Raw genomic sequence first — 72089 nt, 5'->3', positions numbered from 1 at the left:
CAAACAAAAGGTTGTGTATATTCTTACACTATACTCTAAGTAACTTTCATATTAATGAAACCATGCATACATGAAATGTTACTTGTTTCCTGTCATTTCATCTGGGAAGTCGTAACCACGTGATTAGGAAGCTCATTTTAGCCAATTATTATTATTATTATTATTATTATTATTATTATTATTATTACTTTTGGCTGTTTTGTCCCTTTTGTCATAGTGTTAATAAACAAAAAGTTATTATTCTATCAGCGGGATCCAACAAAGGATTGTACAAAACAACTAATTCTGACACACAACGAATACAGATATGCCGAATACAAATAAAACGTGGTTTCACTTTAAGTAGATTGTTTTCTTTTCACTAAAAATTCCATAGTTTCTAATAAAACAAATCATTTATGCTCTCTAATAAAAACCTACATCCTTTTATCGGTTGACACTCCCACATTAATCCTCACAATATAAAACTAACTAAATCCCTAAAATCATTCATTACCCATTTATATGTTAGTTAATAACAATTAAATACTAATTTCAATGATGAAAATAAGTATAAAAACAAAACTTAAGTTGTATTAAAGAAAACCATTTTTGGAATTCTTAAATTTATAAAATGAATTTTTGATAAAAAGTTTTCAAAAGTTATACCGATAAATATAACAAGTATTTGATTTTAAATCTCAATATCTTCGGGTTTATGATAAACAAGATAAATTAATCAATGCAACGTCAAATGTGGTATACAAATAAATTTTTACTAGTTTGTGATTTATTGCATTAGTTTTTTACTCTTTTACTTTTGTAACTGTAATGTAAAGTGTACTAACTTATTAATAATATATAATAATTTTATTGTCTATTGTATTACCTTTTTGTTATTATTTTCTATTAATTTTCTTTCTTTATATGTTATTTTTTTTCCTGAAACATGTGTAGTATACAAACCAAAACAATAGCAAGTATAGTAATTTATTAGTGTATTATTTTTTTAATTGTTTAATCAGTGCCGTATAATATACAATGTGTATTTACTTTTGTAATTGTAAATTTATAATGCAAAGTGTACAACTTATTAATAATATATAATAATTTTATTGTCTATTGTATTACCTTTTTGTTTATTATTTTCCATTAATTTTTTTTTCTTTATATGTTATTTTTTCGTGAAACTCGTGTAGTATACAAACCAAAACAATAGCAAATATAGTAATTTATTAGGGTATTATTTTTTTAATTGTTTAATCAGTACCGTACAATGAACACCCGAGCTATCAATACAACGAGTTCTCTAGTCATGCTCAAAGACAAATCATGACACTACGAGATTGCCTTTTGGCGTATTCAGGAACTCACAAGGGGTTCGTATTTGGACTTCGGAGTGCGTTGGGGTGAAGATAGTTTCACCATGGACCTAGAGGTTTTGGATGCTTTGAATAGATTAACTTTAAGGTAGCGTTTAGAACATAAGAATGACAGATGAAATGAATCATTATGAGTGAATAAAAAAATGGGTGCTTGGTTTGTCAAATGAAATAAAACCAAGAGCCGCAATAAGTAATCTCATTTCATCAAATTCATTCATTTCCACCACTCCTTTTTTTTTCATCTTTCACCTTATTTTTCTCGACACCACCACTGCCGACATCGCCACCACCACCATCGCCATCGTCAGAACCACCATCTCCAACGCCACCGCCACCAACTAACAACACCTCTGTAGCCGCCGCAACCACCGCCATTGCCATTTTTTATTTTGGTAAATTTTATTTATTTTAAGGTAGGGGTATTTTTGTTATTTGTATTTCGTTATCATTTGTTTTTGTGACTGCCAAACAACATAAAGTAATGATTATTTCATTTATACAAGTTAACTAAACAAGACAAAAAAAATAGTAATGATCCATTCATTCTCCTGTTCATTTCATTTCTTCTCTAATCCATTACCTTATGTCAAACAGATCTTAGAAACATACTTTTGTTTTGTTGAAACATAGATCCAATTCGAGATTTTTTGTTTGGCTAATTGGTAATTCTTTTTTTTAAGTATGTAACTGTAACCTTCGCTGCAGTCAGCCCTAACCGGGGTTTGGGTTCATTTTCTTGTTTTTAAAATACCGTCGTTCAAAAAAATATGTGTTTATCTATCATGGTTTTGATAAGGACTGATTACTAAATGTGACTTGTAACAAAGCTAGTTAATCAATGTACATGTTCATAAACATTTGATTAATCAACTTAACAAGTATAATTAAGACATCAAAGAGTTTGTTGAAGATTTTAGTCAAGAACGAAAGATATGGATAAAAATTAAGAAGTTACAACATCAACATGGTGTGAATTCAGAGAGATTAAATCCATAACATAAACTAACACAACAAAGGATTATAAAATAAGATATTTTATTAACCTAAAGGATTTTTATTAAAACCATTTAACAAGTTGATTTAATCAAATATTGATTGAATTTCAAACACTCTTGGAAGAATAAGCTCAAAGTCTTATAAATTGGATGTGGCTCAATGATAGAGCACTCACTTTACTAGTGAGAGGTAGGGGGTTCAAACCTCACTATCATCAATTTATATGGAAGATATGAGGGATGACCTGTCTTGCCAGGGTTCGAGTTCTGATCTCACCCGGTTTACCAGCTCCTCGCTGTTATGCCGTTTGGCGGGCGTGGGGGTCGGGTTTTATCCGGGGAATCCCTCAATAGGTGGACTGCTAGGGACTCCGTCTGTACGAACTAGTGGCTGGCTCAGGCTACCTTTAGCTAATGGGGGCCGTGTACGAAATACCCGGCGTCTTAATTGGTTGTTCCAAAAAGAAAAAAAGGCAAGTCTTCCATCAAATCCAATCTAGAAGACTAAACTCAGATTAAAAAAAAAAAGAGTTAATAATTAAAAAAATGGCGGAAGTCAAAACGTCTTCCATCAAATCCAATCTAGAAGACTAAACCCTGATTAAAAAAAGAGAGTTAATAATAAAAAAAAATGGCGGAAGTCAAAACGTAGAAGAATTTAGTGTTTTTGTTTGAATAAACAACAAAAGATATCTCATTTTAGTGATAACATCTCATATTGTTCAAATCACAAAATAAATGAATGTGTGATATGAGCGTCTACGGTCGATGGGATCGACGACCGAGTCACCAAAGTGCACAAACCTTGTGCTCGTTTGAATCCTAAGCCTTTACAAAATCGTTTTTTAGTAATTTCTTATTCTTCGCTTTACACCAGTACATAACTTCATTCATAATAAATAAATAAATAATCCAATATTTAACACCTCTTAATATAAGCGACTATTCTACATAGCTACAAAGTATTCAAAATATCTCAAGTTATTCGTTCATCTAGCATCCCATACAAGAAAAGTGACACATTATTATATAGTTGAATTCAACTAGAAACTCCTCGTTATTAAGGTCGGGTATTAGATTGTATTAATAACCTTGAAAATAATTTAACTCGTGTTTTAGTACAATATACGTGTTAAAAGTCTTTTAACACTTTAGAAAACTATTATAAACAATGTATTAAACGTCCTAAATATTTTAGTTAAGTGACTTTGTTTCAACTTCTGCGGTCAGGAAACAAGATGCATTTAAGAATTAATATTAACGACTTGAGCACAAATAAGAGTAACCCATACTATCACTTTCTTCTTTTAAATTTTACCATTTATCTGATTCACATTTATTGATTTATTCATTGTAAACTTCTGTCTTCTTTTCATATTTCGTTTTCCATATTTTCGATTAAAAATCGTAGTATATCCAATTTTGCCAAAAATAAAGAGTTTCAACATAAATGGGTTTTTTATAGGGTTTATATACGTTAAAAAAAAGAAGAGACATAATAAATGCTCCAAAATCAAAAGTGACAAATTAGGAGAAAACTTTGAACTTGAGTATATCATGTCCCATGGAGATTCTAATAAAATAGATTAATCCTTAATAACCTGTAAAATCTCCTAAGAGTAAGAGGGTTTTGAACAATTAAAATTCAATTATCTAATTACCTTTTGTAATAAAAATTAAAAATAGAGCCATAGAAACAAGGTAAAAGTGCTTTCAAAGTATTTATACGAGGAAACTTACTCTTAGTATTCCAAATGTCAAATATTTGAGATGAAAACATGAACATATGAATGCACACATTTTCTTACTGCCTTCCAATAAAAAATGTATACAGTTTTAGGCACCCACATGTTTAGACAATTTGTAGAATCTTAAAGAAAATCAATGCGAGCTCAAGCACATCGCAACTTGTGAACTTCTTTGCAAGCCGCAATGGCGTGATGTGTTTTTACCCAAGGAGAATTTGTTTAAAGAAGCTAGTGCACTTGCCTACACATATTACAATTGTCTCCACACGCCAGTGATCAAACTGTATACATTTTTTTAGCTTGGAAGAACACAACGATTCCAAACCCTCATAGAGTATGCAAAGCCCACTTGCATTTTCTAATAGGATATATTTTTTTCTTGGTTCGCTCTAAGAGAAGGTGAATGAATATTTAAGGTACGCGTCTTGTCTTGAAACTGTCAAGTACGCTAATAATGCTTGTAGATTTGGATCATTTGATTGCTAATAATATTTTTCCATAGATGTTGATATTGGTTGACTATAATTAATACTGAAATACGAATAATGATAATTACAGCAAAAAAATAGACGTTCTTCCTCGAATTATATATATAACAAAAAAAGTTATGTAATTTATGATTACAAATATGAATTTATAAATGAGTAGTTTGAGACCTGTGTATTACACGGGTAATTGATAAAAATTTCAAATTTTAACCATTAAGCAAAATGCAGTCAACAACACAATTATCATATGTTGTTAAAACAATTACTATTTACATTAAAATTACATGAATTACAAAACAATAATTTTACAGAAATATGTTACAAATTCGTAGAAATTTCTTTGTAGTTTGCATTTGTGGTTGCACTGATCAATACCTTGTTTATCAAGAATCAATATCTTTTGTCCATGCATGCTTGAAACTCTTAATAAGGCCATCTATAAATCTTAATAAAACTCTTGCATTAGTCAATATACCTTCTTCATATGAATGCAATTGCCAAAAAAAATTAAAAAGGCATGCTAATGTTAAAGGTCAACTAATGAAAAATAATGTTGAAATTCTATAAATAACTAATGGAAAGTTGAGCTGCATATTTGACTGTCTATTAACTTATAGCTTGACCAATATAGATGTGAATTTTAGAAAGCATATCATAACCAAAATTTGATACTTAAGGGTGTTTGGTGAGCTTTTAAAATTGTTTTTTTGCTTATTTGCTTTTCGAAAAGCAAAAGCCACAATTTGAAGCTTTTGAAGAAGCTTTGCCAAACACATTTTGATATATGTCGTAACTTATTATTCTATTGGCAAAGGACCCATGAGTAAATATATGTGGAATAAAATTATTTTACGTGACTTCTATTAGCAAAGGACCCATGAGTAAATATATGTCGAATAAAATTATTTTACGTGACTTGTCGGCATTTTTCTTTCGAACATAGATTATATAAATATCAATAGAAAATTAATATTAAATATATTGATGTTAGGTTCATTACGAGCTCGCAGGTCCATTACGTATGCAGTTTGCATTATTTTCTCTATATGTTCTGATACATTATTCAGTAATAAGCAATTCAACCTTTTACCATCTATATAGTATCAAAGCCTTAGGTCATGGTTACCGTTTTCCATGTGCAACACAGCAAAATAAAAACCCTACTCGTCATCACCGAGTTCAAACAATTTTCTGTTTCATTTTTTTTTTTTTTGCGACTCAAGCCATTTATCCAAATCTTTTTTTGTTGATCCGTCTCTCACTGTCACTGCCACATGTGTTAGCTTGTTATCTTGAGCAGTTACATAAGCAATTATTTATCCATGTTTTTTATCGACGATTATTTTAACATTGGTTGGGTTATGCTTTTACTCATTCACCATCATTCTATTGGTTTGTTCATCAATTATGGCTACCAAATTACAAAGCCCACTTTTTTTATCGATCTCTTAGCCGCACTAAGGACCACAGTCCACAAACACCAATCCTAAACTATGGTTGATTTTTTTTTCTTTTTAGATCTACGGATCGCATCTCTTGATCTACAGACTACAAATCCAGGAGACTGCCCGACCACCGTCACCGGCCTCACTTTCCTCTTCTTTGTAGATCTTCTTTTTAACGAAAAATATTACTTCTACTCTACTATACTACAATACCTTTATGCTACTCATTTGTCAATGTTTGAACCTGAGACCTCCTCTATAAGAGGCTTACACCTCTACTAAGTAGGTGTCCGTGCTTTTATATTTAGATCTACGTATCTCATCTCATGATCTACGAACCCAAGAGACCGGTGCCTGCTAGCCTCGACACATCGCCACATGACTACGCTTTTCGATTGTTGACTTACCTCTCGCCAATCGTGTTTATCGTTTTGCGAACCAAGTACTGGGGAACTACATGTGCATAATCTCAACAAAATTGATGATATTTTTAAGATCATCTGCTTTACAAGCCAATCATGTCAAATTTAGCCCGCTAACCACTACCTTTGAATGTCAAGACTATGGTTCGTTACTATGTAATTCTTTTTAAGATTGGATGGTAAAACTAAGCAAACTATAGATAGCACATCAAATAAAATATGGATGGTAACATCAAGCACAATATGGATTTTTTGACGAAATTTTGGATTTTCGAGGCGATTGAAGCCTACTTGTATTTTGGATCTTCTTCTTCTTCTTCTTCTTCTTCTTCTTCTTCTTCTTCTTCTTCTTCTTCTTCTTACTATTATTATTATTATTATTATTGTTGTTGTTGTTGTTGTTGTTCCTTGTTTGTGTATTTGTGTTATTAAGCAATAAACAATTCAGTCTTTTACCATCTTACAAAATAAACAATTAACTTACACATTTTATTAATTGCACTAACTAATTAATTAGCAAAATTCTTTAAGCCAAATCACTATTAAGAGTTTCTAATCTTTGTGAAGAAACACCAAATTGTATAAAAAATGAAACTTAACAAAACCAATGCTATGAATATTATTCATATGGTTATCAATATTGTTATAAACATGGTTTATAACACTATTATGTTGTAGTGATTTTCTAGCGGTATAAATAGTTGCTATTGTATTTGATATATTACAAACATCAATAAGAATGAACTCTTCCGTTATCTCTTTCTCTATGCAAACTTTATAAGCTATGTTTTTATGTTCATATACTTTGAATATTAGATATTGCTAATAGGTCGTTGTTTCATAACAACTAAATCATTATTACCGTTTAATTTTAGAGTTTGAGGGATTTAATGTTTAACATGGTGACATATTCAATCTACATACATAGTTTTTGTCATTTTTAAGAAAACGTAAAGGTTTGGTAAGGACCAAAATAATTTTACACAAATAATAGAATTTGTAAACAATCTTAACTCATTTTAGTATTTGTTACATTACTAGGATTAAGCAACCCATGCTTAAAATTGTATTTAAAAAAAATGCATGTGCCCAAAGCTTGTTTATTCGGTTTCACTGATTTAAACTGAACACCAAATCGCAGCCCTATGAGAGAGTGAGGGCATCTTAATCTCATAATGGGTTTCCAGAATGAGCCTTAGAGGTTTAGAAGCTTTGGAGTGATGGGCCCTTTAAGGGTCCATATCGGACAAGCCTAGAATCTTATATTTTGTTTTGAAGCCCAAGATTTTATATACCTTATCAAATATCTATATTCTAATGCCTGATTTTGATTATTTACGGGTTATGAATTAATATACTTGATTGTTCATATAATGAAATTTTATAATTTGAAGACTTTCAGAAATACATAGAAAATTAAATTAAGTGACTTAAAAGAACTTGAAGATGTATTAAGTTGAATTAAAGAACTTGAAGATGTATTAAAATATGAAAAGAAATAATTGTAATGTCACAAGACAAAATAAGGTTAAGAAAAACCGCTAAGATACATTTCTAATTAAAACTATGTGTTTCCGTAAAAGTCTTTCGCCTTCATCCTACATCTTCAAGAATTCATATCCTCAATCATGTCTTCGTAAATGTGCAGGTCTAGCAAATCATGTCTATTTCTCTCGTCTCAAGTCAATTTTGGTCGGTCTCTACCCTTCCAGCCCTCTATAGTAGTGTTTTTTATGACTCTAACAGGAGCCGTAAACTGTCTTATTTTCACATGTTTAAACCATCTCAATCTCCTTGTCCTTATATGATATGTTAGTCATCCCTAATTTAATAATATTATTAAAAGAATAATACTTTAAATACATAAAAACCACACAACAATTGATTGCTAAACACATCCATTTTTTGCCCGGATTCAAAATTGCCGAATATCACTATGAGTGAATACGGCCCCGTTCATTTCCTATCACCTCTAAAACGTTTCATTGAAAAAGAAAAGTTCTTGCGCCACAGAAGCATCTCTATAATATTTTTATTATATTATTAGAACCATATATGTAATTTTTAAAAGTTAAGACCAGTAGTAAAATTTTGATTTATCACTCGTGGATTTCTTATAATATTAGCATCTACTTAAAAAAATAAATAAAAACCCAAAGTATATAATAACAGTTATAATAAAACTCATATAGTTTCATACAAATTACCAAAAATATTATAATGTTAATACAGAACCAATGAACCATACAAGTGTCTTTTTCAAATAATGTTCCATGACATTAACAAAGGTCGTAACTAATAATCAAATGTAGACTTTTTCATAACAAGACATAAAACGTTTTTAGCCTAAAAACATACAAATAAATGAAATATTGATTATCGCTATATCGTTATGTTGAATTCGGTGGCCAGGAAAAAGATATCTCACCAAAAAAATAAAAGCAACAAGACTATATTATTATATGTAGAGCAATTATTATTTTACTTCTAGCCATTAAAACGTATATAGTTTTATTTTTATATTTTTTTTAAAGGACCAACAAAAAGGTTTTCATAAAATGTGTAGAATGATTAAATTTACGTTGCAAGTTAACTTTATCAATTTAATTATTCAAATTGTATGGTGATGTTGTGATTGTGGGCTTACAGCACCATCAGCGTAGCATACCCGTGTTTATTTCAAACCGTCAACTCATCATCTACTTTTCTCTTTATTTAATGTTAATAAGGTCTACCCTAAAGTGGTTGTTGTTTTTGCTCATAGAATGAGGGGAGTTGGAACCACTTATGGTCACACATAAAGGGATTTCTATCTTGGCGAATCATGCCATGAGCAACTTAGTGTATCCTTGTTGATTATAGCGTTTAATGTCGTGACCCAAACTCTAGTTTTCAAGAAATTAGTGTTTTCGTTCTTCAATCACCACATGATTGAAGCACTTTCGTTCCTCAATGAACACACTAGAAAAAATACTGACTGCTTTTAACTTTTAAGTATTAGTGCATGACATAAGTACATAAACGCATTATCAAAACTAAGTAGTAACTCATCATGAGTGGCGTCGAATCGTCGATGTACCAAATTACCCTGATTGCATCCCGTGGATGTAGGTCACATTGACCGAACCATATAAATCTTGCGTAATCGTCTTTGTTTGATTTCTCTTATTGTTTTGTATGTATGTTTGATCGCTAATCGAATCCCTGACACCTGGTTACTCCCCTTGTTTGCGTCAACCTCTTTCTTTTATGAGAAAATTATTGTTTGCGTTCCTGTGGTTTTAAGGCGGAGCCATAATGAGTCCCCGAAAATTTTTTTGAACTGGTTGAGCCCCTGTGGTTTCAAAAATAAACCATTTGAGTCCCTGTCCTTACTTAACTTTCAGGGTAAACTTTCATTTTATTGAAATCAAATAGACTCAAATTGTTCGTTTTTGAAACCACAGTGACTCAAATTGTTCGTTTATGAAACCATGGGGATTCAACCAGTTCAAAAAAAATTTCAGGGATTCATTGTGTCTCCGCCCTAAAACCACATGAACGCAAACAGTAATTTTCATTTCTTTTAAAGAAGTATAACTTTTGTATTAGGTAACACAAGAGATGGCAATAATATCAATCAGAGGCAAACCACGGTTAGAAACATTCGTAATCTTACTACTCTAATAAAAGGCTACTTTATTGTGCCACTTGTCAAGCTCTCATCGCTCCTCATTTTTTTTTAACCCATATTCAATAAATGGTTTGTTTTTCAGGTCAACCAGTCCAAATAATAGTTTCCGGATCATTTTATTATTCTGTCCATTTCTTTTCATAACATACACCCAGCCCAAATAACAAACCCTAATTCCCACCGCCGTTCATCCCCACCACCGTCTCTAATAAAAGACTACATATTCTTGCCACTTGTCAATCTCATAGTCATCCTCACATTTCTTTTTCAACCCATTTCAATATATTATTCTTATTCTTTAAGTCATTTCAATATATGAATTCAATATTTTTATTAAAAGTAAATCATAACCGATTCATTCATTAGCAGATGATCTCAAATGACATCATATTAATTAATTAAAAGGTATGATATTTCATGTGTATGGATATTTTTTTTGTTGGTTTCATGGATACAGTATCATTTATTAGGGTTGAAATGCATTTGAAGAACCTTTATTTGACACACAGAAGAGTTATAAGCAGGTCTATTTGTTACCTTATCAACAGTTACAAGCAGACATAGATTACAGATTTTGATTTTTGATAAACAGTGTATACCGACCAATACAATCACAAATGTAGTATACAATGAAGGTTTTACTTATATACAACATATTTGTGTATCTTAGTTATGTAATTTTTTTTATTTTAATGTAAATTGTAATTTTATTAACATTATATGATCTTTTTTGTTGACTGTATTTCACTTAATGGTTAAGTTTAAAATTTTCATCAATTAACCGTGTAAACACGGGTCTCAAACTAAACTAGTTCATTATATTTGAACTAAACGAGTTCATTATTTTTGAGATGCACCAGGGAAGTTTTGGAGTTTAATATTAGCATGAGCACAGTCGGATAAATTGTTGGTCACTCTTTTCTTGCAGTCGTCTTTAACACTGACAACTATAGCTTCACATGTATGTATATGTTTGCAAAGTGTTGGTCTCATTGACATCGCCACTGTTTATTAATGCTGAGAACCATATATTTGAATTTAAGTATTTAAAGTTATATTATACTAGATTTTATCCCCCGTATTATGGGGTTGTTTTATTATTTGTTTTTAATATTTATATATGTATATTTAGATTTTAATTTTATTTATTGTAGGAAAGCTAATAATTAATATACTTGAGGTTTGATGATAAAATGGTTTCACAAATAAATGATATGTTATAATCCGGTTTAAAAACTATTTGGGTTTGGTGATACCCATTACCCGTTTATTTTCTTTATTATAGAATTGTTTCTTAATTATAAATAATATCTTTTATTTAAATAAAATAGAATATTAATTTTTAGTATATCCCTATTTTATATGATTTTCATATCAAATATTTTATGAGATTAATTTTTAATATAATGAGATGTTATAACCATTTAAGAGCTATCTGGGTTTGGTGAGACCTTTACCCATGAATTCGGGTGAAATGCGTGAAAACCTTCATTTACAAATAAAGCAATCTGATGACTTGAGAAAATGGTTGTTTTACATTTTTCGTTTTTTAATATTTATTTTTTGGATTTTACTTTTCTTTATTGTAAGAAAGTTAATAATATACTTAATTAAGGTTTGATGATAAAGGGGTTTCATAAATAAATGATATGTTATAACCCGGTTAAAATCTATCTGGATTTGGTGACCCATGACCCGCTTATATTTTTTACTATAAAATTGTTTATTAAATATAAAATCTTTTTCTTTTTAAATTGGATATTAAATTTTAGTAAATCCCTATTTTATAGGATTTTCATATCAAATAATTGGTAAGATTAATTTTTAATTTAATGAGATGTTATAACCCATTTAAGAGCTCTCTAGTTTTTGTAAAACCCATACCCATGAATTTGGGTTAAATCAATGAGATACCTTCATTTAAAAATCAAGCAATCTGGTGGCTTCCATAAAGTATTATGGGGGGTTATTTTACATTATTCGTTTTTAATATTTATATATGTATATTTGGATTTTAATTTTATTTATTGTAAGAAAGTTAATAATTAATATACTTGAGGTTTGATGATGAAATGGTTTCACAAATAAATTATATGTTATAATCTGATTTAAAAGCTATCTAGGTTTGGTGATACCCATTACCCGTTTATTTTCTTTATTATAACATTGTTTCTTTTTTTCTTTTTATTATAACATTGTTTCTTAATTGTAAATAATATTTTCTTAACAAAATAAGATATTAATTTTTAATATGTCCCTATTTTATAAGATTTTCATATCAAATATTTGATGAGATTAATTTTTAATATAATGAGATGTTATAACCCGTTTAAGAGCGAATTCGGGTCAAATGCGTGAGAAGCCTTCATTTACAAATAAAGCAGTCTGATGGCTTGAGAGAATGATTGTTTTACATTTTTCGTTTTTTAATATTTATTTTTTGGATTTTAATTTTCTTTATTGTAAGAAAGTTAATAATATACTTAGGGTTTGATGATGAAAGGGTTTCATAAATAAATGATATGTTATAACCCGTTTAAAAGTTATATGGATTTGGTGACCCATGACCCGCTTATGTTTTTTACTATAAACTTGTTTATTAGTTATAAATAATATATTTTTCTTTTTAAATTAGATAGATATTAAATTTTATATTTCCATATTTTATAGGATTTTCACATCAAATGATTTGTAAGATTAATTTTTAATTTAATGAGATGTTATAACCCGTTTAAGAGCTATCTAGTTTTGGTAAGACCCATACCCATGAATTTGGGTTAAATCAATGAGATGCCTCCATTTAAAAATCAAGCAATCTGGTGGCTTCCATAAAAGGGGGGAGCGACCACATAGCGACACGTAAGATTTTAGTGTTTTCGTTTATATATATTATAGATTGTAAAAAATTTAACTCATTTAATATTTATTTTTTTTAAATAAATAAATTATTCTAAAAATTACAATTTTAAAAAAGAATTAATTAAAATTATATGGGCGGATCCGATAGTATATATAGTTGAATCCGTCCGTATTGGTAAAATATAAACATGTGACGGTTTTTAAGTGGTTTTAAAATTCTTTTTGAACAAAATTAAAATGGACTTCATAAATAACATAGATCAACCCCAACAAGATGCTGGACGACGACCCTACCGAAATGGTTTTATTGAGGATGACATGGAAACGTTGGCTTTTTGGTGTATATTATCATATCCTATTGGTATGCGTTAACAAAATGTTGGCAATCATTTAAATACAATATTAATCATGTAAATTGGTTGGATTGTATAAAATTTTAAGTTGTATCATTAACACATATAATAAATCATCTTAATCATTGTGGTGGGTGTGTAAGTATAATTTAGAAATTAATGTTTAATAATAAAACTGAATTAAATTTGTCAAAATCTCCAAAATTATTCTTCCCCGCATAATATGATAATACCTGACAGAAAAGAAGAAAATATAATATGCGATTTGTGGTGATAAATTTTTTAAAAAAAAGTGATTACAAAAAGGTGTTAAATTCTTTAGTAGGAATTTATTGTGCACTTTTTGAGTTTAAAATATTAACATACTAGATTTTATCCCCCATATTACGGGGAATTTTTTACATTATTCGTTTTTAATATTTATATATGTATATTTGGATTTTAATTTTATTTGTTGTAAGAAAATTAATAATTAACATACTTGAGGTTTGATGATAAAATGGTTTCACAAATAAATGATATGTTATAATCCGGTTTAAAAGTTATCTGGGTTTGGTGATACCCATTACCCGTTTATTTTCTTTATTATAAAATTGTTTTTTAATTATAAATAATATCTTTTTTTAATAAAATAGGATATTAATTTTTAGTATATCCCTATTTTATAGGATTTTCATATCAAATATTTAATGAGATTAATTTTTAATATAACGAGATGTTATAACCCGTTTAAGAACTATCTGGGTTTGGTGAGACCTTTACCCGTGAATTTGGGTCAAGTGCGTGAGAAGACTTCATTTACAAATAAAGCAATCTGATGGCTGAGAGAATGGTTGTTTTACATTTTTCGTTTTTCAATATTTATTTTTTGGATTTTATTTTTTTTTATTGTAAGAAAATTAATAATATACTTAGTGTTTGATGATGAAAGGGTTTCATAAATAAATGATATGTTATAACCCGTTTAAAACCTATCCGGATTTAGTGACCCATGACCCGCTTATGTTTTTTACTATAAAATTGTTTGTTAATTATAAATAATATCTTTTTCTTTTTAAATTGGATATTAAATTTTAGCATATCCTTATTTTATAGGATTTTCATATCAAATAATTGGTAAGATTAATTTTTAATTTAATAAGATTTTATAACCCGTTTAAGAGCTATCTGGTTATGATAAGACCCATACCCATGAATTTGGGTTAAATCAATGAGATGCCTCCATTTAAAAATCAAGCAATCTGGTGGCTTCTATAAAAGGGGAGAGCGACCATATCGCGACACATAGGATTTTAGGGTTTTGATTTATATATATTATAAATTAGCAATTAATAATTTAATAAAACAAGGGGAGAGAAATTTAATAATTTGTAAAAGAAATGCAAAACTTAAGTTTGAAATGAAAAAGTTCATCAGGGCGGCCGCCCATCCACACTAGCGTGGTCAACAAATCAAACTTTAGGGTTATCAAATTAGTTTTTTTTTTCTATGAAGTTGGAGTTATCCCAATTAGGGTGTTCAAAAAGCTTGTGGCTCGCTCGATACAAGCTCGAATAAACTAGCTAAAATAAAAAATGTTGATTAGAAACAATCCAAACTAAGTTGGCTCGTTTTTGTAACTGAGTTAAACCCAACCCAAGCTCGGCTCGGGTCATGGCTCGGCTCGCTAGCTCGATCTTAGGCTCGTTTAACTTTAAAATCGTGTAATATCCCGAAATTTCCAAGTAATATTAATTATGTTACTTAATAATAGAGAGAAAGTTTACCCGGGTTATCAGGAAATAAATAATAGAATAGGAGTTGGTATGGGTCGGGCTAGTGTTGGGTAATGGATGTGGGTTGTGGACTTGGATTAATTAGGATGGGTTAAATGAGAATGGGCCTTAGGTCCATGGGATCTCAGGGATATAAATACCCTAACACCCCAAAATATCTTCATTCTATCTTTATCCAAGCACACTCCACACACACATACACTAACTTCGCCGGAACCGGGCCGAGCCAATGGAAGAATCGGACTGATCCGAGAGTGAGAGAGGGCGACTAGTTGCGTTAACAAGTTAAAGGAGATCCAAACAAGCCCAAAAAGGTATGATTCTTGATCTTTGAAGTTTAAAGATCCAAGCTTTTTAGTGTTTAAGTGACCGAGAATGGTCGGGAAGCGTAGTGGGTGATATTGAACCATAGCAAGGGTGTTAAAATCGCTCGAAATGCTGAAAAGAAACCGAACAACGGCTGTCAGGGCAACTTCGCCTGCATCTGGGCAACTTCGCCTTCAACGCGATGAACTTCGCCTGCAAGCTAAGTTCGCCTGATGAACTTCGCCTGCAAGCTAAGTTCGCCTGATGGCAACTTCGCTGTAAAGTTAAGTTCGCCTGATGATAACTTCGCCTGAAGCCAATTTCGCCTAAGGTTTAACTTCGCCTGAAGCCAAGTTCGCCTAAGGTTTAACTTCGCCTGAAGCCAAGTTCGCCTAAGGTTTAACTTCGCCTGAAGCCAAGTTCGCCTAAAGCTAAGTTCGCCTAAGGTTTAACTTCGCCTGAAGCTAAGTTCGCCTGAGGTTTAACTTCGCCTAAAGCCAAGTTCGCCTGAGGTTTAACTTCGCCTAAAGTTAAGTTCGCTTAGAAAATGAATTAAAAACCTAATGGAAAATGTGTTAAGACAGTTAATGTAAATAAAATTTTTCCAAGCTGACCTGCAGCTCGACCCCAGCCAGGGGCTCTGCCCCTTGGACCCTGCTAGGGGCTGCCGCCCCTAGACCCCGCTGCCAGGGGCGCTGCCCCCGGACCCCCGTTCGCTGTGGGTAGTAGTTAAGACTGGAAAGATGATATGAGTAATGATAGTTGTTTGATACGTGTACTTGTTATACAGTCAGCCGTGCACAACCGAAGAAAGGGATTACGATTAACGGTGAACGTAACCGTGTTCAGGTGAGTTTCTAGCCCCATTCCTTGTTATGTTTTCGGGGCTGTGTGCATACTCGATGTGTTGTTAATACATTTATCCTAAGTGATAAGTGTATGTCATATGTGATATGTGTGATAGATACGAATGATTGTTTGTCGGTACGCGAACGATCTTCGGATATTGCGCGTACTGTCAGGTTAAAAATAAAGGTACGAATATTATATATCGAAGATGTATGAATATTTCAAATGAATACTTGTCGGGGCGTGAACGATCTTCGGATATTGCACGTAACGACAAGGGGTATGGTTGTTGAATGAATGAGGTAAAGGATGCCTAGAGTGTTCTTATGTTATAATGTAAGTATGTGTATTTAGGTACACGAATGGCATGTGAGTTCTACGTTCGACATAGTAAGTTAGGATGGCAAATCCCTCTAGCATCTGTCGGACATAGACTCGGCTGGTAATGGCGTAGTTAAGGACTGCGAGCCTTATACGTGAAGTAGATGATATATGTAAACGTAGATAAGGACTGCGAACCTTATACGTAATGTAGATAGGCGTCAGCATAGGAAAGGACTGTGAACCTTATACGTGCTGTATTTGTAGCATAGGGGAGGACTGCGAACCTCGTACGTGCTATGAATTAGGTTGCAACATAGGGAAGGACTGCGAACCTTGTACGTGTTGTGGATGTATTTCAGCATAGGAAAGGACTGTGAACCTTATACGTGCTGATTTTGTAGCATAGGGGAGGACTGCGAACCTCGTACGTGCTATGAATTAGGTTGCAACATAGGGAAGGACTGCGAACCTTGTACGTGTTGTGGATGTATTTCAGCATAGGAAAGGAATGTGAACCTTATACGTGCTGATTTTGTAGCATAGGGGAGGACTGCGAACCTCGTACGTGCTATGAATTAGGTTGCAACATAGGGAAGGACTGCGAACCTTGTACGTGTTGTGGATGTATTTCAGCATAGGAAAGGACTGTGAACCTTATACGTGCTGATTTTGTAGCATAGGGGAGGACTGCGAACCTCGTACGTGCTATGAATTAGGTTGCAACATAGGGAAGGACTGCGAACCTTGTACGTGTTGTGGATGTATTTCAGCATAGGAAAGGACTGTGAACCTTATACGTGCTGATTTTGTAGCATAGGGGAGGACTGCGAACCTCGTACGTGCTATGAATTAGGTTGCAACATAGGGAAGGACTGCGAACCTTGTACGTGTTGTGGATGTATTTCAGCATAGGAAAGGACTGTGAACCTTATACGTGCTGATTTTGTAGCATAGGGGAGGACTGCGAACCTCGTACGTGCTATGAATTAGGTTGCAACATAGGGAAGGACTGCGAACCTCGTACGTGCTATGATAAATTCGTGATTGTGTTTATCGATGATGTTCTGGTGTATTCTAAGACCAAGGCCGAGCATGAGCAACATCTTCGGTTGGTATTGCAAAAGCTTAGAGCCGAGCAACTCTTTGCCAAGCTCTCCAAGTGTGAATTCTGGTCTGATGAAGTACAGTTTCTTGGTCATGTTGTAAACAAGATGGGTATTCATGTCGACCCATCCAAGATTGAAGCAATCAAGAACTGGATTACGCCATCCACTCCTACCGAAATCCGTTCCTTCTTGGGCTTAGCTGGTTACTACCGGCGATTCATTTCGAACTTCTCGAAGATCGCTTTGCCTTTAACAGCTCTAACGCACAAAGGTAAACCGTATATTTGGGGCTCGAAGCAAGAAGAAGCCTTTCTGACGCTCAAGCGTTTGTTGTGTGAAGCTCCTGTTCTTGCGCTACCTGAGGGTAATGATGATTTTGTCGTGTATTGCGATGCATCCAACCAAGGTCTCGGTTGTGTTCTTATGCAACGAGGCAAGGTTATCGCTTACGCATGAAGGCAACTCAAGGTTCATGAAAAGAATTATACAACTCACGACCTCGAACTAGGCGCAGTTGTTTTCGCCTTGAAGATCTGGAGACACTACCTTTATGGTACCAAGTGTATCCTCTACACTGACCATAAAAGCCTTCAGCATATCTTTGATCAAAAGGAACTCAACATGAGACAACGCCGATGGAACGAACTCATCAGCGATTACGATTGTGAGATCCGGTATCATCCTGGTAAGGCTAATGTGGTAGCTGATGCGCTCAGCCGTAAACCCCGCCAGCTTAACTGTATCTTGCCGCGCACGCAGCTTCACTTCGCGCCAATCCAAAGCAACCTTGAATCGCGCATTCGTGACGCGCAGCGCGCATCCATCAGTAATGGTAACCTTCGCGCCGAGTTAGCGTGTGGCGCGGAAGCGCATTTTGTTCCTAATCTGAGTGGAATTCTCTGCTATCTCAATCGCATCTGGATTCCCTTTGATGAGAATCTTCGCGCTGATATCCTGAGTGAAGCGCATAAATCTCGGTATTCTATTCATCCCGGCGCTGATAAGATGTACAAAGATTTGCGCATTACTTATTGGTGGCCCGGTATGAAAAAGGATATTGCTGTGTTCGTAGCTAAATGCCTGACTTGTTCCAAGGTAAAAGCTGAACACCAACGCCCATCTGGTTTGCTCGAACAACCAGAAATTCCTACGTGGAAATGGGAAGGTATAGCGATGGACTTTATTACCAAGTTACCTTTGACAGCAAGCAAACATGATAGCATTTGGGTAATAGTGGATCGTTTGACTAAGTCTGCTCACTTTCTGCCTATTCGTGAAAACTACCGTGTTGAGCAACTTGCGCAGCTTTATGTCAAGGAAATTGTCTGCCGCCATGGTACTCCTTTGAGCATCATATCCGATCGCGATGGCCGTTTTATATCTCGCTTTTGGAAATCTCTCCAATCTGCGCTAGGAACTCGCTTGGACATGAGTACGGCATATCATCCTCAGACTGACGGTCAGTCTGAGCGAACTATTCAAACTCTTGAGGATATGCTCCGATCTTGTGTTCTTGATTTTGGAGGTAATTGGGATTCGCACCTGCCTTTGATCGAGTTCTCTTATAATAACAGCTATCATTCCATTATCGGTATGGCCCCATTTGAAGCACTTTACGGTCGTAAGTGCCGCTCCCCGATTTGTTGGAGCGAAGTGGGTGAAGCTCAAATCACAGGACCCGAACTTGTTCAAGAGACAACCGATAAAATCGCCAAGATCCGTGATCATCTGCTGACTGCCAGAAGCCGACAGAAGAGTTACGCAGATCGAAGGCGAAAGCCTCTCGAATTTCAAGTTGGTGATCTTGTTCTCCTCAAAGTGTCGCCCTGTAAAGGTGTTGTCCGCTTTGGGAAGAAAGGTAAGCTTGCTCCTCGATATGTTGGACCATTTAAGATTCTCGCGCGTGTAGGAAAAGTTGCCTACAGACTTGACCTGCCGCCCGCGCTCAGTAATGTGCATCCAACGTTCCATGTATCCAATCTCAAGAAGTGTTTAGCCGACGAGAACCTTCACATCCCACTTGATGAAGTTCAAGTTGACGAATCCATGCATTTCGTTGAGAAGCCTGTTGAGATTATGGATCGCGAGGTTAAGCAAACCAAGCGCAGTCGTATCCCTATCGTGAAAGTTCGCTGGGAGTCCAAGCGCGGAGCCGAGTTTACATGGGAAAGGGAAGATCAAATGAAGATCAAGTACCCGCACCTGTTCTCTGCGCAACCTACTTCGAGATAAATTTCGGGACGAAATTTCTTAAAGTAGGGGAGACTGTGACATCTGACCCGATCCGACCCGACCCAGGTACCCGTTTTCTGATCCGATTCTTTTTATGATTTAAAATTTAATTATTTTCTTTTAAAACTTGACATTTAAAATATATATATTACTAATAATATTTTCCTTCCCGCCGTCCCGTCCCTCTTCTTCTCTCTTTCCGCCTTCTTTTCCCTCCTGTCGCCGTCCCGCCCTTTAGCCTTGAACCCCCCTTTTTCTCTTAACTCCTTGCTTGTCCTTTGATTCTTCCCGCCTAAGGTTGTCTGCGCAGCTCCACGCGCCAGACTCCTTACAAGGAAGCCTGCGCGAAGACCAGTTGTTCCTGCGATACGCGAGGCGAACTGTTCTCGCGACGCACTAAGAATTGTAGTTCTTCTCGCAGCGCGCTAAGAACGGAAGTTCTTCCCGCGACGCGCTAAGAATTGTAGTTCTTCTCGCAGCGCGCTAAGAATGGTAGTTCTTCCCGCAACGCGCTGAGGATTTTAGTTCTTCCCGCGGCGCGCTGTGGACTGTTCTCTGTCTGCCTTCGCCCTCGCGCGTGCGCTCGATGCTTTCTCGCGCTATGTCTTGAGTCTTTTCTTCTGTTTAATCCAGCCGTTTACTTTTGTGTTGTCTTATCTTCTGTGCTGTTGACCTGACCTATCTTATGTCTGAAAAGTTACTTTCGGCGCAGCATGCGCACCAACCCCATTGGTTGGCAGAAAAAGTGACTGACATTATCTTTTGAGATCTGCTTTCCATGCTTGACCAGTACCTTTATCTGACCCGCCCATGCTTTTACTGTTACCTGTCAGCTTTTCCTTTGCCCCCTGCAGCTGCCATATCTTTTGATATCTTTTGCTTTTGGAATCTTTTGCTTTTTGGAGATCTTTTCCCCTTTTCTAGGGATTGTGTTCCCTAGGGTTTCCCTATAAATAATAATGTTATTTTCTTAACACATCACACACAAACACTTAATTTAACCTTCTTTTGCTTTTGGAATCTTTTGCTTTTTGGAGATCTGCCGCCTCCCTCTCTGCCTCCGTCTTCCTCCCTGTTCTGCCCTGCTTTTCCGGTAATATATATTATATATAATAATTTACTTATTAATTATGCTAACTTATATTCAAGACTTAAAACAAATCATTAAAACAATAATCTTATTTATAGGTTAACTTGTGCTTGTCTAAAGTTGGTTCTTGCTTTATCTTTCACCGCATCTTTATCAAGTGAGTAATCTCGTACCTAATCCCTTTTTATTTTTAATGTTTTGGGATGTTCATGTGTTCGTACAAACTCGAGTCTTAAACTTGTTTATGAACTTTAGTCGCGCAGTATCCCATGTGTTGAGGACGTTTACTTGGCTGTTTATTTGTATGTGTGTATCATTAACCGCTTTGTTCGGCCTATTCCGAAGTTTTCATGGATCCATTAGATGAACACGGGAGACCTATCGTTTACGGTTTTCTTTGTTTTACACTTGCACAGATGTTTTCTCGTTTTTGTGCTCATTTGGGAGCACGGATTGAACTATGAACTATGATCTATTTAGGCTTGATCACAATCTGATTACACCCTTGTTAAACACCAGACATACACGTGTTGCGCGCAGATTTATTGTTATCTATGTATTGTATTAAACTTGATTTCTCACCAACACGCAAGTGTTTAACGTTTATTTTAACACATGTTCAGGTTTGCTGTAGCTACATTTGGAGCTTGTGGACACGTAGGACGTTTTTACTTTTGGACCTAGTTTAAAATGTATCAAGACAAGTTATTATTGTTCGAATATTTTGTCTTATAATATAATGATTTATGTTGATTTATGTTATCTTGTGTTTACGTTGCGCGTGCGCGAATGAATATATTTATTAAATATTGACACCCAATAGTGTCACGAGTAATGAAACAATATGTGGCGCCCCGATGTATAATCCGCCTTTGGTCGGGGTGTTACAGCTACCACTACCATCGCCACCACCACCTGACCACCCGCGCTACCACCGTCGCTTGACCACCATTGTCGTTATCTGCCCACCACCACCTTCATTGCATGACCACCACCACCGTCACCACCACCATTATTGTCAGCAGCGCCACCACCGTCGTTACCATTGTATATTTATTTCATTTATGCGCTTTTTTGCTACAAAGCATCATAAAGCAATAATTAATTTCATTTTCATAAGTTACACCAAACAAGAGTAAGGAATTTTAATAATCAATTTTATTTCCTTTGTCCATTTCATTCATCTTTCCATTCTATTCCCTTTATTTCATTACCCTCAACCAAACAACCACTGCTTTTAGAAACATCATTTAATTTCTATCTCAACGTAAAACAACTTCGAAACATAAATACCAATGTTTTCAGAACTGGGCCAGACATCAAAATAGATTCAAGAACAAGAAGACATCATCAATATACATATGTATACACTAATGAAAAGTTTTATTAATCTTGAACTCATTCGTAATAAAAATAAATTTTACTATTAGTGTCAGTAAAGTGTTTTAAATATCACATACGTAAATGCAAAATAACAATTCATTTAATAAAATCCAAATGGTTACATTAAAGTTGCATGTAAAAGGGCAATAAGCTTTGTCGTAACCATATTTTAGATAACATTCCCAATCATACTAAAAATAAAACTTTAGTTCTTATGACAAGAAAATTACTATGCATAATTCATTGAACCCTGTGCAAAAAGTCCACGACCTCGGGGCTAAGAAACCAAAATTTTCATTTAATAAAATCCAAATGGTTACATTAAAGTGGCATGTAAAAGGGCAATAAGCTTTGTCGTAACCATGTTTTGGATAACATTCCCAATCATACTAAAAATAAAACTTTAGTTCTTATGACAAGAAAATTACTATGCACAATTCATTGAACCCTGTACAAAAAGTCCACGACCTCGGGGCTAAGAAACCAAATTTTTCTTTAAATTAATTTCTATCCCACATTGCCAAAACTGTAAAACGCATCTCCTTACTATAAAACTATAAATACTTGTTTAAACTGATACGATGTCCCAAATCGACTAGATAAAACAAATATTGTTTCTCCTTCTTACTATAAAGTGCAAATAAAGAGAAGCTATAATTAATACAATCTGAATCATGCGGGTTGTCCCGTAAAGGTGTAAAACAAATTACTTGTTGGACCCGGTTTAATAAAAACCAACACGGTTCTTGGAGCAATGTTTTAAACCATATAAACTGGACCGCTCAAGTAAGACCATCCGTAGGAGTGGCCTCATTGTGGCGCTTTGGGCTAAAATGCCGGGGGGGCATAACTCCCCCTCCCCCCCGGGTATTTTGGGTGCAAAGTTGTGTAAATAAATCTGCAATACCGGCGTTTTGTGAGAGAGGGAATAGATAGTGGTAATGATTACGTGAAGGCTATGAACTTTTTACTGCTACTTCATGTTTTACAAAACTCTTCAAAATTGACTGGACCGTCAAGTGTTGTAAAACGTCTAGATGTGACCTGTGGTCTAAGTGGCTATTGGAAAGCTATGACTACTAAGTGACGATTGGTTTGGATTTAAAAACATTGATAAATATTTTCCATTTGGCCATTTGTTTTGACACTACATCTATTTCCCATTTGCTAATTATTTTACTCACTTATTGACTACTGCCAATTTGCCATGACCCCATATACCTATATAATATCAAGTCACATTTCCCATAGTTTGCTCCCTTCCCCTCTGCCATTCATGTTGAGCCCAGCTGTCTTGATTGAGCTATCTTGACAAAGCCATTAAACCCCTACCATTTATTATTGCATTCAATCCTTCAAAATCCAAACAAAAGATGCATACTTCTAACACATACATTTTATTATTTTGCTTACTAACATCCCTGTTTTCTGCCATTAGAGCAACTTTTAACCTCACACTCCCTCATCAACACCCTAATCCTGAAGCTGTGGTTTAAGAAGTACAAAGGTAAGATCTTGTATTCTTGCTGTATATTGCACACAAGATTCCTCATTTTTGTGTTTTGGTAAAATTAGGAGAAACTGCATCCGGGTTTTGCTCATTACTAGATTTCACCATCTGGGTATCACTATTTTTTTAAAAAGATTTCAAGAAATATAATAATTTCTCAAATCATAAAATATCCAACCTGGGTTTTGCTCATCATCACATTTTATCTTCTGGGTATCTTTTGTTTATCAAAATCACCTGAAAAATCTAACCTTTTCACTGTGGTTCAAGTAGTACAAAGGTAAGATCTTGCTGCATATTGCATAAACCCCCTTTTAGTATCTTCTCACTCCACACAAGATTCTTGCATTTTGGGTAAAAATGCAAAATTAGTAGAAACTGCATCTGGGTTTTGCTCATTACTGTATTTCACCATCTGGGTATCACTCATTTTCAAAAGATTTCAAAAAACATAATTATTTGCAAAATCACAAAAAACCCTTTCTGGGTTTTGCTCATTACCTCATTTTACCATCTGGGTATCTTCAATTTACCAAAAAAACCCCAAAAAATCTAACCTTTTTCACTTTCAGGAGGCTAAATGTGTCAATTTACAGAAGAGAAATGCTTGACTCCGGCGGCGGAGGCGGCGGGTGTCTCACCGGAAACCCAATTGACGACTGCTGGCGTTGTGACCCAAATTGGGCAAACAACCGGCAACATCTCGCCGACTGCGCAATTGGGTTTTGAAGGTCAGCTGCCGGTGGCAAAGGCGGTCAGATCTACGTCGTGACGGACTCGTCCGATCACGACGTCGTTTCGCCAGCTCCAGGAACCCTTCGTTACGGCGTCTTACAGACGGAACCCCTTTGGATCATATTCGAATCCAACATGGTTATTAAACTTAAACACGAGCTAATAGTTAATAGTTACAAAACAATAGATGGGCGTGGTGCCAACGTGGCGATTACCGGGGGAGGGTGCATTACGGTGCAGTATGTTAGTAATGTTATTATTCATAATATTCGTGTGTACGATTGTAAGCCGTCGGGGAATACTAATATTCGGTCGAGTCCCACGCATGTTGGGTTTAGAGGTAAATCGGATGGTGATGGGATATCCATAGCGGGATCAAGGAATATATGGATCGATCATTGCTCGCTTTCTCATTGTACTGATGGCTTGATTGATGCGGTGCTGGGGTCCACTGCGATTACTATTTCGAATAGTTATTTTACGAGGCATAATGAGGTTATGCTTATGGGTCATGACGATGGGTACATGCCGGACAAAGGATTGCAGTTGAAACTTAAATTAGTAGTTGTACATGTACATTTTTTATGGGATGTGGGCCTATATGACTCGTATAGCCCTATACGAATTGTATAGATGACGCATGGTGTCTGGATATAAGGTGGTGATGTCTGATCAACGAGAGCCTTTTTTAAATGTTTGTTTTAAATTTTTTGTAGGTTACAATTGCATTTAACCATTTTGGTAGAGGTTTGATACAAAGAATGCCAAGGTGTAGACTAGGGTATTTTCATTTGGTGAATAATGATTTTACTGAGTGGAAGATGTACGCGATTGGGGGTAGTGCGGACCCGACGATAAATAGTCAGGGCAATCGATACATTGCACCAGCCGATGCTGACTCTAAAGAGGTACATTTTATGCTTATTATAAAATCTAATGTTAGATTAATGTTGTAACACTTTGTTTGACTGTTGGTTTTTTATGCGTGTGAATAGGTGACTAAGTGAGTGGATACGGATGAGGGGCATTGGGCGGGATGGAATTGGAGGACGGATGGTGACATAATGGTGAATGGTGCATTTTTTGTGCCGTCGGGTGACGGATTGAGCGATATCTATGCAAGGGCGAGTAGCTATGAGCCGAAGTCGGCTAATCTTGTGACACAATTGACTATGTATGCCGGAGTCTTTGGTGGCCCAAGGTATGTGTGAATTGGTTCTACAGTTCTGCACCCTCTTTTCTTTACAACAAACTAACAAATATGCTAGTTCAGTAGTTTGGGCTTTATGGTAATTTCACATCCAAATTAGGAGAATACACCATCAACTTGTGCATTTGTTTTAACGACTCCCAACAATCTAGAAGGTTAAACCATTCACAAATCACAATGACAAAAAAAATATATTTAAAAAACGTGGTTAGTCAGCTGTCACGTCACAAAAAACATTAATGATTTTAGAAGCATCCAAAACAAATTAAGCACAAAAAAAAACATTTTCATATCATCACAAAAAAAGTACAATGGCCCCACCACAATCCCGTTTTTCTAGTTTTTGACTAAAAGCTACACCCGACAGCCGGGTAACAAAAACGAGACCCACAACGATAAAACCAAACAATGTGGTGTTTTTGGGGTAAAACCGGCTTCTTGGCCATGCTCGAAATACCAATATTGATCATAGCTAATGAAAATGCTACTTTAGTAGTTTGGGCTTTTTGGTAATTTCACATCCAAATTAAGTGGATACACCATCAACTAGTACATTTGTTTAGACCATTCACAAATCACAATAAGAAAAAAAAGTGTAAAAAAAAACCCTGTTTAGTTAGCTTTCAAATCACAAAAATATTAATCATTTTAGAAGCATCCAAAACAAACTAAACACAAAAAAAACATCTTCATATCATCACCAAAAAAGTACAATGGCCCCACCACAATCCGGTTTTCTAGTACTTGAGCAAGAGCTACACTCGACAGCTGGGTAACCAAAACGACAGTCACAATGATAAAACCAGATGATGTCGTGCTTTTGGGCTAAAACCGGCTTCTTGGCCATACTCCAAATACCACTATTGATTGTATAACTTAATGAAGTGTTTGTAGTAGAATAGAGAGTGGAATAAGTAAAACACCAGACACAAGATGTAACACCTCAGTTTTACATGGGTGCACGTGATTATGCGCGGGAATCTATAATGTACAACAACGACACGGTTATGAGTTGTATTTTCATATCCATGGAATGTGCAACTTGTACATCTGGATGTACAACAACTCATTCTTCCCACAAAGTAAAATTATACATTCTTATTCTTAGGTTCACACTAGTAGTTTTAACTTTAATTATAAATATTTGTAACACAAATCCCAATGGTGTAATAATCCAGGTTATGTCACTTAAGATTATTATTTTAGAGTCCCCACAATTATGTTGGAAAGTGAATAATAACACCTTAAAAAGGGCATGAAGTGTCTTTTTCCTTGAGAAAAGGGACATGCACACTATATTTTAAGGCCCGAAAGTCCTATTGGCTGGCATCATATTAGGTCCCAATTGGATGTTAGCAAAAAGTGTTCTTAAGGGTGTCACAATATGTCTTTTAAGAACGTTTAAGATGCTCTTGTTAGATCCTAATGAATTAGGAAAAGGGCAGTCTTGTCTTTTTTTCATAAGGGAAAATAGATTATTAGATCTGGCCAAAATGTTCTCTTACCTCATAATTGAGAAAGGGTAATGCTGTCCTTACCAATTGGTAAGGGGCAAAGCCGGCCCTCGGTGTAATAGATATTCTTTTAATGGGAACATTATGACTCCTAAACTGAACCATTTTTCCACAAAGAGACATAAGTCTATCACTTGACAAACTATACAAAAGGCTCCTTGTTTGAATAGTTGTTGGCGAAAATGACCTCTTTGGTTACACAATCGAAAACGGAGTTTGCTATGCTAAACGGCAAATGCGCTCCACCCCTTGAATTTTCTCCTGAAAATATCACATCAAGTTTTTTTTATTATTTATTTATTTATTATTATTTTTTTTGTGATTTTTTTAATAATGTTGCAAGTTGAAGAAAAGTGCCCAACAAATAATAAAAATAACTAAAGGGTAATGATGTCTTTTTCATGTGGGCAAAATAGTCTCATTAATTAACTATACAAAGGGGGCTGGCTTTATCGGTCTCGTTTTCAAGGGTGAGAAATGTCAAAAGCGTTTTTGTCTGGACCTGAAAAGAAAATATGTAAGCAAGCTGGAAATTATGACTTGTGGGCCAGAATTATTTAATTAAAAATATTTTGATTCCATTGTGGCCCGTTTCTAGCCCACTAATGTTTACTTATTTCTCTTAGAAAAAATTGAAAATGTTATTTTATTTATGGAAACTATTAGATATGACTTATGAGCTATTTTATAGAAGTTAACTGCCTTCATCATTTGTGTAATCATCATCGATTTCCACAATGGCCTAAAAGTAAAGTTGTATGTGCTCTTTATAAATGCTTACTTTTTAGGCACTTTTAAACCATGTGTACTATTTTTATTTTCATAGCATGATGTAGAGATTCTTATTGTACCATTTGTGTAGGGACGATGATGGGAGCGCGTCGTTCACTGATGGGACGATCACTGGAGATGGTGCAAGCGGGAACACTGGGAGAGGCGGTGACTATTTTGGAATGATGTTTGGTGGTAGCACGGTTGCATTGCCACTGCCACCGAGCACAATCATTTTTATTATTTTTGTAATATACATAGCTACTAGCACCAACAATGGTGTAATTTCATTATTATTACTATAGCGATTAATTTGGGGGTTTTTTGTTTTGTTAAAAGGCAAGAAAAAAATGAAAAGGGTTAATCAATTGTGGTCCTCATTTTTTATGCTCATTGAGTCATTAATGTGGATAATCATATTGTTAAAGTTTAAAAGCGTAAGGTACAAAAATGTTTATGCAATCTCTTGCTTTGGCTTTTAACCCATAAGAATGACGTTATTTTGATTTCATTGATCGCCTTAGATACTGAGAGAACTTTCCCCTCGAAGATCATGTCATTCCCTGATTTTCCTAACATCCAACAAGTAGTAACTGAAATTGCTTGTATCGTTAAACATACCTCCTTGTTGACAATCAAGCATCAAATGTGTAACTCAGCGCCACCTTTGTTGCTATCTGATCCAGTAGGGGCCTTTACATAAAACAATTAACTTTAATAGGAATCCAATTATGTCAAAATATGAAATCAACCACCTGATGATGCAATAGTACTATATTCATTACAAAACGTACAACATTGAATATAAAATGCATATTACATATAAGCGTAACTTTTGTTAACTAGTTAAGAGGGTGGGTAAGCTGCAACTATCAATCCGTCATAGAGTAACATGGGATGTTCTTGTCTAGACATATAGTTCAATTTTTTATACCCTCCAATTTAAATTTTATATACTTTTTTATAAAGTCATTTATAAATTGAAAATCCATTTTATATACTTGATTGGATAGGTTACATTTCATTATTCTAAGAAATTCTATAGTTTTTTTTTTTTTTTTTTTGGGGGGGGGGGGGGGGGGGGATATGGACTTTATTTGTAATTAGTTTTGGTCGGATCCATGAACACGTTCAACTAAAAGGTGTTTTTTTATCTGGCGGATTTATAGGTTGACCCATAGCCATTTACTGATTTATTTTTGTTTTGTTAAATGTGTTTATGAATAACTTAACTATTTGGGTAATTTTTATAGCAAAGCTTAAAAGCAAGTTGGTTATAACATAGTTGCTTAAAATAAATAATATGTAAATTTAGAAATTTAAAGCACAAGCATGAAAAAATATAAAATTTAATAAACTCATTTTGTTTAACCTACAACAACTCGAGCTTGGCTCATTTCGAGCTATATTTCTATAGCTCGAGCACAACTCGTGAGTAGTTTTTTGAACTTGATCTCAGCATGTGAGTAGTTTTTAAGCTTCAGCTCAGCTCGTTTATCATTTATATATCAAATACATATGTACTTATATATGTGTCTATGTTGTAGATTTTGAATGAACTTAATATATATTATTGAGTTAATTTTATCATAGTTATTATAAAAATAGATATTAATTTATTAAATATATATTTAACAAGGCTTGCTTAAGCTCATGTGCTGGCTCGAATTTGATAAGTGGACTCAAGCTTGTTTATTAAACAAGCTTTTTTTAGGCTCAAGCTTGTTTTGGAGCCGATCTCGAGTAGCTCACGAGCAGCTTGGCTTGTTCACACTTCCACTAATATCAATTAAGCAAAATATTGTCAGTATTTTGTGACTCCATTGTCCAGTCAATCAAATCTATTATTAGCAATATTGGTGTACAGAGATTTTAAGCCCAATGTTTTATTATAATCAACAATATTATTTGAATTTCTTGTGAGTTATATAATTAACCATCTTCTAATATAGTCTCCAAATGCGTGGCCTTCCTTTCTTTCTTTTGCCCCCCTAATTTTGTAAAAGAGAGTCTTGCTTGTATTACAACATACAATTTATCAATTCACATAACTATTATAACAAGAGTTATTCAATAATGCATTCCACCTTGATACAGGATCAAAATATCGAACATTCATTAAGTAGTAGTAGTTACGGCTCAAATTGGATCAAATAGTGCTACAAATCAAAGTGTGGCATCAGACTTGGAGGCGAGTTCTTATGTTTTCCGACACGAATTTGATTTTGGTAATGGTGTTGAAGGAAAGTTTGGATCGCTTTCTCCTTGATATGTAAATGTCTCTAAGGTGTTTGATGAAGCGCCTAAAGGATTCGAGAGTGAAACAAAAGCATATACATTTTTTAAAACAAAGGAGAGTCGTCAAATAGTCATAACAAATCAGACAGATAAACTTTAAAATGACGGTGGTGAACTCAAAACATGTTCTCATATTTGCGTGTCAACACAACTTACAACCCGTTTAACATGATTTTATGTTACACATTACCGTTTTAAATTATGAATAATACACCTTAAAGCACACGTCTCTTATACAATTGTGGTTAATCTACATAATCCGTCGTCATATAATATACTTAGCCAATTAAGTTTAATATTTAGTATATAATTCTACAAATTTTGTAAAAAATAAGTGGGTCGTTTTTGAACCCATCATGTTGATTTGAGACCAAAATGTTTACCTAAAATCGTTCATGGGCTTGACCCATATCTGACCTAGACGCATTTAAGTTAAACCACATCTATAATATTTTATGTTAGATTTGTGTCATGTTGTTTGTAGCCTTTCTCATCAAAGAAATAATTGTACTCAAATAATTCTTAGGGTGTTTTTCCCTAATATTTTAAAATTAAAAATATGATGTAAAACACATTCTCATATGTGATAAGTTATTTTACTCTGCGTTGGGAAATATATTACATATATATATAAATTCTAATAATGTGTTCAATATAATATATATGTTTTTTTATATCAACTAGTAATATATTAAAAAGTAAAAGGGATGCGTGTGTGTGTGTTTAAACTTCATTATACAATGTGGACATATTTGCCTATTTTTCATCAATGCTTTGTAGTTTCATGTAACATAACACTATCTGGTTCGTGACTTTTAAATGGTTCATAGTGGTTCATTGTTTGCATCTAATGTTTGATACATTAACAAGTCCCAAACTTTCAAAAGCTAAAAAGTACATGGACAGAGAACCATATATCATTAAATGTAGGCATTGAACAATGTCACCTTAAATCACTATTTCCTAGTCTTCATCCATTGAGCAATGTCACCTTAAATCACCTTAAATCATGTTTACCAACTAGGACCAACAAAATCATGAATGCACTATTGTACTAACCGCGTTGAATGAGTGAGTCGGATAATGAGCTAAGATGATCGTTAGGTTAGAATTCCAGAACCAAGGAAAAGTCTAGAACACTCTTCCAAGATTTAGACTTAATATTATGAAATAAGGTCATGGAGAAGTCATGAACAGACTTGGACAAATATGGATGTTTCCTTGTAAATGCCTTGGTTGTATGGATAAGTCTAAACATGAAGCATTCTAAATAAGAACTGAAGGTGGTTAGAAAGTTGAATGTTTTTGTGTGACACACCTTCAAAGTTACTTTATGAAAGTTTTCATAGCAATACAAATCATTTTTTTTCTTCATATTATCTTATGTTCTTGTGCAAAGCCATTTGAAAGTTCAAAGGATAATGGCATTATACTTTTATTGTAAAACTTTTATTAGGAGGTCATTTATCACAATTTTATGAGTCTTTTATTTACCTTTTTCGTTTATCATTGTTTATTTAATAATAATTTTGTTTATCGCCTCCTTTTCTTATAACATAAATTTTATTACTATCTGTTACTTTTCTCGCTTGTCATTTTTCACCTAATAATGAGTTTGTTTTCCGCTGTATTTTCTAGTTTATCAATCTTTATTACAAACTATTTAATATTTTCTTTATTCACCATATAATGCATGAGTTATTATATTAGTCTAGTAAAGTTTGAATCTAATTCCAAATTATTTAATTTCTTAAACTAGCTCAACTGGCATTGGAAGGAAAGTGTAAACTTAGACTAAAAACTGCAACATTTCAAGTTTGAATCCGATTCTAACCGGATTTTACCACACTGGGCCTCGCCTTCAAACGATCGATTTTCTCTGGAACAGGAGATGGTTAGTTTGTGCTACCCAACACCATCTGCGAACAAAAGGATACTTCGTTATTATTACGATCAGGTATGGAAATCAACGAAAGGTTATTTACGGTTTTGCCAACGTACGAAATTGAAATCCACGGTCATAAATCTCGCGTACCTATTATTATATGATAACCCATTTTTATACAATAACCCGTCTCACTGAAACTAAAACTAATATTACAATAGCAATACGGGTAAAATAATCAATCGTGTAAATTGACGTTATTACCCCTGACCATGAGACGCGCTTGATCCGTAGAACGTTACGTAGACTAGTCCTGCCTGTCCCGATATGTAGCCAGCCGGTGTGTGAGGTGACGTCACCTCTTCGTAAACTTAAACTGAACCATGGTTAAGTATCTAGTTAAGACTTAACACACACCATTGTCGTCTATATCTCCTCCCTCCAGATCTTCCTCCGTATTTTATTATATTATTTTCCGGCAAGCAATCGCCAATTTCTTCTTTTCGGTTGCAATTTTATTATGCGTAATTGTGTAACAACAACTTCATCTTTTGTTTGTTCACTTGCAGAAGAATTTTGAATTCGATTTGAGTTGAGCTATGGGACTGTTCGATGGATTACCTGTTCCTAAAGATAAACAGGTCACTCACTTCACTTCTAATTCCACCAATTGTTTATCTGTCAATTTATTTTAGGTTTTTAGATATTTTAGAATTGTAATGGAACTTTGCTGATTGGACTATGAATGATGTGCTAACTAGTTTCAGTTATAATAAATAATATTGATTGATTAGGAGGCAGGAATCATGGTATCAGGATAGCAGGTTAGCCATAAGTGGTTAGGGTTAATGTGTCTTCATTAACTGGCTTTAACTGAAACCGAACCAAGCCAAACCTTGTATGTTTGTGCTCTGGTTATGGTTAAGCCTGCATAACCGAACTGCACCAACTTTGCACACCCCTAGCAAGAGTTGGTTATAAGAGATGTGATTTTAGGGGTTTTAGAATCATAGGAATTTTAGTGGAAATCTGCCAATTTAAGTATGGCATTGATACGTTTCGGATCATATGATGTGTGTTAACTAATTTCAGTTATGATAATATTGGTATGGGGGCGGGATCATGGTAGGATAGCAGTTTAATTTTGTGTGTTTACAGCAAGAGTTAGGGGTGAGCAAAACTGAACCATAACCGGAAACCGAACCATTAACCTAAAAAATTAACCGAAATTAACTATGATCGAACAAAACTGACGGTTCTGGTTATGGTTAATGTGTATTCGACTATTCATTAACTGAATTTAACTGAAACCGAACTGAATCATGCATGTTTGTGTTTTGGTTATGGTTATGGTTATGGTTAAGCCTCCATAACTGAACTAAACCGACTTTGCACACTCCTAGGCTCCTAGCAAGAGTTGGTTATAAGAGATGTGATTTTAGGTTGTTAGAATTATAGGAATTTCAATGGAAGTCTTCTGATTGAAGTATCAAGTATGACACAGACACATTTGAGATCATATCTATGTTGTCAAAGACCCTCGGGCTTGCCTAGGCCTTCAGGTGAGGCGAGGCGCACGGAAAGCGCATCGCTGCCATCCAGGAGACCTTCGGGCAAGATTTTGGTCAGATTTTGTCTAAATCTTGTGAATTGCAGCAAAATTAGGTGGTCTGAAACATCAAAAATTGGTCTGGAACCAGCCTAAACTAGCCCTAAACAAGCCTAAAACATGTTTAAAACCTCCAAAAATGGTATGATTATGCTATGCGTCTTGTTTATCTCGGGCCCTCTCTTTTTAAACGCCTCGTGCCTAGGCCCGAGGCTCAGCCTTGGTGCCTTTAGTGCGCCTTGCGTCTTTGACAACTATGCATCATATGATGTGTGTCAACTAATTTACTTATAATAATATTGATAAAGGGGCCAGGATCATTGTAGGATAGCAGTATAATTGTATGTGTTTACAGTAAGAGTTGGTTATAAGAGATGAGAGCTAAGTTGTGAAACTGTATGATTTGATTTTTTTATATTAATTGTATGGTTTGTTTCAATTGCAGTATTTAAGAGAAGATTTAGAGAATGTTAATGAGGGTTGGACTGTGTCACGGTTTGATTCGTTACCTCATGTTGTCCATATCTTGACTTCACCAGATAGAGATGGTGAAATCCAAGCGTTGAAAGACCAGAGCGATATTGTTGAGGAGGTTGTGGATGAAGTTGTTCAAACTTATCATGGTGGATTCAACAGAGCAATCCAGAATTATTCACAGATATTGCGGTTGTTTAGTGAGTCTACTCAAAGCGTAGGAAAGCTTAAAGTTGATTTGGGTAATGCAAAAAAAGTTATTAGTGCTCGTAACAAACAGTTGCATCAGCTTTGGTATCGGTCCATGACATTGAGGCACATAATCTCTTTGTTAGATCAAATTGAGAACATAGCTCAGGTTTTTGTTCACCTTACAACTATTATATATTTGCTTCAAGAAAGATATGACCGTGTGCGATGATGGACAATATTTTAAAGAGAATGCGAATTGTTCATATGTTTCAGGTTCCAACTCGTATAAGCAAGCTTATTGATGACAATCAGTTATACGCAGCAGTTCAAGTACACGTTCAATCAGCTAGAATGCTTGAAAGAGAGGGACTTCAAACTGTGAGTCAACTTAAAATATTCAGATAGTTTCTACTTTACATGCTGTTAATCAAGTATTTAGATAGGGAGAAAAAAGAAATTTTGCTTTTTGATTTATTTGTGGCTTACATGTTATGACTTTTATGTGCTTGACAACGAGATTACACTATTCTTGGTTATGAAATGGCTCATACTTAAGGAGACACACCTTTAAGTACCTAATACCCAGTTCCCTTTTTAGGCATGTTTAAGTTTAACTTAGAAAACTTACATCGTAGTTGTTTTGGCCAGGTTGGTGCTCTTCAAGATGTTCGATCTGAGCTGGCAAAACTGCGAGGAGTTCTCTTTTACAAAGTGTTGGAAGCTTTGCATGCCCATCTTTATAATACTGGTGAATATAGGTAAATTCTCTTTTTCGGTTTATCACATATAGCAATGATTACGTGTGCTATTTGTTTTTTTGTTATATCATAGATGTAAGGATTCTTGCGGCAATTATACATTAAAAAGAAGAATACCATTATCTTTTAGAACTGATAATTTTTTTAGTGCAGCTCAGCTACACCTAGCATGTTAGAGAAGGATGATGCTCTTCCAACCACAACCGTTGCTGCATTTGCAATGAGTAATTCTCAGTCTCTCTCACGAAGAACCAGATTGCAAAAAGGTGATAATGTTGGTGCATCTGGATTTGCTAGTTCTGTTGATGGGGGGTAAGATGAAATCTCAATTCTTAACGGAAATATTATGCAAACTTGATGATTTTATTGTGGATCCCTTTTCAACTATGAATCACTTTAGAACACATGGATAATCTTTTGTTTTTGTTTCAATGTATTTCAGTTCCTCATATGATGGCCATGATGATGATGACATTCATGATGGTGCTGACAATGGAAAAGACACGACGAACGTTCCTCGTCTTCCACCATGGCTTTCGGAATCGACTCCTGATGAATTTGTTGTATGAACTTTGCATGCTATATAACCTCACTTTATAAATTTGAAAAGGTTTATCTTCTCTGATAATATAATAATGGGTTTCTAATTAATTGTAGGAAACAATGAGAAAAAGTGAATCTCCTATTCATGTGAAGTATTTGCAAACTATGGTTGAGTGCCTTTGCATGCTTGACAAAGTTGCAGCTGCTGGTGCTATAATTTGGTATTGAAATGTTTTTGTTCATCAAAATATTACACTGATACTGAAATATGTTATATATTTCATGTACAGCCAAAGATTAAGACCAACAATTCATGAAATTATCACATCGAAGATTAAAGCTCAGGCAGAATATGTAAATTCTTCCAGGCCTGGTGTGGGCCATGCTGCTCGAACTACTACAACAGGTCTTCAGTATGTAAAAGGACAGTTGCATAAAGAACATAAAAATGGGACATCATTAGCTGTATCACTAATGGCAGTTAGCCCTGTGACACCTGCCATGGCTCCTATGGGTGCAGCACAAACTGCAGCAAAGGAACTTCTTGATTTTATTCTAGATACTATTGTTCGAATATTTGGTTCGTATAAGTAACCTTGATGCTCATTGCTCTGTGTACTCGCTATAAGTTTTTATTTGATAATGTTATTTTTCTCAGATAACCATGTTGTTGTTGGGGAGTTGCTTGAATCAAAATCATCTCAACAAGCGCACATGAATGCACCAAAGTCGAATGCGCATATGATATCCGGGAACCCTGATTCTGAAGCATCTCAGGCGACAGGTGGCTACACTATTGGTTTTTCCATGACGGTTTTACAGGTGCTTATTTTGTTTTCAACTTTTGATTATTAATGTTTATGTTAAGCTGCAATGTTTATATCACAGAGTGAATGCCAACAACTCATATGCGAGATTCTAAGAGCAACTCCTGAAGCTGCATCTGCTGATGCTGTTGTTCAAACAGCTAGACTTGCAAACAAGAATCCTTCAAAAGAAAAGAGGTAAACAAAAGTATAGTTTAATTATTTTTCTTAGTAAAGCAAGATAATATTAAATAAAGACTAATGAGTGTTATTAATTTTGGTTGCAGGGAAGATGGCCTTACATTTGCCTTTCGCTTCACTGATGCTTCGCTTTCCAGCCAGGGCATGTGATACTGTGCTCTTTGTCTAATATTTGTTAATAAATACCATGAAATTTAACTCTGGCTTGGTTAATTTAACTAATGTCAGGTGCTGATTTGATTCGCCAAGGAAGAAATAGAAAAGGTCAAAATGTCCAAGAAGGTTATGGTTCAGCTTCTGTCCTACCAGAGCAGGGAATATACCTAGCAGCATCTGTATACCGACCTGTTCTACAGGTTTGACCCACTTTAAATCTGTTCTAAATTTCATTACTTGTGCAAGCATACTGAACCTTTTTGCATCTGCAGTTTACAGATAAAATCGCTTCAATGCTGCCTGAAAAATATTCTCAACTAGGGTAAGTTTGTTACTGATTTAATGTTTCACTGTATCATGCAATATGTATGCTTACTTTTATATTTTTTTCATAATTATTCGTATGTTGCAGAAATGATGGATTACTGGCTTTTCTTGAGAGTTTTGTAAAAGATCACTTCTTGCCAGCTATGTTTGTTGATTACAGGAAAGGCGTGCAACAAGCAATATCAAGTATGTTATTATCAACTAGTTTCTGATAGAAACCGGAAATCTAAAGTACTGAAATTAAGATAATAGCCACATTCGAGATAGGCTTGATCTCCAATTACGAGGTTAAAGAACCCTAATTCCTATAAACATAAACATCCATGACTAATAAAACAAAGATAACCCTATTAATACAAAACCTAATTGACAGTTCTAGAACAAAACTGCCCCACTAATTTCTGCTTAAGCTGTTCCCGCTTGTTTGGTAACATGGGTTTAGGCGGGAATAGATTCTAAGGGACCAAGTACATATCAGTTTCCTTTAAGTTGTCCGAATGGAGTGAACAACTGTTTCAGTGTTTTAACATTTTATTCACCATGGACATAGTCAATCAATCAGTGTTTAACGTTGTAGGGATGTGCATAAAACTGAATTGACCGGCTCATGACCGAATTAACATATGGAACCGAACCAATATAACCAAACCTAACCATAACTGATGGGTTGTTTTAATGTTTTTTTCTTGAAAACTGAAAGTATCGGGTCGGTTGTGGTTATCGATATTTTCATCACCGGCAGGACCAGCCCAAAACGAGTATACTAAGTACCTGCTTAACCGTTAACCAAACTGACCCAACACGTATACCCGAATGCTATGTAATATATATAAAAGCCAAATTGTAAGTCTTAAAATTTTCAAGCCCAAATGTCTAATAACAATTTATTAAGTGGTAAAAAATTTAATGCCCAAACTTTCAGGCCCAATTACATTGTTTTGAGCTATGTTAATCGGTACCTAGCATTTGATGAAAAATTCTAGTTCATGGTTAACCAATCCATAACCTAACCGAATCAACATGTAAAACCGATTAACGATAACCGATCGGTTATCATTTTCTGGTTAAATGAAAGTTTGCTTATGGTTATGGTTATGGTTATGGTTATGGCTTTGGGCCAAAACTGACCCATAAACACCCCTTATTCATTGCTTATATCTTCTTGGGGTTTAGATTAGAATATTTTCCAAATATTTAATTGTAAAATAGTTTGTATAATCGTAGTATACAGTGAAATTTAATGTGACACCAGCAACTATCAAATTATTGTAGGTCCAGCTGCATTTCGCCCACGAGCAAACCCTGCTGCTGCTTACACACCGTCAGTTTCTAAGGGACGGCCTATCTTACAAGGACTTTTGACCATAGATTTTCTGGCTAAAGAGGCATGCTTCTTTTCTTCATAAGTCTTTTCTCATTATTTTGTTATCATGTCTCACTGATTTTGACTTTACAGTTATGTTAAAATTCCATATTATTATTGCAGGTTATTGGGTGGGCCCAAGCAATGCCAAAATTTGCTGGTGACCTTGTGAAGTACGTGCAAACGTTCCTAGAGAGAACATATGAAAGATGTCGCGCAGCGTACACTGAGGCATGACTAGTTCATTACATGTTCTCCATTAGTTCATTGCATATATTTAGTGTTTTGAGTTATGAGATATTTTCATATTTTTATCACCATATTCCTTAGTTTTGTGTGGTTGGCTATATATCATCAGGCAGTTCTTGAGAAGCAAAGTTACATGCTTATTGGAAGACATGATGTTGAGAATCTAATGAGGCGTGATCCAGCAAGTGCGTATCTGCCAACTTCACTTGCACATGCAAATGCAGATAACCATATTTCTGATGCTGACACTGATGGTGTTGAGCTGGAAATTAGTGCATTACTTATGAAACTAAGGCCGATAAAACAGGTCATTTTTATTCTTTAAATCTTTGAATATTTGCTTTTATGGTGTTCAATTGTGCAAAACTCTAATTGTGTTTGCAGGAGTCTTTGATTCGTGATAACAACAAGCTTGTATTGTTGGCGTCCCTCAGTGATTCATTGGAATACATTGCTGACTCTATTGAAAGGCAAGTTCTATAATTAGATCTTTTAATATATATATTTTCACTGTCTTGCTATCAATTTGATTCTTTAGTTAAAATATATTTTGATTGTGGTTCACACAGGTTCGGGAATGCATCAGCAAAAGCATCTGATACAACAGAATTTGATGTGAAGCCAACATCTGTCCATCATAAACGAAACAGCAGTTTACCTCCAAAGGATATGGCAGCATTTGCTGAGGATTACAGAAAGCTAGCAATCGATTGTCTAAAGGTTTTACGTGTAGAAATGCAATTAGAAACAGTTTTCAGCATGCAGGTTTGTCACATTCAAAATAAATAAAGCATTCAATACTATTAAATGATGAATTAGCTTTTAGCCTGTTAACATTGCTTTTAACAGGTAATGGCAACAAGGGAATATTTGGAGGACCAAGATGCCGAGGAACCTGATGACTATATCATATCTTTAATCACTCAGGCAAGCCTTGTATTTCAAGCTTGTTTCCTTGTTGAAATTTCATATACGCCCCTGAAAACTTGTATATTAGCCATTCAAAATACTTTAAAATGCCATATTTACCTATTTCATTATATACAATTTATATTATGATTATGAACATTATACCCTTCCTTTCTCCGTACACTCTATCTAAACTATCGTATCCCAATGTAAGTTTTATGTGAAGGGTCTTTTAATCATTTCACAGCACTTAACTGGAAAAAGTACCATTCATTTTAAGGACCTTTCGTGTTACGTTTTCGAGATAGTGGGACCATAAGTGTAATTTTTCAAACTTAAGGACCAAACCTGCAACATGCACACACCACAGGGACCATTGGAGTAATTAACTCTTTGAATTATGATTTTTTGTTGGGTAAATATGACATTATACCAAATTTGAAGGGGGGATACATGAAATTATCATTTTCTTTCATTGTTATAATTTTCTACTTAAATGTTTTAATTATATATTTTCATGTGACAGATAACTCGTAGAGACGAAGTAATTGCTCCTTTCATCGCTCCAGACAAACGGAACTATATATTTGGTGGAATATGTGCTGTTGCATCACACGCATCCATCAAGGTTTCAAATATCACTCCAAAATATTTAATAATATATATTCTTTTTCCTGGTTGTAAACTTGTGATTGTAATATATAAAGTTTCCATATATTTTTCAGGCTTTGGCAGAGATGAAGCACATCAATCTTTTTGGTGTTCAGCAGATATGCAGGAACACAATCGCGCTAGAACAGGTTTATAATTTCTTTCTGAAGTTTGTTACTTTGTATACTATCCTGTGTGAAATTATTAAAATTTTAAACTGCATCTAAAAATTCACATAATTAATAATGTAACAGGCACTATCTGCGATACCCTCAATCAATAGTGAGTCTGTGCGAACGAGATTAGATCATGTCCGAACTTATTACGAGCTGCTAAACATGCCAGTTGAGGTACTATTTTTGGAAAATAATTATATTTAATATCTTTGGAAAATAAATAAAGATGCATATATAATATATTTATTTACAGGCCTTGCTTGCCTTCATTACCGAGCATGACCCTTTATTTACTGCAATAGAGTATGTCTCGCTTGTATCTTTACTCGTAACTCAATTTCATTACAAATTTACAACTATTGGTTTACCATGGTTGACTTTTGTTGGCCTGTTTTAGGTATTACAATCTCCTAAAGGTACAAGTTCCTGGACGCGAAGTTCCAGACGATGCGAAAGCTAGAATGGCAGAAATATTACCAGTTTAAGTGGAGTGATGGCATATTTGTTTGTTTAGATGTCAAGAGGTTGTTGTTTGTCTGTGTTTTGGTTTTTGTTTTTTATTTTCGGGCGGTATAAATTTTGTATTCTTTTGTGCTGTAAGGCCTCTTTTGGTCCAGTCTGTCAAGAAACCATCGTAAGTAGCATGTATTTTCTTGTAAATTGATTGCGACAAGAGTTATAATGTCCTCTATTCGTGTCGGGATGATTTTTAATTTTTTATTTATTTATTAAGTATTGGAGTTCAATATTTTGATATGCACACGCTGGTTAGCAGGGGATAGGTGGGGTTTTGTAAGCTTTCCTTTTTTTAAATATTCATCTTTAACTTCAAGATAACGCTTTTAAAATCCGTCCCTGCTAATTAGACGTGCACAAAAAAACCGGTTCCGGAACCTAACTGGTGGAACCGAACCGGAACCGGTTCCAGTTCCAACCCGGTTGGAACAATACCCGGTTTGGGTATTTTTGTACCCGAAAATCGTACCCGGTTCTCCTATTTGTATGTCAGTACCAGTTCCAACCCGGTTCCTACCCGGTTCTTAATTGGAACCGGTTCGGTTCGTACCCGGAAAAACCGGTTCCGACGGGTTTTTTTTGAAGGGTCAAACAAAAGTCAAACTAGCCGTTGGAACCGGTTCAAACGGTAATATAGCCGTTGGAACCGGTTTTTTAGACACCAATTAGCCGTTGGAACCGGTTCCAACGGTAATATAGCCGTTGGAACCGGTTTTTGAGACAATAGATCCGTTGGAACCGGTTCCAACGGTAATATAGCCGTTGGAACCGGTTTTTGATGCCCAAACCTATATATAACTTGTTTCCATTAAAAACTAACTATTACAAACCTATATATAACTTGTTTCCTATATTTAAAAACTAACTATTACAAACATTATTAAAACATAAACGATACTAAACATAACAACTAAAACATAAAAAACAAAGTCCGTCGTTTTAATCCGGGAATACTTATTTTTGGGTTGTAGAGCCGGACGACTCTCCCACTTCCGTTTTTTTAGCTTCCAATCTTCTTTTCTCTCGACAATACTTATTCGTATGTTTTCGTAATGTCGAGTTGGACCCTGCTTTAAGAAAATTCGAGCAATATTTGCAACGTGCCAACTCATGTGAGTCGGTCATGAGACACAAATCGTAATGAACCCAAACATCGGGGCATCTTGTTGTTTCGATCACCATAACAACGTCATCATTGGTTGCCATTTGTTGTCGGTTTAAGGTTAATTGTGGTTTGGAGTGTGTTTTATAGTTTTGGAAGTTGTTTAACAAGTAAACAAACAAACCTTGCTATTTATAGTGAGAAAATAACCTATTTACAGTTAAAAAACCGGTTCCAACGGTCAAAAACGGCTATATAGCCGTTGGAACCGGTTCCTAACGGCTCTAATATTTAAATTTCAAAAAAAACCGGTGGAACCGGTTTTTACGTAAAAACCGGTTCCGGTTCATACCCTACCCGGTTCTTAAAAGTTCGCATATCTGGGCATCAGTTCGGGTTGGGAACCGAACCGGTTCTTGATTGGAACCGGTGCCATTTTACAACCCGGTGTGAAAAAACCGGTTTGGAACCGGTTCGGGTTTTCCATTTGAACCCGATTTGTGCACCTCTACTGCTAATAGTATTAATAATCAATGTCGCGTAGCGTATGTTTCTTGGGACGGAGTTAAACAAACACCACTGATTTTGTCACGTGGAAGCGGTTAGTTTGAATAACTTACTGGAACTGAAATCTAATATCAAGGGACACCCTGTGTTGATCAGAAATTGAAGGAAGTTGGAATTAGAATGAATTCGTCCAAATTCCTTCAAAAGTAAAAGAATCAATATTTCTTTTAAACAACGAAGGAATTCAACTAAAAAAATTAAAACCTCCACTCCGTGGTGATCGTTATCACCGATGCTACAGCCACCAGGCCCGCTATCATCCTCAGCTTTGTGGCGGATCCAGGAATTTTTTTTAGGTGGTTCCCTCTTAATTTATAAGGTGGTTCCTACGCGTCTTCTATATATCCGTACACTATTATTTCGAAACTCGGGTGGTTCCGGGGAACCACCCGTTTGTATGCTGGATCCGCCAATGGCTTTGCCGCTATCTCCAACATTGTTGCTAGCAAAACATTTCAACTTAAGCAAGTTTTCAAACGAAACCACATTTATTTGTAACCAAATCTAATTGGGTCTTTAGAAATAGTATATTATATTCTTTTAACAGACTTGCTGAAATAAGACAGGTAGCCGTTCTAGCTCAGTTGGTAGAGCGCGTGGCTTTTTACCACGTGGTCGTGGGTTCGGATCCCACGAATGGCGTTTTTGTGGTAACTTGTTTACAATTTCATGTATAGCAAAAGAACTTCTTGAGTTCTACTATGTTATAAGCACAGCCTTTCCTTTTGCAATCAAAGCTCATGACGAGCCAATCTTTGTTAGTCTGAGTCCTCGATCATGAAATTTTATTCTTTTCTCGACACTCGTTGTACACCACCCACCTTTTGTAATCTCTTTTATTCGTATTTTATAATGTTCCTCCAAAATTGTTTTAAAATTTTCATATTTCAAATACTTGGGAAAACGGTAAATGTTTACATTGATATAACGACACTTGCAATTCATATAATATAATGTTAGTCATTCAAGAAAAATTTGGATATAAGTTTATAATAACACCAAATAGATAGCTCGATAAATATAATACACAAAAAACATGAAACATATTAATCTTAAGATATACTGTTCGGTTTATTTAAATTGAGTTATCCTATAAAGAGTCACAAAAATGAGAAGCGTGAGAAGGATTAGCTTCTAAGTTATATTTTAAGTAATGATTTTTTACTATTTTGTTTGATTTTGTTTTGAAGGGTTTTTAAACTTAACCATCTAAAGGCCATATAAATATTTCTCACGCTTATCATTTTTATGAATCTTTATACATAGGCTCTTTTCAATTCCGATTCTCTCGTACTGATTTCCCCTAAAAGCATAGGTTTAAACATTTTTAGTCATCTATTAATGGGTAGTTTTACACTTTTACATTGGCTTAAATTATTTATTTTTACCGGGAATCCATTTAAAGGAACACAATGGTTGAATGGGCAAATAGTAGACCAAAAGAGTAAATTGCAATATACATGCATAGGTCATTCGTGTAATTTACTAAAAAAAAATATTATTTTGGTATAAATAACGGTCTACTCAAGTCCATGACCTTTTGTGAGGCAATCCCGAGTAGATTACTGCACTCATACTTACGTAATATATATTGAACAAAATGAAAGCTTAAAAATAATTTAGAAAATCATGATGAAATTTGTTAAGAGATATAAATTATAATTTATATATTTGATTGAAAAATAGACTCATTTCAAGTTAAATATTGACAAAATTACATAAATTATTCTTTATCTTTTACCTAAATTTCACTTATGGTCCATTATCTTTAAAATTGATTTTTTTTGTTCTTTATGTTTCAAAATATGACACCTGTTTGTTCTTTTTTCCTAACTCAGTTACATTTTCTCGTTAATTCATGTCATATACAAATTGATCATTTAACCTGTTTATTTAAAAAATAATTGAAATTAACCCCCCCCCCCCCTCTCTCTCTCTCCCTAAGATCTGACATCTCCATCTTCTCCATTCCCCCAATCTTCTCAATTCTTTAACCCTAAACACCATAGCCTCAACCCCTACAAAAATATCCAAACCGTCAATCTGCTCGTGATTTACGCCGTCATATCACCGTCTCAATCCCAACCGTTGACGCCGCCGGCGACCACCACATCGGCTGATTCCGGCCACCGGCGCCCTAAGACCATTCAATACAGAAGTTATAAAACAGAGAGCATATGCTTGCAATGTCAGTCCTGCACACCTCTTTATATGTTCGCCATCATCGGCGAACCCAATTACAGAAACAAATAAAATGACCAATTTGCCCTTATGTGCCAGGTACATGACCTGACTCAACAAAGAATTTTAATTGAGTTAGGCGAAAAGGACAAACGGTGTCGTATTTTGAAACGTAAAGGACAAAAAAGATCAATTTTGAAGATAAAGAACCACAAGTGAAATTTGGGTAAAAGGATAAAGGACAATTTATGTAATTCCGTCTTATATATATATATATTCTTACATGTTTTTGTTCCTAAATCAGTTTTACAAAGGGGCATTCTATAATCTATATGTACCCACATCTTTAAATCAACCTATTGATTTGAGGATTGTACGCTTGTATATTAAGGTTATGGAGTGAGATCGGGACCGTACCGATACTGACCGGTCCTGGTCCTGAAAGGTACCCGAAATCTTCGGTACGGTACCGGTACTAAAGGTAAAAAAAATCGGGAAATACCGGTACCAGTCTCGATCCCGATACCGATTTCGGTACCGGTACCAACCGGTGCTAATACCGAATTTGCCCATCCCTACCGTATACGATAGGATATTTAAGAATTATACATATTGTATACCAAGGCCATACTACCAGATAAATGAATGGTTTGACAATTTGAGTGAAAAGAATACATATTAATTTTCAGCATCTAGGATCCAAAATGTTGTTTTTAGCATAATCGGTTTTGCTATCCAAAAGATGGGTTAATGTGTAGTTTGTTGTCAAGTTACCTGTCATTTTATTGTAGTCGCTTGTTTTTTAGCAATATAACTTATGTTTGATTAAAAAAAAAAAGGTCTGAAAAAATTTCCTTCTCTTTTATATAAATTTTAATTAAAAAAATATGTAAGAGTCTAACCTCTATCCGACATGTTGCTTATACATAAAATTGGATCACAAACTAAATGATATAACTACTAAAAATGTTATAGGAATTTATGTAAATATAGAATCTAGCATCCAATGCAATAAGGTTTTTTTTTTATTACAGAAAATCTCACAGGTAAGCCTACTCTATTCGGGGTTATGTCCAAAGTCGATTCTTCGATCATCGTGAGACCGTACCCCCTAATGCGCGGGAACCGTATGAAATCCATAAACCTTTTCTCCTGTTGGGTTCGAATATGGTATTAAAGCTCTGATTCATCCTTCACCTAAATATCCGTCAAACTGGTCTGAGTAAGAATCAAAACTGCATCTTCACTAGAGAACGCAAATTTCTTATCTTTGAACCAAATTCTCAAGACAATAAGTGGCATATTCTTAATTGATAATAATATATGAAAATGTGAGGGAATGGATTCTTACGGCCTTACTAGTGAATAAATGCAAAAAAGGTTATTTAAAAGCATTTAACAAGTTATTTTTTTTTATTAAGCATAAAAACACCATCATTATGGAACCGAAACCTTAATTAAACAAAATAATATTAAAGTCTTGTTTTAAGGTTGTTCACATGAGATTAGGTATTGAGGTGTGATTAAATAATGCTTAATCCGCCCATGGTTTTGATTAAACTCCTTTCCAAAGCCAAAATAGACAAACCTAGATCAATGTACAAATAACAATGAACAAATGCATGTCACTAAAGCAACACTGTTGCAATTACATCCTTTATACTTGGTCAAAAGCAATCCAAAACCAATCCAAACCTATGTCACCTTACATTTAGAATCTTGAAACCACCCAACAAGATAAGATTTAACATTATTAACAATTGATTAAACAAGGGGTTTAGGTTTATTTAATTACTTAATCTTTTCCTTTTTTTTTTCAAAAGAAATTGGCCATTCGTAAACAAAATAGTTATATACTTAAATGCTAATGATACCCGGTCCAAATGGTTGAAATGAGATATATAAAAACTTTAATTTAATAAGGAGAATCTTGGGTTTAAGTCTATCTTGTGACAGAAAAAAAAAAAAAAAAAAAAAAGGGAGTTCCATGTTAGGTTATGAGATTTTTTAACATATGGTTGGTTTTTTTCAAGGGTGAAATGAAAATAATCACATGAATCAGCTGCCCGTCAATAATCCGGAATGGCCGTTAAAAGAAAGTTATATACTTAAATCAACAACAATATTTTACCTGTTAGTGGAGTACTATGTCAATTAGATTCTCCAGTCACCTCTACATATAAAATTAATTTCTGAATATTAATATAAGCTCTTATGTATAACATGACACCTTTAAGATTCCAATATGTCGACATTGCTAAATAACCCCATACAACTATATGCTAGCCGAATGAGATTGTGTAATCTTCTATAATGTTATAAAAACAAGATTGTAAACATTGAACCAATTGATCTGTTGCCTTATTGGTTTAATTTGCTTATCTGTTAGACCGGCCGGTTAAAAAAACTAAATAATGCTTTAATTAGTTTGAAAGTATGAGGAGAATTAAGTTGCTTTCAGAGAGAAAAAAAAACATCATTTTCATAAAATGAAACCATCATTTGGTGTGGACACGTGTCCGGATGAGAACAACGATAGTTTGTTCATTAAATTTTTTTGACAAAAACATTTTGATCCCATATATATATGCATGTGTTCTACGCCCAAATTAGCCTTTAGAGGCTGATTATGGAATCATGCTTTGTACTAATTTATACATCCATTATCTGGATGTACGTATTGATATGGAACTACAATGTTCAGCGAGTTAGCAAGAAACCAGGGCCAAAGGGAACTATATAAGAGCATGAATGAAATATATATACAAGCTAGCAAACCGATGCAGATGAAAGCTTAGCACTTAACATGGGGAATACCCGATGGGAGCATGCAAATTCGAAAAAGGATCGAAAAGGCTTTGTATTTAACAAAGCTATAAAAGTCATGCAGAGGTTGCGGTTTCACTACCAAAGACAGCCTCGATTGTTAAGTTTAGGTGGTTATACTGATTAATAGTAAACTTAACGTTATAAGTTATGGCAGTGGCGGATCCAGAAATTTTTTTAACGGGGTGCACTGTTTTTTGGATGCTTCAATTTCATAGAATTGGGCCGGTTAGACGGTTCGGGTCGGTTCGATTCGGGTAAAGTTTATCACATAATAAAATACGATACAATAGAAGGCGGACTTGAACATTTAAATTAGGAGCCAAAAACATTAAAACATAGCATTATTCAAAGTAAACGAGCTATATTCATACTTCTAGAAAAAAAATAGGGGGTCGGGACCCTCATCGTCCCTTAAATGTTCAAGTGATGAAGTAATAGCCTTAAATCTTAAAAACACAAATAAGTAAAATTAAAACAATCAATAAAAAACCTTGTGAAATAAAATAGGTTTCTTAATTTTAAATAAACGTCTAATCACTATATAAAACAACAAATAAAATTAACCATAGACTAGTAATAAAATAACATATATAAAATTTAAACTAATAAATGACCTAACGATTGTAATCAAACCAGAAAACAAAACTTCATAAAGTATTAATATTAACTTATTAAATAAATAACTATCTATAAAAAGTTAAAACAAATAAATTTGATCATGAAAATGACATAAAAGTTAAAAAAAGAAAAGCATTACGCTGGACATAGTATACCCACTTCTAAGTAACATAATAGAAAATCAAAATGATTCACTAACAAGAATTGTACTCGAGACTTCAATGTTAACAGCCAATAACTTAGCCACTCCACCACCTATTTAATTTGTTTAGAGGGTGCACTTCAAATTTATAAGAGGGCGCACTCCAGAATTTATATATAGCATTACATTACTATTTCGAAACTAGGGGGTTCCCGTGCACCCCCAACTTTCAAGGTAGATCCGCCCCTGAGTTATGGTATGTAGAAATGACAAGCGAAATGGAGTGAACTACTAGCTTTGAGGAGATGCATAAAAAATGGTGTTTGATTAGTCAAAGGATTGTAATCACCAATTATTAAAGGAATCACACTCCCTCTAAAAAATGGTGTTTCATTCTCTCTTTCACATGTTTTCACCGCCACCACCACCAGCACCTGACTACCGTCACCGCTGCCAATCAGTATCGCCATTCCAGTATTTTAATTTTTGTAAATTTTCTCTATTTTGAGATAGTGGTGTTTTTATCATTTGTATTTCATTCATTCACCTAATCATGACTGCCAAATAATACAACGTAATAATTCATTTCTCGATCTCCCATTAGTTAACCAAATAGGACAATGGAATGTTAATGATTCATTTCGTTTTCTTGTCTATTTCATCCATTGTCTATTCTATTACCACATCCAAAACACACTCTAATTGTTATTTGTTACTATTATTGTTATTATTATTATTATCGTTATCACTGACCTCTACCCAGTTAAAAGTGGTGGTTATTCTTTAATAGACGATAAACGGTTGATTAACCGGCTATCATTATGTATTTATTACTCTACACTGATGTAAACAAATTACCAAGTTATTCGATAACAATCGTATTCACTAGCCTTTTTGTTGCAACTTGCAAGTATTTTTTATGTTGATATCCAATATTCTTGGGTTTATGTTGTATACCGCAACTAAAACGACAGATTAGTCAGCTTGACCTGTTTTATAAGATTCAAAATACAAAATCTTTTATAACACCTCTTGACTTAAAAAGGAAACCCGAACATAGATGGCAGGATTGTAAAGCTAATATCTTCGTAAGAAGAGGGACGCGTCAAAGAGGTACAAGGTTGTTGGCCACAACTAGAGGAGCAAATTGTATCACCTAAAGTGTTTCCTTTTCGGTCGTTTAAAGTGTTACATTTAAACCTCTTATTCACTATCACCCTCTAAAGCAATTTATTTATTTGATTTTAAAATAATAAATCATGTTTTACATATTAAAATTTTATCAAAATAATAAATAAAAAAGTTAAAAAGTTTTACATATTAAAATTTTAAAAAATAACAAAATTCTATGGCCAGAAGTTTCCATAGCAGATTCTCTTGACCTTCTCTGGTTTCACCCGTGTTAAGGCTAATCTACCAAATTGATTTTAAGATGATACTGACCGTGAGATATTAGATATATAACTTAAAACTCTTTTATATGTAATTCTCCTTTTTTTTTCTATTTTGATTACTTGTTAGTTTCAAGATAATCTATAATTTTTTTGGTAGCCTCTCGTGTATAAATTTAGTTTAAAAACTAGTAATTTACTATTGCCACATCTAAATGCGAGGTTAAATATCCAGAAGATATTATAAATATCTAGAAGATATTACAAGACAGGAAAATTATAAATAGTTTTCTATAAGATATTGAAAGATATTATAATTATCTTTTTAATAATAAAGCTGTTGATAAATAAAAAGGTTAATTTAAATATATAATTTCTCGACTAACTTTCACCTGAAATTGTTTGCCACTTCCACGTCAGATCGTACGGATCAACTGGTATTTAACAAATACTAATTTATTAATAATATAATATTAGTAAAGAGAGAAAAACAATAACATGGAAAAACACATACTCCTATGTTCTATGTGATATTTATTTGACACATAATTATCTTTCAGCTGATTCTTTTTTACGTTCACCATATATCTCTTATTATTTGAAACCCCCCCCCCCTTTTTTTTAAAAAAAAGTTTAATTATAGCTTATTAATTAGTATTATCTTGGTTATATCGTCCCATATAGTAATAGAATATATATTTTTTAAATTTATTTATGATGTAATATGATTTTTAAAACCGGTCACATGAAAAATTAAAATCGAATCTTATGAATTTTCAACTTCAGTCACATGAAAATATGCATTTGGTTTGAATCTTATGATTTTTAATTTAATTTGTTGGTCCTAGCTTCATAAAAAAAAGTCACATGAAAATATAAAATTGAATTTGGCTTCAAATATATGTGGGCCCCACCATCCAAAGACTTTTTCAAGTTTTCCACTATATAAATTTCTTCCCCAAACCGTAACCCTCCATCCCATCCACACCCACCTCCTTAAAAACCCTATATATGTTTCACTAAACTAGGGTTTTCAATCTCTCTAAGCCACTCATAGTCTGACAACTCAGCTTCGAATGTCATTGCTTACTGGTGCGGCGTCTTCAAGATTCACATGCCGTTCAACTCTACAGTTTCTGGTTCATGAGAATCTTGATGATGCTGCATCGGAAATCAATTGACTGCTATTCTTGATTATTAATATTCATATGCAAAAATAGGTAATCTTGATTATTAATATTCATATGTGGTTGATTTATCTCTTGCTATTCTTTGGTGTTTTAAACATATATTCATTATATATATATATTGATGTGTGTAACTAAAAAGATTAGATCTTAGGTTATACAGTTTAGTTAAAGATATAGAAACACAGATATCATCATTTACAAGATCAGCTAAAAGATAGCAGTGATCAAAGGACATCAAGCTAGTTTAAGTCCTTTAATTTGTCTCATATTATAAAGTTTGCTTTGAGTCAAATATATATATTATATATAGCCTTCTGGTTTCTTAATTACTTCCAGATCTTGTGTACGGGCCAATGTAAACTCTTCTGTTTTAGTAAGTTACAGAAACCATTTTGATAGGGTCTTCAATATTCATAAACCACCTGATTTGCTTTATACAACACTATTAGTTAAAGTTTATTAGTTGTAGCTTATAATTATCTTTTATATATTCTATCTAATAACTACACATACAACCATACCCATGTGTGTGTGTGTGTGTGTGTGTGTGTGTTCTTAGAAACTTACTTATATGTATCAAGTTAGATCTGATTCTTGAAGCATAAGTTAGTTTAGTCCGAATGAATTTTCGATCCACCTAGAGCAGGATGCAGTATGATATTGTGCAATGGGTAGTTGTGGCTGATTCTTACTAACTCTTTCGCTAGTTCTTGCTTAATAAAGTCAATATTTTGACTGTTCAATACATAAACTTCAAATGTTAGTCAAAGATTTTTCCATAGTTAATCTGTTACATATGGTGTGATGCTTAGCTAGGGATCTTTGCTTGAATTGTATGCTTGATTGAAGCAAGAAACAACATGGGTTAAGAGTACTGTAGGATTAATCTTGAAATTTGAAGTAATATTATGCATTTATTAATAAAGAAAAGCTCATATTTTGAACCTCTAAAGATGGCGCATTAGTGAGCAAATGATTCCTTGATCTCTAATTAACATATGTATCCGGCAGTTTTCTGATCATAACCTTTTAAAGGTCATCTTTTTAGCACAAACTGAGATTTAAATGATCTTGTTGATGCATGTGAAGGGTATTAGTGGGTCACGTGAGTTTTCGGATAACAGGTAATTCTCATAGTTAAAGAAAAAAAGCACATGTTGTATAAGTAGTTTGCTTTTGAATTTCTTCTCTTATGTGATTGATAGATAAATATATATAAATCTTATGATGGATTTTGCAGGCAAATCAACTCAATTTTGTTGGAAGGAACAGCATGTGGTGGTGTTTTTTTGTTCAATAAAATGATGGCATGTGACTATCTCCAACCAGCTTTAGATTTTAAATTTTCAATCTCTTTTTAATATATTTTTTATTGAAATAAAAATTAAAATGTAGTGTCATACTTGATGCACATCTGCAACATGACGTCATTCTAGACTTCATTTTTAATAGAAAAACAAAGTGTTACGTTTTTCGTGGGCATATAATTTACGACGATAGATCTTAAATATGTAGCATGCATGATGCTAGCCTAGCTAGGTGTCAATTTAAGGGGTTCCAATCAACATTTTATTGAAAAACATTTATACCATAAATATTTATATAAATGTATTTATATGAGTGCGTCATAATAGACTAAATCGTATAAATATAAATATAACGTAACGAGGTATCGATATTAAAGCTATGTGGATAAAAGTTTGGAACTTATCGCAAATAGGTGAGGGTTGTCGATGAAACATGTGTGGAGATCTAAAAGGGACGAAACATCCTAACTCGCACATGTGAGCCTGTGACGTAATGAGTGTAATGCGACACTTTAATTTAATACCATGTATAAGTTTTAAAGTTTAATATTTTAGGGAACATGATTTTAAGCTTTGTGTTATTTGAAAACTAAAATAGAAGTTTTGAAACAAAAACTAAGTTCGTTTAGTTATTTGGAGACTCAATAACTATAGATAATTTAATAATATATCCATAATTATATTTATATGCATATCTAAAATATATTTTATTTAATATATTTATTTAATAGGAGAAGAAGATGAAAAAACATAACTTGAGGACGTCTAGAATGATGACAAGTGTCTCTCAGTTTTTTTATTTTTTTAGCTTAGAGATAATAATAAAAAAGTATACGTTATATATTTTAGAAAGCTTTGTATTTGATCATATGAAGGTAATGTTTTGTTTAGAAACTCAAGATTCTAAAACGAATTTTTAAATAATGCATTTGGCTTGTATATTGAGCTCTATTGTAGCAACAGTGAATAGTACTTTTTTTTAACAAAGAAAAGTTCCTATTTAATATATAGGTAATTATAGTAGTTGATTATATCTATTTATTAATAGTTTGTTATATTAAAATATAAGATAAATACCATAAAACCAACATTCTTTTTTTATATATAAAAGTCATTTAACAATTTCTTGCATATTACGGTTGTTGTTAGGGGTGTTAATTGGGTCAACCCGATCGGGTTTCGGGTTAATCGGGTCGGGTTAGTCGGGTTGTGAAAAAAAATAATCTAACCCGTGACCCGACCCTATTAAGGTTCGGGTTTTTCGGGTTCGGGTTAATCGGGTTTCGGGTTATTCGGATCGGGTTAGTCGGGTTAATCGGGTTGCTATATATTTTTAAGTTGATTTTTGTGTTGGTAACCAGTGGACTACAATATTTATCTTATTATTGCATATAGGACTGTAGACAAACCAAACGATTAGGGATGTTCATGGTTCAATACTTCGGTTTGAAACCGTTTAAACCGATCATTTGTTTAATTTCATGGTCGGGCTTTCTTATTAACTTTCGGTCGGTCGGTTTCAAAAATTTCAAACAGCAAAGAACGGTTTGGTTTACGGTTTTAAAATTTTCAAATCCTATAACCAGATCTGACCGTAAGATGAATATACTTTATTTTTTTAAATATATATATTATACTACATGTAGTTAATTATTTATATTTTGTATTAGGCTTAATAAAAGTAAAACTTAGCTATGAGTATTAACTTGTTTAAACTGTACTGCTATAATGTGGTGTGTTTATGGTATTAATATCTCCAATTGTATTTATTATTTCATTTCAGATTAAGATTGAAGCTGATTTGTTGCATATCTATTATCAGTAGGTCTAGTTGATTATTGTTAATTTTTAAGAACCCACATGTTCACCTTAGACAACACCTCAAAACTTAAGCAGATCCTTTGTGGATGAAGTTGTTCAAACTTATCATGGTGGATTCAACAGAGCAATCCAGAATTATTCACAGATATTGCGGTTGTTTAGTGAGTCTACTCAAAGCGTAGGAAAGCTTAAAGTTGATTTGGGTAATGCAAAAAAAGTTATTAGTGCTCGTAACAAACAGTTGCATCAGCTTTGGTATCGGTCCATGACATTGAGGCACATAATCTCTTTGTTAGATCAAATTGAGAACATAGCTCAGGTTTTTGTTCACCTTACAACTATTATATATTTGCTTCAAGAAAGATATGACCGTGTGCGATGATGGACAATATTTTAAAGAGAATGCGAATTGTTCATATGTTTCAGGTTCCAACTCGTATAAGCAAGCTTATTGATGACAATCAGTTATACGCAGCAGTTCAAGTACACGTTCAATCAGCTAGAATGCTTGAAAGAGAGGGACTTCAAACTGTGAGTCAACTTAAAATATTCAGATAGTTTCTACTTTACATGCTGTTAATCAAGTATTTAGATAGGGAGAAAAAGAAATTTTGCTTTTTGATTTATTTGTGGCTTACATGTTATGACTTTTATGTGCTTGACAACGAGATTACACTATTCTTGGTTATGAAATGGCTCATACTTAAGGAGACACACCTTTAAGTACCTAATACCCAGTTCCCTTTTTAGGCATGTTCAAGTTTAACTTAGAAAACTTACATCGTAGTTGTTTTGGCCAGGTTGGTGCTCTTCAAGATGTTCGATCTGAGCTGGCAAAACTGCGAGGAGTTCTCTTTTACAAAGTGTTGGAAGCTTTGCATGCCCATCTTTATAATACTGGTGAATATAGGTAAATTCTCTTTTTCGGTTTATCACATATAGCAATGATTACGTGTGCTATTTGTTTTTTTGTTATATCATAGATGTAAGGATTCTTGCAGCAATTATACATTAAAAAGAAGAATACCATTATCTTTTAGAACTGATAATTTTTTTAGTGCAGCTCAGCTACACCTAGCATGTTAGAGAAGGATGATGCTCTTCCAACCACAACCGTTGCTGCATTTGCAATGAGTAATTCTCAGTCTCTCTCACGAAGAACCAGATTGCAAAAAGGTGATAATGTTGGTGCATCTGGATTTGCTAGTTCTGTTGATGGGGGGTAAGATGAAATCTCAATTCTTAACGGAAATATTATGCAAACTTGATGATTTTATTGTGGATCCCTTTTCAACTATGAATCACTTTAGAACACATGGATAATCTTTTGTTTTTGTTTCAATGTATTTCAGTTCCTCATATGATGGCCATGATGATGATGACATTCATGATGGTGCTGACAATGGAAAAGACACGACGAACGTTCCTCGTCTTCCACCATGGCTTTCGGAATCGACTCCTGATGAATTTGTTGTATGAACTTTGCATGCTATATAACCTCACTTTATAAATTTGAAAAGGTTTATCTTCTCTGATAATATAATAATGGGTTTCTAATTAATTGTAGGAAACAATGAGAAAAAGTGAATCTCCTATTCATGTGAAGTATTTGCAAACTATGGTTGAGTGCCTTTGCATGCTTGACAAAGTTGCAGCTGCTGGTGCTATAATTTGGTATTGAAATGTTTTTGTTCATCAAAATATTACACTGATACTGAAATATGTTATATATTTCATGTACAGCCAAAGATTAAGACCAACAATTCATGAAATTATCACATCGAAGATTAAAGCTCAGGCAGAATATGTAAATTCTTCCAGGCCTGGTGTGGGCCATGCTGCTCGAACTACTACAACAGGTCTTCAGTATGTAAAAGGACAGTTGCATAAAGAACATAAAAATGGGACATCATTAGCTGTATCACTAATGGCAGTTAGCCCTGTGACACCTGCCATGGCTCCTATGGGTGCAGCACAAACTGCAGCAAAGGAACTTCTTGATTTTATTCTAGATACTATTGTTCGAATATTTGGTTCGTATAAATAACCTTGATGCTCATTGCTCTGTGTACTCGCTATAAGTTTTTATTTGATAATGTTATTTTTCTCAGATAACCATGTTGTTGTTGGGGAGTTGCTTGAATCAAAATCATCTCAACAAGCGCACATGAATGCACCAAAGTCGAATGCGCATATGATATCCGGGAACCCTGATTCTGAAGCATCTCAGGCGACAGGTGGCTACACTATTGGTTTTTCCATGACGGTTTTACAGGTGCTTATTTTGTTTTCAACTTTTGATTATTAATGTTTATGTTAAGCTGCAATGTTTATATCACAGAGTGAATGCCAACAACTCATATGCGAGATTCTAAGAGCAACTCCTGAAGCTGCATCTGCTGATGCTGTTGTTCAAACAGCTAGACTTGCAAGCAAGAATCCTTCAAAAGAAAAGAGGTAAACAAAAGTATAGTTTAATTATTTTTCTTAGTAAAGCAAGATAATATTAAATAAAGACTAATGAGTGTTATTAATTTTGGTTGCAGGGAAGATGGCCTTACATTTGCCTTTCGCTTCACTGATGCTTCGCTTTCCAGCCAGGGCATGTGATACTGTGCTCTTTGTCTAATATTTGTTAATAAATACCATGAAATTTAACTCTGGCTTGGTTAATTTAACTAATGTCAGGTGCTGATTTGATTCGCCAAGGAAGAAATAGAAAAGGTCAAAATGTCCAAGAAGGTTATGGTTCAGCTTCTGTCCTACCAGAGCAGGGAATATACCTAGCAGCATCTGTATACCGACCTGTTCTACAGGTTTGACCCACTTTAAATCTGTTCTAAATTTCATTACTTGTGCAAGCATACTGAACCTTTTTGCATCTGCAGTTTACAGATAAAATCGCTTCAATGCTGCCTGAAAAATATTCTCAACTAGGGTAAGTTTGTTACTGATTTAATGTTTCACTGTATCATGCAATATTTATGCTTACTTTTATATTTTTTTCATCATTATTCGTATGTTGCAGAAATGATGGATTACTGGCTTTTCTTGAGAGTTTTGTAAAAGATCACTTCTTGCCAGCTATGTTTGTTGATTACAGGAAAGGCGTGCAACAAGCAATATCAAGTATGTTATTATCAACTAGTTTCTGATAGAAACCGGAAATCTAAAGTACTGAAATTAAGATAATAGCCACATTCGAGATAGGCTTGATCTCCAATTACGAGGTTAAAGAACCCTAATTCCTATAAACATAAACATCCATGACTAATAAAACAAAGATAACCCTATTAATACAAAACCTAATTGACAGTTCTAGAACAAAACTGCCCCACTAATTTCTGCTTAAGCTGTTCCCGCTTGTTTGGTAACATGGGTTTAGGCGGGAATAGATTCTAAGGGACCAAGTACATATCAGTTTCCTTTAAGATGTCCGAATGGAGTGAACAACTGTTTCAGTGTTTTAACATTTTATTCACCATGGACATAGTCAATCAATCAGTGTTTAACGTTGTAGGGATGTGCATAAAACTGAATTGACCGGCTCATGACCGAATTAACATATGAAACCGAACCAATATAACCAAACCTAACCATAACTGATGGGTTGTTTTAATGTTTTTTTCTTGAAAACTGAAAGTATCGGGTCGGTTGTGGTTATCGATATTTTCATCACCGGCAGGACCAGCCCAAAACGAGTATACTAAGTACCTGCTTAACCGTTAACCAAACTGACCCAACACGTATACCCGAATGATATGTAATATATATAAAAGCCAAATTGTAAGTCTTAAAATTTTCAAGCCCAAATGTCTAATAACAATTTATTAAGTGGTAAAAAATTTAATGCCCAAACTTTCAGGCCCAATTACATTGTTTTGAGCTATGTTAATCGGGACCTAGCATTTGATGAAAAATTCTAGTTCATGGTTAACCAATCCATAACCTAACCGAATCAACATGTAAAACCGATTAACGATAACCGATCGGTTATCATTTTCTGGTTAAATGAAAGTTTGCTTATGGTTATGGTTATGGTTATGGTTATGGCTTTGGGCCAAAACTGACCAATAAACACCCCTTATTCATTGCTTATATCTTCTTGGGGTTTAGATTAGAATAGTTTCCAAATATTTAATTGTAAAATAGTTTGTATAATCGTAGTATACAGTGAAATTTAATGTGACACCAGCAACTATCAAATTATTGTAGGTCCAGCTGCATTTCGCCCACGAGCAAACCCTGCTGCTGCTTACACACCGTCAGTTTCTAAGGGACGGCCTATCTTACAAGGACTTTTGACCATAGATTTTCTGGCTAAAGAGGCATGCTTCTTTTCTTCATAAGTCTTTTCTCATTATTTTGTTATCATGTCTCACTGATTTTGACTTTACAGTTATGTTAAAATTCCATATTATTATTGCAGGTTATTGGGTGGGAAGGATTAGCTTCTAAGTTATATTTTAAGTAATGATTTTTTACTATTTTGTTTGATTTTGTTTTGAAGGGTTTTTAAACTTAACCATCTAAAGGCCATATAAATATTTCTCACGCTTATCATTTTTATGAATCTTTATACATAGGCTCTTTTCAATTCCGATTCTCTCGTACTGATTTCCCCTAAAAGCATAGGTTTAAACATTTTTAGTCATCTATTAATGGGTAGTTTTACACTTTTACATTGGCTTAAATTATTTATTTTTACCGGGAATCCATTTAAAGGAACACAATGGTTGAATGGGCAAATAGTAGACCAAAAGAGTAAATTGCAATATACATGCATAGGTCATTCGTGTAATTTACTAAAAAAAAATATTATTTTGGTATAAATAACGGTCTACTCAAGTCCATGACCTTTTGTGAGGCAATCCCGAGTAGATTACTGCACTCATACTTACGTAATATATATTGAACAAAATGAAAGCTTAAAAATAATTTAGAAAATCATGATGAAATTTGTTAAGAGATATAAATTATAATTTATATATTTGATTGAAAAATAGACTCATTTCAAGTTAAATATTGACAAAATTACATAAATTATTCTTTATCTTTTACCTAAATTTCACTTATGGTCCATTATCTTTAAAATTGATTTTTTTTGTTCTTTATGTTTCAAAATATGACACCTGTTTGTTCTTTTTTCCTAACTCAGTTACATTTTCTCGTTAATTCATGTCATGTACAAATTGATCATTTAACCTGTTTATTTAAAAAATAATTGAAATTAACCCCCCTCTCTCTCTCTCTCCCTAAGATCTGACATCTCCATCTTCTCCATTCCCCCAATCTTCTCAATTCTTTAACCCTAAACACCATAGCCTCAACCCCTACAAAAATATTCAAACCGTCAATCTGCTCGTGATTTACGCCGTCATATCACCGTCTCAATCCCAACCGTTGACGCCGCCGGCGACCACCACATCGGCTGATTCCGGCCACCGGCGCCCTAAGACCATTCAATACAGAAGTTATAAAACAGAGAGCATATGCTTGCAATGTCAGTCCTGCACACCTCTTTATATGTTCGCCATCATCGGCGAACCCAATTACAGAAACAAATAAAATGACCAATTTGCCCTTATGTGCCAGGTACATGACCTGACTCAACAAAGAATTTTAATTGAGTTAGGCGAAAAGGACAAACGGTGTCGTATTTTGAAACGTAAAGGACAAAAAAGATCAATTTTGAAGATAAAGAACCACAAGTGAAATTTGGGTAAAAGGATAAAGGACAATTTATGTAATTCCGTCTTTTATATATATATATATATATATTCTTACATGTTTTTGTTCCTAAATCAGTTTTACAAAGGGGCATTCTATAATCTATATGTACCCACATCTTTAAATCAACCTATTGATTTGAGGATTGTACGCTTGTATATTAAGGTTATGGAGTGAGATCGGGACCGTACCGATACTGACCGGTCCTGGTCCTGAAAGGTACCCGAAATCTTCGGTACGGTACCGGTACTAAAGGTAAAAAAAATCGGGAAATACCGGTACCAGTCTCGATCCCGATACCGATTTCGGTACCGGTACCAACCGGTGCTAATACCGAATTTGCCCATCCCTACCGTATACGATAAGATATTTAAGAATTATACATATTGTATACCAAGGCCATACTACCAGATAAATGAATGGTTTGACAATTTGAGTGAAAAGAATACATATTAATTTTCAGCATCTAGGATCCAAATTGTTGTTTTTAGCATAATCGGTTTTGCTATCCAAAAGATGGGTTAATGTGTAGTTTGTTGTCAAGTTACCTGTCATTTTATTGTAATCGCTTGTTTTTTAGCAATATAACTTATGTTTGATTAAAAAAAAAAAGGTCTGAAAAAATTTCCTTCTCTTTTATATAAATTTTAATTAAAAAAATATGTAAGAGTCTAACCTCTATCCGACATGTTGCTTATACATAAAATTGGATCACAAACTAAATGATATAACTACTAAAAACGTTATAGGAATTTATGTAAATATAGAATCTAGCATCCAATGCAATAAGGTTTTTTTTTTATTACAGAAAATCTCACAGGTAAGCCTACTCTATTCGGGGTTCTGTCCAAAGTCGATTCTTCGACCATCGTGAGACCGTACCCCCTAATGCGCGGGAACCGTATGAAATCCATAAACCTTTTCTCCTGTAGGGTTCGAATATGGTATTAAAGCTCTGATTCATCCTTCACCTAAATATCCGTCAAACTGGTCTGAGTAAGAATCAAAACTGCATCTTCACTAGAGAACGCAAATTTCTTATCTTTGAACCAAATTCTCAAGACAATAAGTGGCATATTCTTAATTGATAATAATATATGAAAATGTGAGGGAATGGATTCTTACGGCCTTACTAGTGAATAAATACAAAAAAGGTTATTTAAAAGCATTTAACAAGTTATTTTCTTTTATTAAGCATAAAAACACCATCATTATGGAACCGAAACCTTAATTAAACAAAATAATATTAAAGTCTTGTTTTAAGGTTGTTCACATGAGATTAGGTATTGAGGTGTGATTAAATAATGCTTAATCCGCCCATGGTTTTGATTAAACTCCTTTCCAAAGCCAAAATAGACAAACCTAGATCAATGTACAAATAACAATGAACAAATGCATGTCACTAAAGCAACACTGTTGCAATTACATCCTTTATACTTGGTCAAAAGCAATCCAAAACCAATCCAAACCTATGTCACCTTACATTTAGAATCTTGAAACCACCCAACAAGATAAGATTTAACATTATTAACAATTGATTAAACAAGGGGTTTAGGTTTATTTAATTACTTAATCTTTTCCTTTTTTTTTTCAAAAGAAATTGGCCATTCGTAAACAAAATAGTTATATACTTAAATGCTAATGATACCCGGTCCAAATGGTTGAAATGAGATATATAAAAACTTTAATTTAATAAGGAGAATCTTGGGTTTAAGTCTATCTTGTGACAGAAAAAAAAAAAAAAAAAAAGAGAGTTCCATGTTAGGTTATGAGATTTTTTAACATATGGTTGGTTTTTTTCAAGGGTGAAATGAAAATAATCACATGAATCAGCTGCCCGTCAATAATCCGGAATGGCCGTTAAAAGAAAGTTATATACTTAAATCAACAACAATATTTTACCTGTTAGTGGAGTACTATGTCAATTAGATTCTCCAGTCACCTCTACATATAAAATTAATTTCTGAATATTAATATAAGCTCTTATGTATAACATGACACCTTTAAGATTCCAATATGTCGACATTGCTAAATAACCCCATACAACTATATGCTAGCCGAATGAGATTGTGTAATCTTCTATAATGTTATAAAAACAAGATTGTAAACATTGAACCAATTGATCTGTTGCCTTATTGGTTTAATTTGCTTATCTGTTAGACCGGCCGGTTAAAAAAACTAAATAATGCTTTAATTAGTTTGAAAGTATGAGGAGAATTAAGTTGCTTTCAGAGAGAAAAAAAAACATCATTTTCATAAAATGAAACCATCATTTGGTGTGGACACGTGTCCGGATGAGAACAACGATAGTTTGTTCATTAAATTTTTTTGACAAAAACATTTTGATCCCATATATATATGCATGTGTTCTACGCCCAAATTAGCCTTTAGAGGCTGATTATGGAATCATGCTTTGTACTAATTTATACATCCATTATCTGGATGTACGTATTGATATGGAACTACAATGTTCAGCGAGTTAGCAAGAAACCAGGGCCAAAGGGAACTATATAAGAGCATGAATGAAATATATATACAAGCTAGCAAACCGATGCAGATGAAAGCTTAGCACTTAACATGGGGAATACCCGATGGGAGCATGCAAATTCGAAAAAGGATCGAAAAGGCTTTGTATTTAACAAAGCTATAAAAGTCATGCAGAGGTTGCGGTTTCACTACCAAAGACAGCCTCGATTGTTAAGTTTAGGTGGTTATACTGATTAATAGTAAACTTAACGTTATAAGTTATGGTAGTGGCGGATCCAGAAATTTTTTTAACGGGGTGCACTGTTTTTTGGATGCTTCAATTTCATAGAATTGGGCCGGTTAGACGGTTCGGGTCGGTTCGATTCGGGTAAAGTTTATCACATAATAAAATACGATACAATAGAAGGCGGACTTGAACATTTAAATTAGGAGCCAAAAACATTAAAACATAGCATTATTCAAAGTAAACGAGCTATATTCATACTTCTAGAAAAAAAATAGGGGGTCGGGACCCTCCTCGTCCCTTAAATGTTCAAGTGATGAAGTAATAGCCTTAAATCCTAGAAACACAAATAAGTAAAATTAAAACAATCAATAAAAAACCTTGTGAAATAAAATAGGTTTCTTAATTTTAAATAAACGTCTAATCACTATATAAAACAACAAATATAATTAACCATAGACTAATAATAAAATAACATATATAAATTTTAAACTAATAAATGACCTAACGATTGTAATCAAACCAGAAAACAAAACTTCATAAAGTATTAATATTAACTTATTAAATAAATAACTATCTATAAAAAGTTAAAAACAAATAAATTTGATCATGAAAATGAGATAAAAGTTAAGAAAAGAAAAGCATTACGCTGGACATAGTATACCCACTTCTAAGTAACATAATAGAAAATCAAAATGATTCACTAACAAGAATTGTACTCGAGACTTCAATGTTAACAGCCAATAACTTAGCCACTCCACCACCTATTTAATTTGTTTAGAGGGTGCACTTCAAATTTATAAGAGGGCGCACTCCAGAATTTATATATAGCATTACATTACTATTTCGAAACTAGGGGGTTCCCGTGCACCCCCAACTTTCAAGGTAGATCCGCCCCTGAGTTATGGTATGTAGAAATGACAAGCGAAATGGAGTGAACTACTAGCTTTGAGGAGATGCATAAAAAATGGTGTTTGATTAGTCAAAGGATTGTAATCACCAATTATTAAAGGAATCACACTCCCTCTAAAAAATGGTGTTTCATTCTCTCTTTCACATGTTTTCACCGCCACCACCACCAGCACCTGACTACCGTCACCGCTGCCAATCAGTATCGCCATTCCAGTATTTTAATTTTTGTAAATTTTCTCTATTTTGAGATAGTGGTGTTTTTATCATTTGTATTTCATTCATTCACCTAATCATGACTGCCAAATAATACAACGTAATAATTCATTTCTCGATCTCCCATTAGTTAACCAAATAGGACAATGGAATGTTAATGATTCATTTCGTTTTCTTGTCTATTTCATCCATTGTCTATTCTATTACCACATCCAAAACACACTCTAATTGTTATTTGTTACTATTATTGTTATTATTATTATTATCGTTATCACTGACCTCTACCCAGTTAAAAGTGGTGGTTATTCTTTAATAGACGATAAACGGTTGATTAACCGGCTATCATTATGTATTTATTACTCTACACTGATGTAAACAAATTACCAAGTTATTCGATAACAATCGTATTCACTAGCCTTTTTGTTGCAACTTGCAAGTATTTTTTATGTTGATATCCAATATTCTTGGGTTTATGTTGTATACCGCAACTAAAACGACAGATTAGTCAGCTTGACCTGTTTTATAAGATTCAAAATACAAAATCTTTTATAACACCTCTTGACTTAAAAAGGAAACCCGAACATAGATGGCAGGATTGTAAAGCTAATATCTTCGTAAGAAGAGGGACGCGTCAAAGAGGTACAAGGTTGTTGGCCACAACTAGAGGAGCAAATTGTATCACCTAAAGTGTTTCCTTTTCGGTCGTTTAAAGTGTTACATTTAAACCTCTTATTCACTATCACCCTCTAAAGCAATTTATTTATTTGATTTTAAAATAATAAATCATGTTTTACATATTAAAATTTTATCAAAATAATAAATAAAAAAGTTAAAAAGTTTTACATATTAAAATTTTAAAAAATAACAAAATTCTATGGCCAGAAGTTTCCATAGCAGATTCTCTTGACCTTCTCTGGTTTCACCCGTGTTAAGGCTAATCTACCAAATTGATTTTAAGATGATACTGACCGTGAGATATTAGATATATAACTTAAAACTCTTTTATATGTAATTCTCCTTTTTTTTTCTATTTTGATTACTTGTTAGTTTCAAGATAATCTATAATTTTTTTGGTAGCCTCTCGTGTATAAATTTAGTTTAAAAACTAGTAATTTACTATTGCCACATCTAAATGCGAGGTTAAATATCCAGAAGATATTATAAATATCTAGAAGATATTACAAGACAGGAAAATTATAAATAGTTTTCTATAAGATATTGAAAGATATTATAATTATCTTTTTAATAATAAAGCTGTTGATAAATAAAAAGGTTAATTTAAATATATAATTTCTCGACTAACTTTCACCTGAAATTGTTTGCCACTTCCACGTCAGATCGTACGGATCAACTGGTATTTAACAAATACTAATTTATTAATAATATAATATTAGTAAAGAGAGAAAAACAATAACATGGAAAAACACATACTCCTATGTTCTATGTGATATTTATTTGACACATAATTATCTTTCAGCTGATTCTTTTTTACGTTCACCATATATCTCTTATTATTTGAAACCCCCCCCCCTTTTTTTTAAAAAAAAGTTTAATTATAGCTTATTAATTAGTATTATCTTGGTTATATCGTCCCATATAGTAATAGAATATATATTTTTTAAATTTATTTATGATGTAATATGATTTTTAAAACCGGTCACATGAAAAATTAAAATCGAATCTTATGAATTTTCAACTTCAGTCACATGAAAATATGCATTTGGTTTGAATCTTATGATTTTTAATTTAATTTGTTGGTCCTAGCTTCATAAAAAAAAGTCACATGAAAATATAAAATTGAATTTGGCTTCAAATATATGTGGGCCCCACCATCCAAAGACTTTTTCAAGTTTTCCACTATATAAATTTCTTCCCCAAACCGTAACCCTCCATCCCATCCACACCCACCTCCTTAAAAACCCTATATATGTTTCACTAAACTAGGGTTTTCAATCTCTCTAAGCCACTCATAGTCTGACAACTCAGCTTCGAATGTCATTGCTTACTGGTGCGGCGTCTTCAAGATTCACATGCCGTTCAACTCTACAGTTTCTGGTTCATGAGAATCTTGATGATGCTGCATCGGAAATCAATTGACTGCTATTCTTGATTATTAATATTCATATGCAAAAATAGGTAATCTTGATTATTAATATTCATATGTGGTTGATTTATCTCTTGCTATTCTTTGGTGTTTTAAACATATATTCATTATATATATATATTGATGTGTGTAACTAAAAAGATTAGATCTTAGGTTATACAGTTTAGTTAAAGATATAGAAACACAGATATCATCATTTACAAGATCAGCTAAAAGATAGCAGTGATCAAAGGACATCAAGCTAGTTTAAGTCCTTTAATTTGTCTCATATTATAAAGTTTGCTTTGAGTCAAATATATATATATTATATATAGCCTTCTGGTTTCTTAATTACTTCCAGATCTTGTGTACGGGCCAATGTAAACTCTTCTGTTTTAGTAAGTTACAGAAACCATTTTGATAGGGTCTTCAATATTCATAAACCACCTGATTTGCTTTATACAACACTATTAGTTAAAGTTTATTAGTTGTAGCTTATAATTATCTTTTATATATTCTATCTAATAACTACACATACAACCATACCCATGTGTGTGTGTGTGTGTGTGTGTGTGTGTTCTTAGAAACTTACTTATATGTATCAAGTTAGATCTGATTCTTGAAGCATAAGTTAGTTTAGTCCGAATGAATTTTCGATCCACCTAGAGCAGGATGCAGTATGATATTGTGCAATGGGTAGTTGTGGCTGATTCTTACTAACTCTTTCGCTAGTTCTTGCTTAATAAAGTCAATATTTTGACTGTTCAATACATAAACTTCAAATGTTAGTCAAAGATTTTTCCATAGTTAATCTGTTACATATGGTGTGATGCTTAGCTAGGGATCTTTGCTTGAATTGTATGCTTGATTGAAGCAAGAAACAACATGGGTTAAGAGTACTGTAGGATTAATCTTGAAATTTGAAGTAATATTATGCATTTATTAATAAAGAAAAGCTCATATTTTGAACCTCTAAAGATGGCGCATTAGTGAGCAAATGATTCCTTGATCTCTAATTAACATATGTATCCGGCAGTTTTCTGATCATAACCTTTTAAAGGTCATCTTTTTAGCACAAACTGAGATTTAAATGATCTTGTTGATGCATGTGAAGGGTATTAGTGGGTCACGTGAGTTTTCGGATAACAGGTAATTCTCATAGTTAAAGAAAAAAAGCACATGTTGTATAAGTAGTTTGCTTTTGAATTTCTTCTCTTATGTGATTGATAGATAAATATATATAAATCTTATGATGGATTTTGCAGGCAAATCAACTCAATTTTGTTGGAAGGAACAGCATGTGGTGGTGTTTTTTTGTTCAATAAAATGATGGCATGTGACTATCTCCAACCAGCTTTAGATTTTAAATTTTCAATCTCTTTTTAATATATTTTTTATTGAAATAAAAATTAAAATGTAGTGTCATACTTGATGCACATCTGCAACATGACGTCATTCTAGACTTCATTTTTAATAGAAAAACAAAGTGTTACGTTTTTCGTGGGCATATAATTTATGACGATAGATCTTAAATATGTAGCATGCATGATGCTAGCCTAGCTAGGTGTCAATTTATGGGGTTCCAATCAACATTTTATTGAAAAACATTTATACCATAAATATTTATATAAATGTATTTATATGAGTGCGTCATAATAGACTAAATCGTATAAATATAAATATAGCGTAACGAGGTATCGATATTAAAGCTATGTGGATAAAAGTTTGGAACTTATCGCAAATAGGTGAGGGTTGTCGATGAAACATGTGTGGAGATCTAAAAGGGACGAAACATCCTAACTCGCACATGTGAGCCTGTGACGTAATGAGCGTAATGCGACACTTTAATTTAATACCGTGTATAAGTTTTAAAGTTTAATATTTTAGTGAACATGATTTTAAGCTTTGTGTTATTTGAAAACTAAAATAGAAGTTTTGAAACAAAAACTAAGTTCATTTAGTTATTTGGAGACTCAATAACTATAGATAATTTAATAATATATCCATAATTATATTTATATGCATATCTAAAATATATTTTATTTAATATATTTATTTAATAGGAGAAGAAGATGAAAAAACATAACTTGAGGACGTCTAGAATGATGACAAGTGTCTCTCAGTTTTTTTATTTTTTTAGCTTAGAGATAATAATAAAAAAGTATACGTTATATATTTTAGAAAGCTTTGTATTTGATCATATGAAGGTAATGTTTTGTTTAGAAACTCAAGATTCTAAAATGAATTTTTAAATAATGCATTTGGCTTGTATATTGAGCTCTATTGTAGCAACAGTGAATAGTACTTTTTTTTAACAAAGAAAAGTTCCTATTTAATATATAGGTAATTATAGTAGTTGATTATATCTATTTATTAATAGTTTGTTATATTAAAATATAAGATAAATACCATAAAACCAACATTCTTTTTTATATATAAAAGTCATTTAACAATTTCTTGCATATTACGGTCGTTGTTAGGGGTGTTAATTGGGTCAACCCGATCGGGTTTCGGGTTAATCGGGTCGGGTTAGTCAGGTTGTGAAAAAAAATAATCTAACCCGTGACCCGACCCTATTAAGGTTCGGGTTTTTCGGGTTCGGGTTAATCGGGTTTCGGGTTAGTCGGGTTAATCGGGTTGCCATATATTTTTAAGTTGATTTTTGTGTTGGTAACCAGTGGACTACAATATTTATCTTATTATTGCATATAGGACTATAGACAAACCAAACGATTAGGGATGTTCATGGTTCAATACTTCGGTTTGAAACCGTTTAAACCGATCATTTGTTTAGTTTCATGGTCGGCTTTCTTATTAACTTTCGGTCGGTCGGTTTCAAAAATTTCAAACAGCAAAGAACGTTTTGGTTTACGGTTTTAAAATTTTCAAATCCTATAACCAGATCAGACCGTAAGATGAATATACTTTATTTTTTTAAATATATATTATACTACATGTAGTTAATTATTTATATTTTGTATTAGGCTTAATAAAAGTAAAACTTAGCTATGAGTATTAATTTAAACTGTACTGCTATAATGAGGTGTGTTTATGGTATTAATATCTCCAATTCTATTTATTATTTCATTTCAGATTAAGATTGAAGCTGATTTGTTGCATATCTATTATCAGTAGATCTAGTTGATTATTGTTAATTTTTAAGAACCCACATGTTCACCTTAGACAACACCTCAAAACTTAAGCAGATCCTTTGTAGCATGATGGTATGCAATAAAGGAATTTTTGTAACTAATATAATTTGTTCCGTACATTTTTTGTACATATACCCAAACCGTGAAACCAAACGGTTAGTAACGGTTCAGTTTGGTTCGGTTTCCTATCTTAACGGTTCACTTTTTGTTTTTTATTAACGTTTGGCTCACGGTTTGTCATAAAAACCGTTAAAACCGGACCGTGAACACCCTTACAAACGATCACGTACAAGGGCATGTTTGTCTTCGTTCATTTAACTTTAAACGAACAACAACAAATATTTGTGTTCATGTTCGTTCGTTTAAAAAATGAACATGTGCATGTTCGTTTATATTCATTGATTTAAAATCTAAATGAACAGTTCACGAACATAAACGAACGTAAATGAACATATATGTGCGTAAATGAACACAAACAAACATAAACGAACACAAATGAACATACTTAAATGAACACAAACAAACACCACTAATCGGGTTAACCCGAAACCCGATTTTTTTCCAAAAACGAACCCGAAACCCGACCCTATTAACAATTCGGGTTATTCGGGTCAACCAAAATAACCCGATTAATACTTTTTGACCATATTTACCCGACCTAATAAGCTTATTAGGGTTCGGGTCGGGTTAATCGAGTTCGGGTATTTTGAACACCCCTAGTCGTTGTGCATGTTAATTTTAAACACAATAGTGACAAAAAAAATTGATTTAAACAACTAACCACTAAATTCAATTAATTAAAAGAGATCATCTTCAAATTACAAATGATAGGATGGAAATATTTTTAGAATATTGAGTTTCCTTATTAGATTTAAAAGTTTGGTAGGAATACTGTGAATCATAGTTGTTAACATTCTAGTATCGTCAATTCATCATACGCATGTAAACGAACCGAACGATCACAAACGAGGTATATTCATGTTCGTTCATTTAACTTTAACTGAGCACGAACAACTAATCAAACAATTTATTTTTCATGTTCATTCATCAAGAGAATGAACATGTTTGTTCAGGTCCGTACATTTAAAATTAAATCAACAGTTCACAAACGTAAACAAATATAAGCGAACCTAAACAAGTAAACTTAAATGAATATTTTTGAACAAACAAAAACGAACATAACTAACAAAACATAACCAAACATAAGTTAGCAATGAAAACAAACGAACAAGTCTAATGCATCACAATTCATCAACACATATTTATTTATATTTATATTTCATAACCAAACATAAGTTAGCAATGAACACAAAAGAACAAGTCTAATGCATCACAATTCATCAACACATATTTATTTATATTTATATTTATATTTATATGAATATAACTACTTATGCATTTATTAAAATGTAAACCAACGTAAATAAATGAACGAACATAAATGGCCGTTCACAAACATTAAATGAGCAGAATATGTGTTCATGTTCGTTCATTCAAGTATACGATTACTAAATCCCTTTTAAGTTGTTAATCTTATCTTTTATCATGATTATATTCAAAATTAACATGTACACGATATTTTATGAGTAAAAAAAATATATTGATTTTTCATTGTATTTGTCCTAAAAATAGTTCTACTTCATTACATTTATTTATATTATATTAAAAAAAATATTAGTTTGTTAAAACAATTTATTTATAATATTTAACGTAAAAAATAGTAAATAACTAAAATATTGAGTATGCAATGACACGACATCTGTTAATTTAGTAATATTGTGTCCTCATTGTCAGTTCAAATCATTACAGGTGTAAGGTAAATGTAAAATTTACTGTAAAAAAGGAAAACGTATGCATTGATAACATAATTACTAATTTGCTAATTGCTACGGTTCATTATAAGAAATATTAAACATTTAAAGACACATCTAACTAATACAGTAATATCGTATGAATGATCTCATCATTTTCTCTCTTAATCTTCTCACTTCTAATTGACCACTCTCCCAACAGCCCACAAATACTACACAATATTCACGTGCCCTCAAGAGTCAAGTCTCAACCCATAATCAGGGGAGCCTTCCTGACAAAGCCCAAAAACATCCAAAAAACAAATATAAAGCCTTCTTTTACTAAACAGTCTAAACTAGTATAAACTCGATTAAAAATTTTTAATCAATTGTTTTCGTTCCCGTAACTTTTTCCCATCATCATAGGTAGCATCAGGGCCATCTTCGAAATCATTAAAAAATATTAGATCAAAAGCGAAGAAAAATTTGCTCCTTAAGCAAAAATGTCTTTTATTTGATTTAAACAAAAATTTTTTAAATAAACTTACTTTGTTATGATTTGATTGTGCAAAAAAATTAAAAAAAAATTGGCTTACACAAAGTGTTTTTAGGTATAACAAGCCATAGAACAATCCAAAAGAAATAAAATAATTAAGAGAAGAAGTGAAAAAATAAGAAGAAAAATAGAAGAAATAAAACATAGGAAGAATGGAGAATGTAAAGGAAGAAAAAAAATTCTATCTCACATTGGTGGAGAAAAGAAAATGGAAGGCTTCCATCATGGTATAAATAGGATTTCTAAATCTTGTCCCACATCGCTAGATTACAAAACTTGTAAGTTCTTTATAAGAAAGAGAGTTCATATGATGATATTCTTATGTGCCAAATCACACCCAGTAGTCCTAGCGATGCACAAGGGTATGGGCACTAGGGGTGTTCAAGAAATCCGCAATCCGAAAAAAACTGAAATCCGAACCGAAACCGAAACCCGAATAATCCGATCCGAAATCTTATTCAGATATTCGGATCAGATCATCGGATCGATCCGAATATCCAAATAACGGATTCGGATCAAAATTCCGGATA

The 72089-nt window shown here is 33.6% G+C and overlaps 2 protein-coding genes, 1 non-coding gene and 1 pseudogene across 4 annotated transcripts; all 4 read left to right on the top strand.

The window, feature by feature from the left end:
- The first annotated feature begins 23547 nt into the window (after nt 1–23547).
- LOC143609116 (putative pectate lyase 5) lies at nt 23548–28457 on the top strand (annotated as a pseudogene). The gene is made up of 5 exons (XR_013149370.1): nt 23548–23919; nt 24495–25218; nt 25374–25565; nt 25653–25858; nt 28244–28457. The product of XR_013149370.1 is annotated as a putative pectate lyase 5 (transcript).
- A 4465-nt stretch (nt 28458–32922) lies between these two features.
- Nucleotides 32923–41462, top strand: LOC143609123 (exocyst complex component SEC8-like). Its single transcript, XM_077083971.1, has 25 exons — nt 32923–32976; nt 34390–34776; nt 34884–34988; nt 35259–35368; nt 35522–35680; nt 35811–35931; nt 36026–36132; nt 36202–36491; nt 36570–36733; nt 36800–36915; nt 37005–37060; nt 37147–37274; nt 37347–37396; nt 37487–37587; nt 38674–38786; nt 38888–38995; nt 39123–39320; nt 39398–39483; nt 39583–39778; nt 39863–39940; nt 40449–40550; nt 40648–40722; nt 40828–40923; nt 41003–41052; nt 41147–41462. The coding sequence occupies exons 1-25, from the start codon at nt 32935–32937 to the stop codon at nt 41232–41234; spliced, it is 3126 nt and encodes a 1041-aa protein (XP_076940086.1). The 5' UTR covers nt 32923–32934; the 3' UTR covers nt 41235–41462.
- Nucleotides 41463–43503: 2041 nt separating this feature from the next.
- Nucleotides 43504–43576, top strand: TRNAK-UUU (transfer RNA lysine (anticodon UUU)). Its single transcript has one exon. It is a non-coding gene; the product is annotated as a tRNA-Lys (tRNA).
- An 8774-nt stretch (nt 43577–52350) lies between these two features.
- On the top strand, nt 52351–58887 carry LOC143609137 (exocyst complex component SEC8-like). Its single transcript, XM_077083978.1, has 16 exons — nt 52351–52409; nt 54489–54732; nt 54840–54944; nt 55214–55323; nt 55477–55635; nt 55766–55886; nt 55981–56087; nt 56157–56446; nt 56525–56688; nt 56755–56870; nt 56960–57015; nt 57102–57229; nt 57302–57351; nt 57442–57542; nt 58629–58741; nt 58843–58887. Exons 1-16 carry the CDS (start codon nt 52351–52353, stop codon nt 58885–58887), a joined length of 1968 nt encoding a protein of 655 aa, XP_076940093.1.
- Nucleotides 58888–72089: the final 13202 nt, after the last annotated feature.

Source organism: Bidens hawaiensis, unplaced genomic scaffold, assembly GCF_021521415.1.
Source record: "Bidens hawaiensis isolate Kalapana, Puna unplaced genomic scaffold, B.hawaiensis_p1.1 tig00419494_1, whole genome shotgun sequence".
Lineage (NCBI taxonomy): Eukaryota > Viridiplantae > Streptophyta > Magnoliopsida > Asterales > Asteraceae > Bidens > Bidens hawaiensis.
Note: the sequence above shows the minus strand (reverse complement) of the source record. Positions and strands in the feature narration are given on the sequence as shown.

Excerpts from the sequence above, each read along its gene's own strand:
- LOC143609123 (XM_077083971.1), top strand. The coding sequence starts at position 32,935 with ATGGGACTGTTCGATGGATTACCTGTTCCTAAAGATAAACAG. Across the intron at positions 38,787-38,887 it reads TAGATTTTCTGGCTAAAGAG|GTTATTGGGTGGGCCCAAGC; the intron begins GCATGCTTCTTT and ends TTATTATTGCAG. Across the intron at positions 41,053-41,146 it reads CCTTTATTTACTGCAATAGA|GTATTACAATCTCCTAAAGG; the intron begins GTATGTCTCGCT and ends GGCCTGTTTTAG.
- LOC143609137 (XM_077083978.1), top strand. The coding sequence starts at position 52,351 with ATGATCTTGTTGATGCATGTGAAGGGTATTAGTGGGTCACGTGAGTTT. Across the intron at positions 56,088-56,156 it reads GCTGCTGGTGCTATAATTTG|CCAAAGATTAAGACCAACAA; the intron begins GTATTGAAATGT and ends TTTCATGTACAG. Across the intron at positions 56,689-56,754 it reads TTTCCATGACGGTTTTACAG|AGTGAATGCCAACAACTCAT; the intron begins GTGCTTATTTTG and ends TTTATATCACAG.